General features: G+C 44.3%; 1 protein-coding gene and 1 non-coding gene across 2 annotated transcripts; one reads left to right on the forward strand and one right to left on the reverse strand.

Moving 5' to 3' along the window:
- Positions 1 to 19979: 19979 nt before the first annotated feature.
- Positions 19980 to 55656, forward strand: LOC124605980 (serine/threonine-protein kinase meng-po). The gene is given in 5 exon segments (XM_047137944.1): positions 19980 to 20306; positions 33439 to 33618; positions 44314 to 44630; positions 55321 to 55520; positions 55523 to 55656. Coding segments are annotated over 5 exon segments (1158 nt in total).
- Positions 28615 to 28689, reverse strand: Trnat-ugu. The gene has a single exon. It is a non-coding gene; the product is annotated as a tRNA-Thr (tRNA).
- Positions 55657 to 72089: the final 16433 nt, after the last annotated feature.

A 72089-nucleotide genomic window follows, 5' to 3' on the forward strand; every position in this document is an offset into this window, starting at 1 on the left:
GCATCTTCTTCCTGTCGGTTAAATTTCGCGTCTGTAGCACGTCATCTTCGTGGTGTAGCAATTTTAATGGCCAGTAGTGTCGATTCGACGAAAAAGTGGAATTACTCCCTACGATCTTCGTCTATTATCAGTACAACAGATTACAATACAAGTCGTATCTGCGCATGGTATAACATGAGGAAAATAGAAGATGGATATTCGTCTTCAAACTACTCTCCATTAGTCACAATTAACATTTAGCAGCGTTTATAAGAGCTGATTGAAACTGTTGACAAAACGTGCTTTGTAAGCGGCTGAAACAATGCTCTCACATTTATCAGGATGACAGCCGAAATGTGGTTCATACAGCTGCAATCTGCAACCATGATGTTTGTCCGTCCTCTCCAAGTAGAGTTTGTAGCACGAGATCTAACCCTGTGTGATGACGACACGTAGAAAAAAATGAATCTCAGTCTAAACCAACAATGAAATCACCACCAGTACCTATTCATTTAGCTTTCTTCTCGCCAGTCAGTTTTTGCTGCATCTATTGGAAGTATTTCCGAACTAAATCTGTGCGAGTCAAATTGTTAATACTATCCTTGTTGATCCCCAAATTACCGAATAAAATAGCGCAGTGATTTGCATATCGGCTCGCATACGGGAAGAGAGGAATCGAATCCTCAGTAAATCTTATTTGCATTTGTGTTTCTTGTCGTTTCTCTAAGTTGATTAAGTCGAATACCGAGAAGGTTCCCTTAAGAAGCGACCTATTTGAGCTAGTGCATAACCTCTAATGACCTGGTCCTCGATTGGGCATTAAGCGTTAATCCTCCTCCCTTTCCTAAATATTCCTGTATCAGTCTCAGAGATGGTCGTTGCTGCTGTCCCCCGTATTACGACCTGTAATGTACAATTCACGCTATTAATGGCCATGGGTGGAGCGGCAGAAGTTCCTTTTGACGTTGTTTTAACAATATAAACAATATCAATAGCATTGTTGATATCGTGAAGCATGAATACAGTTGCTTGAAGTCGATCGTTAGAAAGCTCCAAATCGTCTGGCTTCTTTACTGGATAGCTGTGGTGACATGATGTTTCTGGAAAAATTTGATTGCAAGAGTCTCTGACTCAATTGACACATTCAGTGATTAAGATGAGCGCTAGCTCATTCTTCGACGAGTTAATTTTGTGATGATTACTAAGAGTCGAAATCGATAAACTGTTGTAAAGTCTATTCAGTGCGACCGAGACAATTGTAAAAACAAAGAGAAGTTTCAAAATAGTTGGCTGCTCCAATTTGACAGTGTCAGATTTCATTGTCTATATTCTAGTTACGATTGTGATGATTTACTTATCTGGTTCTGATGGTGTAAGAGTCGAAATCGGTTAACTTTTATGAAGTCCATTCAGTGCGATCAAGACAATTGTGTACACAGAGGGGTGTTTCAGAACAGATGGCGTGCTCCAGGTTGACAATGTCAGATTTCATTTGTTTATCACGGTCATTGTCGTTTTTCTGAACACGTAGCAGAACAGATATTACAAATAACACACAGAATTCATCAAAGATTGCAGCAGTGAGCATCAAACACTAATCTTTGTCATATTTTTCATGAAACTAAACTTAGGTAAGCTAACTTTCATGTATGATATTTAATCACGTATCAGCTGCTTCGCTTGCTGACCTGCTTTCTGCGCTGTCGGACCGGCCGCGCTGACGTCACACGTCACAATATGGGAGGGGTGTAGGACCGGGGCTCGGAGGTATGACGTCAGACTGTGACGTCATCCTTGTATCGATCGCGGAGTGTGTTGGCAGCGCCGGCCGGGGGTTCACCGGACGGGCTATATTTAGACGGGGACCGCGGAGTGCCAATTCGCAGGCCCTGCCGCGCCCCTCACACCTGTCCAACACAAGTTCCGGATAGTACGCCAAAACCAGATTCCAGAGCCGCTTAATCTGAACTCATACGAAGTCCTGCCCGCAACTCGACCGCAGGTCGGCGGGACTGTTTCTGACGTATCTCAGGTGAATACAGTCTCCATCAGCATGCTTTTTTCTTTCATATATCATAAGCAAGGTCCTAACGAAACAATATAGGTCCTATGGTAAAACAGAAAAAAGTGGATAGTTTCAGATACCTAAGTCGAATAGTACAGATGAAAAGAAGCGAAAACGAAGTCAAAGGTAATTTCAAGAAAAGCTAATCTCAGGAAGAATAGCACAGTGATAAAAATCTAATGTCTACACATAATTATATGTGTCATAGGAAAGACTGGACGGAGAGAAACCGAGAGGTTTGAGCGCAAGATCCTTCGGAAAATGATGGTTTCCAAGATAATAGACTTACCACACAGGCTAAGAGGAAGAGATAACGAACAGTTGATGGAACCAATGAAACGCCGATTAAAAGTTCTACGGACACCTGTTCAGAATGTATGCAATCCCACTTCCGAAGATTTTTTTAATGTAAAGGACAATGGATCTGATGTCTCCGATAAATACGTCAAGTAGGTAAGAAAGTACCTCACTAGAATTGTACTGAAGCATGAAGATATCTCTGACCGATCAAAGAAAAAAGCACTGATTAAAAAGTTTAAGGGGTTGCACGATGAGTAAAAGTAGAAAAGCGGCTGGACAGACGAGAGAAGGCAGGCGGCCAGAGAATGAATGCTACGCTTGTGGACTGCAATAAGGGTTTGGAAGGTAGGAGACGAGATACTGGCAGAAGTAAAGCTGTGAGTACCGGCCGTGAGTCGTGCTTCGGTAGCTCAGTTGGTAGAGCACTTGCCCGCGAAAGGCAAAGGTCCCGTGTTCGAGTCTCGGTCGGGCACACAGTTTTAATCTGCCAGAAAGTTTCATTTCTACGACTTGTTGAGTCCATGCCACAGCGACGGACGAAAGGAGGTCCAACACGATGTAGACATTAGGAGTCATCCCATGACTTTTTTCACCTCAGTAAACGCACTTGGTGATGCATCGTGAAGATAGGAGGTCAGTACTGTTGGCATTTCAAAATTAAAATAGTGTATTCCAGTCAACATTATCAAAAGTTTTTGGTATTCCGCAAATGGTATTAACACAGTTTTGCCTACTTCAGTCTTAGATAAGTCACAAGGTCAGTATTGCGTTCCCTGTGCCTACATTTCTCGGTAACCTACCTGATTCTCCCAGGCTACTACAGGCCGTTGCATTCTTCTGTAAGTATCCGTGTAAATATTTTGCAGCCATGAGATACTAATCTGGTGGAATTGCAATATTCTCTGTCACAGAGTGCGCGGCCCCTCCCGCCAGAGGTTCGAGTCCTCTCTCGGGCATGGGTGTGTGTGTGTTGTTGTTGTTAGCATAAGTTTGTTTAAGTTAGTTTAAGTAGTGTGTAAGTCTAGGGACCGATCACCTCAGTAGTTTGGTCCGTAAGGTGTTCACACACATTTGAACATTTGTAATATTCTCACATGCGACAGTGGAGCAAAAAAAGGGGACAAATGCGAAGGAACTTCCTTTTAGTTTTGTTATAACAGGACTTTCACCCGGGTTCTTTTTTTTTTTTTTTTTTTTACATAGTAATCTGTGCTGTCGGAAGCAGGTGAGAGTCCTGATTACAGATCTGTACGCCTGAAAGCGTTCTAAAGGCCTTGTGAAGTTCCCCTTAAGTTTTAGCAGCGCCGAGAAAGACGAGAGAGGAAAAGGCGAGTGGGCAGAACAGGAAGAGACGTGTGTAGACGCAGCGACGGGGTGCAGCGAGAGGGTGGGGTCGGTAATCACAAGGAGGCGGGCCGCGCCCTGCGAGAGGCCCATCGACCTGTGTACACAGCGGGGGCCGGCGGGGCGTAATAAGCCAGAGAGCCAGCCTAGAGAGGGGGCCGCCTCCGCTGTACCGTAGTCTAGCCCGTAGTGTGCCGTTATGTACATCGCGCTGCGACAAGACAGCGCGCCACGCTGGAGTGCCCTCGACGGTTAGCTCGCCTCGCTAACGGAAGCCTCAACACGCGACAGTTCCGGACATGCGCCACTGACAAACATGTCGCAATTACGTTGCGGCATATCTTGTACGTTATTCTTTGTACGCGGGGCGTTATTTAAGTAGTGCAGCTTTTTTTTCTCGGACAATTTCGATTGAAAAAGTGCGGAATTTATTTTGGAACGTCGTGGAATATACCCGCTTCAGCCGTTACAGTTTCACGAAGTTGCATTAGGAGGCGTATAAAATTACGTCTTAACGAAGGTGCGTTCCAAGCGGAGAGCGGTCATTGAGTTCTTTTCTTTTCTTTCTGTCCTTTTTTTTCATAAAAGCAGATATTTATAGGCGCTTGCAGGACTTTTACGAAGACCTTGCAGTGAACAAAAGCACGGTGAATCGTTGGGCGTGGCGTCTGTCATCATCGCACAAGGTCGTGCAAACCTGTCCGGTCTCCCGCGTGCAATGGTCAAACGTGTGGACACTCTCATTTGAGGCGATCGACGGATCACAATCAAACACGTCGCAGCGCAACCTGACATCTCTGTTGGTAGTGCTGACACATTCGTCCACCAGTTGGGGTACTCAGAGGTCTGTATCGCCTAACAGACCACGAAGAGCAACCAAGGACCGTCTGTGCGGAATTGCTTCAGCGTTACGTGGCTGATCGTGACAGTTTGTTGTCGAACATCGTCAAAGGCACTGAAATGTGCGTTTATCACTTCGAATCAGAAACGAAACGGCAATCCATGGAGTGGCGTCACACCACTTCTCCTCCGAAGAAAACAGTTCGAAACCCTCAGCCGGTAAAGTCACAGCGATGGTCGCCTCAGACAGTGAAGGGGTTATTTAGTTTGACGTCCTCCCTCATGGTGCAGTGATCAGTTCTGAAGTGTATTGTGCTACCCTCAGGAAACTGAAGAAACGAATTCAGCGTGTTCGTCGCCACAAAACTGCAAACAAACTTCTCGTTCTCCATGAGAAGGCATAACTCACTCAAGTGTGTGCACTCGAAAGCGCCTCACAAAACTTCGTTGGGCTGTTCTCCCTCATCCATGGTACACCCCATTCCTCGTCGCACTTTCCGGCTTCTGCCTGGCCCATTGAAGGACCACTCCGAGAGGAGCAATACGAGAGGTTATTGACGCAGTAAGACGTTGGCTCCGACGTCGGCCAATAGTGTGGCGGTATGCGGGCATATAGGCTCTCTGAATAAGGTGGCGTAAGGCCGTCGCACTGAGCGGAGATTATGTTCAAAAATAGGGTTTTGTAGCCAAGAGTACTGAATAGTACGATGTGTTGGAATCCTGAATAAAACCAACCTGCAGTCAGACAAAAAATTGTTGCCTTACTTATTGAATGCCTTCGTATTTTCATCTACATCTATAGCCCGCAAGCCACTGTAAAGTCAACAGAGCACGCTCTTAGCGCTACTTCTGCTTGCTAAATACGAGGGCAGTTCAATAAGTAATGCAACACTTTTTTTTTCTCGGCCAATTTTGGTTGAAAAAACCGGAAATTTATTGTGGAATATTTTCAAACATTCCCGCTTCGTCTCGTATAGTTTCATTGACTTCCGACAGGTGGCAACGCTGTACGGAGCTGTTAAAATGGCGTCTGTAACGGATGTGCGTTGCAAACAACGGGCAGTGATCGAGTTTCTTTTGGCGGAAAACCAGGGCATCTCAGATATTCATAGGCGCTTGCAGAATGTCTACGGTGATCCGGCAGTGGACAAAAGCACGGTGAGTCGTTGGGCAAAGCGTGTGTCATCATCGCCGCAAGGTCAAGCAAGACTGTCTGATCTCCCGCGTGCGGGCCGGCCGTGCACAGCTGTGACTCCTGCAATGGCGGAGCGTGCGAACACACTCGTTCTAGATGATCGACGGATCACCATCAAACAACTCAGTGCTCAACTTGACATCTCTGTTGGTAGTGCTGTCACAATTGTTCACCAGTTGGGATATTCAAAGGTTTGTTCCCGCTGGGTCCCTCGTTGTCTAACCGAACACCATAAAGAGCAAAGGAGAACCATCTGTGCGGAATTGCTTGCTCATCATGTGGTTGAGGGTGACAATTTCTTGTCAAAGATTGTTACAGGCGATGAAACATGGGTTCATCACTTCTAACCTGAAACAAAACGGCAATCAATGAAGTGGCGCCACACCCACTCCCCTACCAAGAAAAAGTTTAAAGCCATACCTTCAGCCGGTAAAGTCATGGTTACAGTCTTCTGGGACGCTGAAGGGGTTATTCTGTTCAATGTCCTTCCCCATGGTCAAACGATCAACTCTGAAGTGTACTGTGCTACTCTTCAGAAATTGAAGAAACGACTTCAGCGTGTTCGTAGGCACAAAAATCTGAACGAACTTCTCCTTCTTCATGACAACGCAAGACCTCACACAAGTCTTCGCACCCGAGAGGAGCTCACAAAACTTCAGTGGACTGTTCTTCCTCATGCACCCTACAGCCCCGATCTCGCACCGTCGGATTTCCATATGTTTGGCCCAATGAAGGACGCAATCCGTGGGAGGCACTACGCGGATGATGAAGAAGTTATTGATGCAGCACGACGCTGGCTCCGACATCGACCAGTGGAATGGTACCGTGCAGGCATACAGGCCCTCATTTCAAGGTGGCGTAAGGCCCTAGCATTGAATGGAGATTACGTTGAAAAATAGTGTTGTGTAGCTAAAAGATTGGGGAATAACCTGGTGTATTTCAATGCTGAATAAAACAACCCCTGTTTCAGAAAAAAATGTGTTGCATTAGTTATTGAACTGCCCTCGTGACTAGAATTGAACTGTTACGCAAACTTTCCTGTCGCGTTTCGGACAAAGCCAGACAAAGTGCCATGTCAAATTGTAACTCAACTAGAGTAGGATATTCTAAGGAAGGGCATGCTCGAAGCCTGTCAATAAACGTTTTGTAACAAGTGGTGTCTTGAAACTTCCTGGCAGATTGAAACTGTGTGTCAGATCGGGGCTCGAATCTGGGATCTTCTCATTTCACGTGCTCTACCAACAGAACTACTCGAGTACCACTCACGATCCCTCCTCACGGCTTTAAATCCGCCAGGAATTCGACTCCCACATTCCATACTTGACAGGAGTTCTCCTCCGCGACTTGCGGGTGCAGCAGTCCCTGCAGAAAGTATATTGTGGGGACATGGCTTAGCCACAGCAGCATGGGTGCGATTGTTTCTAGAACGAATATTCACTTTGCAGCAAAGTGTGCGGTGATATAAAATTTGCTGGCTGATCCCGGTCCGTCACAGACGTTTAATCTGCCGATCACAGAAGGGATGTTTCATATCATCGCAGTCTCCACTGAAGAGTGAATATTTAAAAAAAAAAGTGTTCAAATGTGTGTGAATTCCTAAGGGACCAAACTGCTGAGGTCATCGGTCTCTAGACTTACACACTACTTAATCTAACTTATGCTAAGAACAACACGCACACCGACGCCCGAGGGAGAACTCGAACCTACGGCGGGAGGGGCCACGCAGTCCGTGACATGACGCCTCAAACCGCGCGGCCACAACGCGCGGCAGTGAATATTCATTCTGGATATGGAGTCTTGTTCTTTAGCAAACTGAAAGAGAGTGCTTACATAATCGGACAGTACAATGTTCGTAAGTATGAGCGACCTTGTGGTCACTTCAACCACTTCCCACTGTACCACGTACTAGAAATACTTCTAGTGCCAATAGCGTAAAGAGTGCAAGAAGAATGAATGTTTACGTGACTCAGTGCTCACTGTATTTAGTCTAATCCTGTCTTCGCGGCGCCTACGTGAGTGATATGTAAGGGAATTGTACTATATTCGTAGAGTCTGCACTTAATACTGGTTCCTACAGCTTTGTAACGAGGCATTGGCGGGTGGTTGTGGACTGTTTCAGCAGTCTGCCAGAAGACGTTTTACACCATTTCCGTGACGGTCTTCCATTGGTCAGACAAACCAGTGAGGATTCGTGCTGCCATTTTTTGTCTACGTCCAGTATCCCTTGTTGGTCTTATTTGGTACTGGTCCAACATGCTTGAGCAATATTCTAGAATGGATCGCACGGGTGATATTGAAAAGCTGCAGTTTACTCACAATTTTCGTTCAGAATGTTGGATAGAAATCAAAATAGTTAATGGTGGATTCGAAGTACAAAGAGGGAATTTAAAGAAGAATAGACATGAGAAAAAACAAATGAAACTGTCAGTATCACAAATACGTTATATTTCGAGCACAGGCGACTTCCTATGAGTAATGGGAATCACGAGAGGATAACAGCTTTGGATAGTGCTGTATATATCTGCGTTCACAGTATGCGAGCCACTTTATGATTTGTGGTGGAGGTTATCTAGTGTGCCATTGTCACTTCCATCATTTCCTGTTCCATTCGAGAATGTTAGGGGGATGAACGGGGCTGGTAAACCTCCATGTGAGATCTAATCAATGTCATTTCATCTTCAAGACTCTTCAGGAAGCAATAAATTGTTTGACTCTTTTAGAAAATACGTTCACTGAATTTTAGCAGTGAACGATGGCGTGACGCTTTTATAACGTCTGCAACTGGAACTGGAAGAGCATCATCGTAACGCGTTCGTGTTCATGAAACGAATCTGCGACGAAACATACTAATCTTCTTTGGATCTTCTCTGCTTCCTCCATCAAGCTTTCCTGGTAGAGGTCTCAAGCTGACGATCAATATTCAGGTATCGGTCGAACAAGAGTTTTGTAAGCTACATCTTCCGTGGGTGTACTACGCTTTCTGCAGATTCTCCCAACGAATCTTAGTCCCGCATCTTCCTGTACTGAAATTTGTTTTATGTGGTCTTTCGCCTTTAAATCGCTCTTTATGCATATATACTTGATCTACAATCGGGTAAACACGCGATAATAGGTCTTTCCGCTCACTTATGTGCAATAAGACACCTTTGTTTATGTCGAGTGTCAAATGCTAATCCGTCCACGAAGCACTGATGGTCTCCAGATCTTCCTGAGTTTCGCTAAACATTTGTACCGTAGCAACATTGCTGTATACAACACCATCATCCACGCACAGCGTCATGAAGCTTCAAATCTTACCTACCAGTTCATTTACATATAGAGTTGGTAACGGTGCTGTAACAGTCCGTGAGTTACTTTTACGTCTGAAGATTTTCCTCCGTTATGATTAACGTGCTACATTGTATATGCTAGGAACTCCAACCACAAAGCTGATATGATGTTTCGTACTTACGTATTTTGTTCATTTCGGAACAATGCGAAATGCCTTCCAGAAGTCAAGGAACACTGCGTCATTTGGGCGCTGGCACGTAGGCTGGTGATGGATTCCCTGACTTCCCACAGACTCGTTCTGTATTTCAGTTATCTTCTATCTCGTTTGCGAGAACTGTTCTATTAATTGTGCCAAATAAGTACTTCTGTCTAGCAGGTCACTCACTCTCACACACCAATGATTTTAAGAACTCAGTAACTTCCTTTGCTAACGAGTGGCAGCAGCAACAGGAATGTAACTTTAGATAGTTCTGTCCCGTATGCATGTTGTCTGATGCCGAGTAAGGAGAACTGTTCTGTTTAGAGTACCAGATGATTTTCTTACCTCAATCTAACCGGCAACTCTCTCGTACAGACTCTAAATTTGATGAGCTTGCTGCATTTCTTCACTGAGGAATGGCGACCCTGCCAGAAAAATAACTTTTAAATAGTGCCACTCTTTTCGTTTTCCAGTGCTTTAGTACTATGATGTCTCATTAATGAGAACTGCTCTGTTACGAGAGCCATATAATTTTATTCCTCTCTGTCTAGCAGGTCACTCCCTTACACAGAATTTGAAGCACTCGCTGTATTTCCTCGTGGAAGAGTGGCAACTGAAACAGAAAAATTACTATAGATGGTGCTTGCTGTACCTTACCCTTTTGGCATGATGTCTCAGTAGGGAGAGCTGGTCCATTGATGGTGCCAAGTGATTTGTTTTCCCTCGGTATAGCAGGTCACATCCTTACACAGACAAAATTTCAAGCACTCTCTTCACCTAGGAGTAACAACCGTGCCGCGCGACTGCTACGGTCGCAGGTTCGAATCCTGCCTCGGGCATGGATGTGTGTGATGTCCTTAGGTTAGTTAGGTTTAAGTAGTTCTAAGTTCTAGGGGACTGATGACCACAGCTGTTAAGTCCCATAGTGCTCAGAGCCATTTTTTGACAACCGTGACAGGTAAATAATGTTAGATTGTGCTGTCTGCTAATGTCTGAGTAGGAAGAACTGTTGCATTAATAGCACCAGATAATTTGCTTCCCTCCTTCCAGCTAGTCATTCTCTTGTGTAGACTCAGAATTGGAAGCACTCGCCAACCGTCTTCACTGAAGAGTGGCGACCGTGCCAGGACAGGCACTTGTGCGGCGGCTACAGAAAGGAGATACAAAGGAGCCTCCATCACGGCCCTCGCGCTAATCGGCAGCAACGGGCAGCGACAGCCCCCCTAAGGTCAGGGGTGACGTGCGATGGCCGCTATATTTAGCGCATGAATTGCCAGGGGTGGAGGGAGGCGAGCGAGGGGGTGAGCTGCGCCGCGCGGCTGCCCTGTCTCTGTTGCAATTTCACGGCCCGTGGACCCGCTCCATGCGCCGCCGGGAATGCAGCAGACTGGATACACTATCACTGGCACACTTCATTGAGCAGCAGGCGGCGCGTGGCGCGATACTTCACGGCTTGGCAAGTGTGCTGACGTGGCTATTGGCCTTGGAGATTGGTGCATTATTTTGGTGGCTCTATTATCGTAGCAGTTTAGATAAGTTTGTCCAAGCCCGCAAACAACTCTGCTTCTTATTAACAAAAGAAACAAGTTCTTGAAATCAGTTGGTGATCGCTACGAGCTTATCTACATCTGTACTGAATAAGTCACCTTACGGAGTGTAGCAGAGGGCACTTCTGTTACCGCTGCCATTTCGTCCCTTCCCTCTTCTACTCGTGAACGGACCGTGGGAAGGACGAGCGTGTAAAAACTTCCGTATGAGGTCTAATCCCTCTCATTTTCTGGTCGTAGGCTTTTCACGAGTCATATGTAGGAGGAAGTAACATGGCACCTGACTCTTCTCGGAACTTACAGTCTCAGAACTGAAAACCTCTCCGTGATGCACAAAACTTCCCTTGTCATCCAGTAGAGTTTGTTTAGCAGTACTCAAGAATCAGTCGAACACGTGCTTTATAAGCCACACATTTTGTGGATGAATTACTCTTGTTTCACACTCTTCCGATGAATCTCACCCTGTCATTTCCTACAATTTATTTTATGTAGTCATTCCACTTTAAGTCACCCCAGGTGGTTGTTTCTAACTGGCTTAGAATTATTACTATTTGCAGTCCACTTTTCGCCATGAGCTTAATCAAACATTAATGAATATTTTTGCCTATTTGTGGACAATACGATCGGTTTATATGCTTTCAGGGTCAGCTGCCAGACTCGACGTCCATCTCCAGTCCTACACAGATCTCCGTACATTTCCCTGAGGTCTTCTGTACTGAAATCTTCCAAAAGACAACAGCATCGTTTGCGATCAGCCTCCTGGAGTTATGTGCCAACTATGCCAAAGTGGAGCTTAGGTTTTATTACAACCGATACTGATCTTTGTTCCACTAGTTCCGAGATGGGGTCTGATAATGAAACAATGTAACAAACAGAAAAAAACAGCATTAAGAAAGTACACAGTATTATTCGCAAAAATTCTATTTATTTTCAAGGTGGACCACTTCTGTTCATTCTGGACTCTAAACAATCTAGCCGCGCCTAGCAGACATCACGTCCATTTCCTTCCGTGAAGTCTTTGTTCACAACCCGTATTGCAGTAACCTCCTTTGTAAACTCACAACATTATTTTATCGAAAGGCCTAAACAGTGGTATTACGCTGGAATGAAATTTTAATGAAAATAGCAAATACAGTAGAATGATCGATAAAATCAGGTTTCAACTGCGTAGTTTGTTAAAAGACTACAAACAGATGGAGATGTAAATACATTGACTTCACTTTAGAATACAACCGAGCAATATCTCAGTCGAAAATTACGGTGCCAAGACAATATGTTTTATGCTGATGGAATCCCACAGCTCGTAAATATTTGAATACTTTCATATTTGAGAACGACCAAGAGTTGCTGATCAAACAATATGAGGTACCATATATGTTGCCTCGTGATGATCGGTTAATCGAAAGCCGTGGTGAGAAAAGGTGCCGGCCGCGGTGGCCAAACGGTTCTAGGCGCTTCAGTCCGGAACCACGGGGCTGCTACGGTCGCAGGTTCGAATCCTGCCTCGGGCATGGATGTGTGTGATGTCCTTAGGTTAGTTAGGTTTAAGTAGTTCTAAGTTCTAGGGGACTGATGACCACAGCTGTTAAGTCCCATAGTGCTCAGGGCCATTTGAACCATTTGCGAGCAAGGATTGCTTTCTGAGACCACGACGTGGGCACTTGAGGATACCCCTGTTTTCCAGGTCGCAAAATATCTCATTAGTTGCCAATTTATTACTTTATTATTCTTGTCACTTAACTTGTCTCACTATGAAGATTTCGAGTGTTTACTCCCCAGAATAAGACGCCACCCTGTCGCCGCCCATTAGAGGGGATGCCCCTTCACAGCCTTGAGAAATGCTGCCAGTTACACATACTATCATGAAACACATTCGTAGTTTAGAATACGAAAAACAGTCAGCTGTATATGGGAATAACGACAGTGAAAAATTGTGCCAGACCGGGACACGAACACGGATTTTCCGCTGCACGCTAGCGGTCGCCTTTTTCTTAATCTCATTTTGTTCGCTTTCGTTCGTTGCATCTGCTCGGAGCGGACGTCGTAAGATGGCGGCTTAAGTTCGTCGTTCATATACTAACCCAGAAAATATATATATATTGTTACAGAGGGCAGCTAACCCTCTGACCGAACACGCTGAGCTACCGTGCCGGCTAACTTCCATATACCGTTGTTCATGCGTTACAACCTGCACTCGTACAGACATTATGTAATTCCCGTACAGGGGACGTCGATTGTCGTGTCCTGACATAGGTGGGAGAGAGAAAAAGGGGTTGCTGGTCATTCTGCGCTCCGGAGCGGTACAGAGCAGAAAGTAGAAGGACAATCACAGTGAAGGCATTTACTAGAAATGCAGGTGGTGAGACTCGGTAGAGAACTCGTTGTGGAGACTCTAGGACAAACAGGGTTTTGAAATAGCTATTTATTCCAGACGGGACTAACTAATACACTGGATGCTAGTTCTAGGGTTACAAAAAGCATGAATAACACTGTCACAACAGAAGCCAGTGCAAAAGTCCTAGGAGTGAATGCTAGCCACAGTAGCAAACACTAGTAGCATCTTAAGGCAACAACTTAGTTGCAAAGCAAAACATAATGAATGTGACACTGTTCACTGAGGCACTCCAAGTGAGAGAGAGCAGACTTACGTGGAGCTGGACCGAGGCTGGAGTCGACGGACGCTGATTCGGCGCGCAGATCGTCTGACTGAGAACTCTGCCAAAATGCGGGATCTAGGGGTTTTAAAGAGTCGCGTGGGGGCACTGTTTTTCTCACTTAAAGTCACCCAGCCAATCCCGTAGGTCTCTTGCAGGCGCCTGCCAATCACGTTTTAGTTAGGTCCCATCAACTGCTCTAAGGCGAGGATGTTAACGCAGCTGCACTAAGTCCTTATTTGGTATCAACATTGTTCAGCTGAAAGCTAAACGTAACTGTTCTGCCAAATAAGGCTTGCAACATTATTATTATACGTCATTTAGCCCTCGGGCTCCCCGGAGTAGGGACTGCTGGGTCAACCGTTTTTGGCGTTTTCGCTCTCTTTCTAACCCTTGTGAGTCTATTGACGTTGCTCAGGGCTGGTATCAAGCTGGGTTTATACAGTAGTACGTGCCTGTTGGTTACAAAGTTCTACTGTGACAACCTATTACAGCGTCTAGACGACATATGTAGTTACATGTTAATTCCTTGAAGAGTAACTAACGCCCTGGGACCGCGTCTGGGGGCGTCTGCATTTCGCAAGGCTCTCCCCTTGCTGTTTACTTCATGTAACAATATCTCTCCCAGTTTCGTCTGCCCTCAGCATCGTCTCTGCTTCCGCGCCTTGGAACGCCTGTCCTCCGTTCTCACAGCTTCAAGATAACACTACAGTAGCAAGGAATAATCAATATATTACACGATTCCAGGCAGAGACTTTCAGTTAAAATGTCCTCTCCTGTACGGGAATTACATAATGTGCACGAGAGCAGGTTGTGATGCATGAACAACGACAAATGGAAGTTAGGGTCTGCCCCGGAGAAGTGCAGGGATAGCCAAATCGATTATGGCGACCGCTCGCATAAAGCGGAAAATCCGGGTTCGTGACCAGGTCCGGAACGAATTTTCACTGCCGTGATTCCCTTGTACAACTGATGGTTATTCGTATTCACAAGTGCGGATACGTTTCGTGTATTTCGTAACGGCTGTATTCACCGCAGCGTTCATTTAACAAAAGATGCACTGCAGAATCATAATTGTACTATTCCTAATTGGAGGCCTGCGTCTTCACTGTTCTTGTGATTCATCGCTGATGTCTTGACGCTGTTACTCTCGTCTGGGCCTTCCATATTTATGTCCTCTGGAGAGAGGTTGTTTCAGTATTGTTAAGCAAACCAGCAAATTGGCTGCTTGCTGGTCCACAGGCCTTATTATGTATTCGGTTCACCCAATCATATCTGATGGGATCCCTCATCCTCTACTCGAGGGACGTGCCTGATACGGGTAACAAGGTTCCTCATTAAAAGAATTCTAGATAAAATACGCGAAGTCATTCTACAAACACAAATTGCTTTTATTGACTTCGGGAAAGCTTTTTACTCGCTCGCCACAAACATAATATGTAAAACAATGGAAGAAAGAGCATATCCCATGCATCTTACACCGACAATCAAAAACTTATATGAATATTATAAAATAATCATAAACACAGATAGTTCAAGAAACCGTAGAGAGAATAATAAACAAGGAGTCAGACAAGTTTGTAGCTTGGCACCGACAATATTCAACACCTGTAACGAAGAAAGAATAAAATAAATGAAGGTACAAAATTGGAAAGAAACTATCATCTAAACACTGTGCTCTGTGCAGATAATGTAGTCTTAACAGAAGAATGAAGTATACTTACATTTGGTGTATGGGTTATATCAACAAGGAAGACAATGCTATAAACTGAAAATATGCAGCACTAAAACTAAAGTTACAGCTCACTACGGAAAACACCCAGTCCGATCAGAAATTGTTATTGAAGACAAGGCACTGGAACATGTTTCAGGTTTTAGATATTTTGCGTGCGATTGTAAGTTTGACTAACGACAGTGGCGTAGAGAATAAAATCAATAAATTTCGGCACATATGTGGAAGTACAAATGAAACCGTAAAGAACAAGACAAGGAGAGACACAACATTAAGTTTTTACAAAGCAGTGGCTGTGCCTCTCTTGGGCTATGGCAGTGAATCTTACACTGAAAAAAGGAAAAACAAAAACAGCGCTTTAAGCGGCTGAAGAGAGATTTTTAAGATCTGTCAAAAGCTGCTCGAGGAGGGATATTATAGAAAACAAGAATATTCGAGGACAGTTAGAAATATATAACTTAAACGACAAAGTGGAACAATATAGGGAGAAATGGAGGCAACAACTTACACGTGTTTGTAAACAAGTAAAAGCGCCGAGGAAAAACAAACAATAGAGGACGGAAAAAATGGTATTACAAATGTGAAATCGGGACAGGAATAGTGCCTAAATATTGGAGGAAGAAGAAAAAGAAGAGTAAAAAGGAGAAGAGGACACAGTTCGCGACCTCGCCCTGCTGGTTGGAATCTTCTGGTTTTTCCTTCCATTCAATATGTATTTGAGATAGGGTACTAGAGGTGCCACGTATTCAAGGTAGTTCTTGGATGTCGTTAATCACGATCTTTCCGTGACACCCACAGTAATTCGAGGAAGGACGTTTTCTTCCTCTTTCTCTACTTTTCTGGTACTCTATTTCTTCTATTCCAAGAGAAGTGCAAGCATGTGCAATTTACTACATTATAAGTAATGCACAAAGAAATATTTACTGGAAGAAACTTACCCTATGCACTTTTAGCACACATAGAACAACAAATGGCCGCATGAACAGGGCACAAAAATGAATATCACTGAAGATGCCTAACGTGAATACGAGGAAGAATAAAGTTCAGGTGCAAAAATCGCAAGTTTTCTTATCTTTATTGTAGAAAAACTGAGGAAAATAGATGCAAATATATAACAATATCACTAGACACGCACGGTAAAAAATTCTAAGACCAAGAAGGAGTGGTGCGACATAAACGAAAGTTGCTAGGTGTATTTTTATATGTGAAGGATAGTGTCTATTCAAATTTCTCATGAGCCGCACAAGGGTGGCGCAGTAGCGCCACTACGAGGATGAGTGTCAGGTTTGCTTTAAGCACACTCTGTAACTCTCGTAACTTTGATATTGGGCGTGGTGAGTTGTTGTTGGTGAAGAACGCCTTTAAGGCGACAGACACCATTATCAACGCCACTGAGTTTGAATGAGGCAATGTAATAGGGCTACGAGATGCTAGATGTTCCTTCTGCGATATTGGAGAAAGTCTTGGCAGGATAGTAATCACTGTATATACACACATCAAAAAATGTTTTGCATCACCCAGAACTCCTGAAGATAGACGTTGACTGTTCAGAGATGTCACTAAACCCGCCCAAAGATGTAAACAACTATGCATGAGTAGTACCTGAATCGCCGTTGAGGAGTGGGACAATCTGGACCAACAGTGCCTTGATGAGCTTGTGGATAGTATGCCACGACGAATACAGGCATGAATCAATGCAAGAGGACGTGCTGCTGGGTATTAGAGGTACAGGTGTGTACAGCAGTGTGGACCACCACCTCTGATAGACTCGCTGTATGGTGGTACAACATGCGATGTTTATGTTGATCTCTGTTACAATTTTCTGTATAGGTTCCGGAACTCTCGGAACCGAGGTGATGCAAAACATTTTTTGATGTATGTAATTTATGGCAGCGGTGATCATGATCATGATCATGTATGGTTGCAAGAAGATCGGTCACCAGATGGCACTACCGAGAGCGAAGACCATCGTGTTCGGCGTGTGGCTCTGGTGCGATATACTACTTCTGCAGCAGAAACGCGAACAGCAGTTGGCACCACAGTTATACAACGAACCGTTACAAATCGGTTATTTTAAGAACAACTCTAAGGCAGACGCCTTGTAGAGTGCATTCCACTGACCCCAAACCACTTCCATTTACGACTTCAGTGGTGTCAAACGAGAGAGAGCTCATCGGAGGGCAGGTTGCATTTTCTGATGAAACCTGGTTCTGCCTCGGTGCCAGCAATGGTCATGTGTGGGTTAGAAGGAAGCCAATAGAGGACCTACAACGAACCTATCTTCTTGCTAGACATACTGACCCTACCCCCCCCCCCCCCCCCCTCCCACGTTATGGTCTGCGGTGTAATTTCTATGACAGCAGGAGCACTCTCACGGTTATTGCACTCACCCTGACTGCAGATCTGTACGTCAATCTGGTCATTCGACCTGTTGTAGTGACATTCATGGACAGCATTCCAGGCCGACTGGAGTGGTCGAGCGGTTCTAGGCGCTACAGTCTGGAACCGTGCGACCGCTGCGGTCGCAGGTTCGAATGCTGCCTCGGGCATGGATGTGTGTGATGTCCTTAGGTTAGTTAGGTTTAAGTAGTTCTAAGTTCTAGGGGACGAATGACCTCAGAATTTAAGCCCCATAGTCCTCAGAGCCATTTGAGCCATTTTTGGCAGCATTGCAGGGGGTGTTTTCCAACAGGGTAACGCTCGCCCACACATCATTATCATAACCGAGCATGCCTTACAGAGCGTCGGCATGTTGCCTCGGCCTGCTCGATCCTCAGATGTCATGCGAGACACCATTGGCTGACAACTCCAGCGTCATCCACTACCAGAGCCGGCCGAAGTGGCCGAACGGTTCTAGGCGCTACAGTCTGGAACCGCGCGACCGCTACGGTGGCAGGTTCGAATCCTGCCTCGGGCATGGATGTGTGTGATGTCCTTAGGTTAGTTAGGTTTAAGTCGTTCTAAGTTCTAGCGGACTGATGACCTCAGAAGTTAAGTCCCATAGTGCTCAGAGCCATTTGAACCACTACCAGAATTAACTGTCCCTGTATTGACCGACCAAGGGCAACAGGTGTGGAACTCCACACATTCCCACAAACTGACATCCGGCACCCATACAGCGCAATGCAAACACGTCTCCATCCTTCAATTCAACATTGTGGTGGTTTTTTTTCCTTTATTGAATTTCGATCCCCCCCCCCCCCCCAAATGGGCGGGCTGGCAGCAGCTTGGTACGCTGCTCTTCAGCCTACAGAATTTGTAAAACATAAGAAGATAAGAAACAATAAAAGCAAGCGATAAAACAATGACGTATATTGTAAAACGGCATAAAATTGTGGAAAAGAAAGGGCGGACGATGCTAATAATATACACAGGAAGCAGACAGGTAAAATAGTAAACAGACAATTAAAAAAACACGGCGATAGTCTGGTTTCTGTTCGCAAGAGATATAAAAATTACACCCAGCGACAGCATGATGTCTGTTTGCAACACTTCAGAAAAGACGTACAACAATTAACAATCACTGGAAACACCACACTAAAAAGTCGGCACGAAGATGACACGCCACAACCAAGGTCAGTAGGGGGGGGGGGGACCTGGACAGATGAGGGGAAAAAAGTGGGGAGGAGAGGAAAAAGAAAAGGAGGGTGGGGGATCCGACGGAGGGAGAGGACTCATAAGGGGGAGAGGGCCCAGGGCAGACGCGAGAGGGAATGGGAAAGGCAGAGGAGGGGAAATGAAAATGGACTCGGGGGAGAGAAGGGAGGCAGAGAGAGGGTAGGCGGGGAAAAACAGGATGGAAGGGGGCGATAGGGGGCTGTGGTGGTGTTGTGTACATAGTTCCGGGTAGTCAGCGCGTACACACCTTTCCCACTAGAGCGCGCCCCGCTAAGCACAACAGCGCAGGCACATCACTTGTCCGTCTCCGCACTACGAGATGGCGCTGCCATAGAGACGGACCAAATTCTGCTTCCGCCGATCCGCGTATTAATATGTAATGCAGCCAATGAGATTGCTGCTAACATAGAACCTTTTTTTTTTCCTCGCGGATCACACTAGCGCAGTGATACATGAAGGCGCGAGGTATTACAACGAGTGTACAGACCTCCGATTAGTCGGTCTGCATTTGTCTACACAAGTCGGTACCAGCCTGTATTAGTCTGTACCAGTCTGTACGAGTTCTACATTTGTCTGTGCCAGTCTATAGTCAAGTTTCAGTCTGCGCCTAATAAGATTACTATATTCCTGTACATAGCCCTGAAGATAAATGTATAGACACTTTAGTCAAGTATCAGAGATATATGTGAGAATAAGATTAACGTACCAAGACCAAAGGAACTTCAGATTGTCAATTGTAAATAGCATCCAGAATCATGTTACATAAGGTTTATGCTTGTTACTATTTTAATAAATGTGTGTGAAAATTAATCAAGTTCTGTTTAAAGTTGGTCACCGTCAATCTGCTACTCTATGTGTGCAAGTGGCATTTCTATTGTCTGACCTAACGGCAGAAGATAAACACGCCACCATAAGACCACAAGACATATTGCTGACACTCGCCTACTTCGTTAGAGTGACAAGTCAAATAATCTGACGGTGTGTTTACTGAAGGTCTTACAGTAAGCACACCACAGGTGGTTACACTGGTTATTAATGTACCAGCATTTCACATTTGGAATGGCTTATCTCGCGCTTATAATAGCCTGTGATCTTGCGATGTTAATCACTTACGGATGTAACCTACGAATGTATTCCCGTAATATCATCATTCTACATTAATTATTTTTGGTATTGCGTTTTTGTTCCTTCAGTGCATGTTATGCCCTGCTGTACAGCGTGTACTTTGCCGCCAGGATGCGCGGCGGTCCGCGGTCGCAGGCGCAGCAGGCGGCGGCCGAGTCGATGCACCGCGTGCAGGAGGTGGCGCTGCCCGAGCTGTCGCTGTCCGCCGAGTACTCGGTGTCGCGCACGCTGGCCGAGGGCTGCTTCGCGCGCATCCTGCTCGCCACGCACCGCCGCACCGGCACCACCGTCGTGCTCAAGGCCGTCCACGCGGAGCTCACCAGCGTCGCAGACTTCCAGCGCGAGTTCCACTACAGCTACCGCGTCAGCCCGCACCCCGCCGTGCTCTCTGTCTACCCCGTCGCCTTCCGCGCAGACGGCTGCTACGTCTTCGCCCAGGTACGTTGATGCGCCTTGTTACTGCATACTCATCATACTGATGCTACTGGTCCTGGTCTGCAACGCGTATCCAATTACTAGGGACAGGAAAATATCTACATCTACATCCATACTCCGCATGCCATCTGACGGTGTGGCGGAGGGTACTTCGAGTACCTCTATCGTTTCTCCCTTCTATTCCAGTCTCGTATTGTTCGTGGAAAGAAAGATTGTCGGTATGCATCCGTGTGGGCTCTAATCTCTCTGATTTTATCCTCATGGTCTCTTCGCGAGGTATACGTAGGAGGGAGCAATATACTGCTTGACTCCTCGGTGAAGTTATGTTCTCGAACCTACAACAAAAGCCCATACCGAGCTACTGAACGTCTCTCCTGCAAAGTCTTCCACTGGAGTTTATCTATCATATCGCGATTACTAAATGATCCTGTAACGAAGCGCGCTGCTATCCGTTGGATCTTCTCTATCTCTTCTATCAACCCTATCTGGTACGGATCCCACACTGCTGAGCAGTATTCAAGCAGTGGGTGAACAAGCGTACTGTAACCTACTTCCTTTGTTTTCGGACTGCATTTCCTTAGCATTCTTCCAATGAATCTGTCTGGCATCTGCTTTACCGACGATCAACTTTATATAATCATTCCATTTTAAATCACTCCTAATGCCTACTCCCACGTAATTAACTGCTTCCAGTTGCTGACCTGCTATACTGTAGCTAAATGATAAAGGATCTTTCTTTCTATGTATTCGCAGCACATTACACTTGTTTACATTGAGATTCAGTTGCCATTACCTGCACCATGTGTCAATTCGTTGCAGATCCTCCTGCATTTCAGTACAATTTTCCATTGTTACAACCTCTCGATATACCACAGCATCATCCGCAAAAAGCCTCAGCATCCGATGTTATCCACAAGGTCATTTATGTATATTGTGAATAGCAACGGTCCTACGACACTCCCCTGCGGCAAACCTGAAATCACTCTTACCTCAGACTTCTCTCCATTGAGAATGACATGCTGCGTTCTGTTATCTAGGAACTCTTCAATCCAGTCACACAATTGGTCTGATAGTCCATATGCTCTTGCCGCGCGGGATTAGCCGAGCGGTCTAGGGTGCTGCAGTCATGCACTGTACGGCTGATCCCGGCGGAGTTTCGAATCCTCCCTCGGGCATGGGTGTGTGTGTTTGTCCTCAGGATAATTTAGGTTACGTAGTGTGTAAGCTTAGGGACTGATGACCTTAGCATTTAAGTTGGTTGGGTGGTTGGTTTGGGGAAGAGACCAAACAGCGAAGTCATCGGTCTCATCGGATTAGGGAAGGATGGAGAAGGAAGTCGGCCGTGCCCTTTCAAAGGAACCATCCCGGCATTTGCCTGTAGTGATTTAGGGAAATCACGGAAAACCTAAATCAGGATGGCCGGACGCGGGATTGAACCGTCGTCCTCCCGAATGCGAGTCCAGTGTGCTAGCCACTGCGCCACCTCGCTCGGTAGCATTTAAGTCCCATAAGATTTCACACACATTTTTTTGCATATGCTCTTACTTTGTTCATTAATCGTTTTCTTTCATGACAAAATCCGGTGTTTTTGTATGTCCATCCTTTTTACTGGAGGTCTGGGGGACTACGGCCGTCCTCTACTGTAAGAAAACGAAACGCCTACAGCTGTCATTATTCTGTCATTTGTTGTTTAGCTACCAGTTTCGGCGCTTCAATGCACCATCTTCAGACCTCAGCTGATGCTGAAGGGGTTATCACGAAACAGGTAGCTACACAATAAATGTCATCATAAAGACGGCTGTAGCTCATTTTCTTACAATTCGGTGTTATTTTTTGGCAAATTTCGTCCTGTTTTTAGCCAAATTTAACGTCTTTTTTCCGCCAAATTTTGAGTTGTTTCTTGTCAAATTCTGCGTTTCTTGCCAAAATCCGTGTTGTTTTCGCCAAATTCTGTGATTATTGTTTGTTTTTTCATAGTTCAGTGGTATTTGCCAGATTTTCTCGGTGTTGTCTGGTTTCTGCCAGATTAGGTGTTTTTCTTCCAATTCGGTGTTATTTATGTTTTTCCTAAGTTTTGTCTTATTTGGCTTTTTGTCAAGTTCGGTGTTATTCGGTTTTTCACCAAATTCAGTGTTGTTATTTTTGTCAAGTTGCTGCTTTTTCGAAATTTAATGTTGTTTTTACTAAATTCGATGTTGTTTTTTGCCAAATTCGTTGTTTTTTTTAACCAAATCTGGTGTTGATTTTTGACAAGTTAGATGCTGTCTCTTGACAAATTCAGTGGTGTCTCTGTGGGAAATTCGGTATTGTTTTTGGGCCAAATTAGTGGTTTTATTTTGCCAAATTGGTGGCGTCTCTTTGCTGATTTCGGTGCTGTTTACATCGTCAAATCAAAGTCAGTTACGCAGAAATGAACAGTTAGTTTAAGATCGTACACGAACCCCCAGTTTAGAGGAGATTAGCAGCCAAAATGCAGCTCTGGCATTCAATAGCATCACCTACGGATATTAGCCAAATGCCGTCCTCGTTTTTATAACAGTTTTATACATTACAAAATTACAGATTTCGCAATATGTCATAAAAGTCGCTGATTTCCCTAAAAACCGCTAATTTTGCGTTATTTTTCGCGTTATTGTTTTCGCGAAATTTTCCTCTCCTTACCATTAAGTTATCAGTAAATACGAGGCTGTTCCGAAAAGTAATGCCTGCGAAGAATTTATTCTGTTCTACATATCGGCTACATGTCATGCACATCACTCGGTCCACTTCCCCGTTTCGCTGACGCGGTGTATAACGTAACAACGTATGTCGGTGCGTGAGAAACAGTGTGCTGTAGTGGAGTTTCTAGCCGCAGAAAACTTGCCTCCAATTGAAATCCTTAGACGGTGTTAATGAACTCGTCAGACAAAATCGTCGGTTACTACACAGCTCACAGGTGTGTGTGGCATATCGCGAGAGTGTGTACTGGCTGTCACTGCACAACTGCCATACAGAAAACTGTATGCTTCGTGGATGCCTCGAATGCTCATTCCTGACATTAACAGAGGGTACTGGACGTGTGTCGACAATTTCTTTTGCGTTTTGAGCGAGAGTGTGACGGATTCCTTAGCAACATTGTGGCAATCGACGAAAGAGAGCATCAGTGGAGCTCCGCCACAGAGGGTCGCCGACGCCAAGAAAAAGTTCAAGACCGTGCTATCAGCAGGCCAAGTCATGTTCAAACAGTTCTGGGATATTAAAGGTGTGTATCTGAGAGTCATGCCTATAAGCACCACCATAAACACTGCAAGGTGTGCGAGACCCTCAGAAAACTGAAAGCAAGAATTCGAAGAATTCCGATGACATAGAGTACCTTTACCCTCAGCATGACAACACACGAGCACTGCGACATCTGCAACAATCCGACACCTTTGGTTCAGTGGCATGGATCATCCTCCATAGAGTCTCGACTTGTTCCCATCCGATTTTCATCTGTCTCCCGACTCCATACAGTCCCGACTTGGCCCCATCCCATTTTTGTCTGTTTCCAAGCCTTAAAGAACACCCCCGAGGACTTAACCTTGATAGTTATGAAGCGGTGCATGCAGAGATGAGGTTGTGACTCTGTCAACAAAGTCAAACGTTCTGGTCTCTCGTTGCAAGAAATGTGTTCGTCGCGCCGCGCGGGATTAGCCGAACGGTCTTAGGCGACGCAGTCATGGACTGTGCGGTTGGTCACGGCGGAGGTTCGAGTCCTCCGTTCGGCATGGGTGTGTGTGGTTGTCCTTAGGATAATTTAGGTTAAGTAGTGTGTAAGCTTAGGGACAGATGACCTTAGCAGTTAAATCCCATAAGATTTCACACACATCTGAACATCATCTGTGTTCGTCGCCAGGGTGACTATGTTTATAAATAAATATGTAGACATGCGGGATAAAGACGTATTACAGAGCATCTAACATTCTGCGTGGCGTCTGTTGTTCTATATCGTGTCTCCCTACCACTTTCACGCAACGACGCTCTGAGCGTGTTTTTTAGGGAATTGACTAGTTTGAACCTGGGGCCTGTTGCTGGTAAGGAGACGCCAGACCACACATGACATGTAGAATTCAGAAGAGTTCAGTGAGACTAGCGATGATATAACCAAATACTTAATGATTTCAGCGTCAGCTCCACTGCACTCCCTGTAAAAGAATCTTAATACTAACTAAATTTAGTGGAAGGGGTTCAAGGCTTTCCTATTTTTAGTTAGCTGGTAAAATAACGCCGAAAAAGCAGTTAAGTTTACCATTGGAAATTTTATTCTACTCACAAAACATTGCTTATAAATTGCACTATTGATAAAAGGAAATGTTTTAATACAGGATGGTAAAAACCAACTGCGGTCAACAAAAATGTGAACGAATATTCCCTGAATGGGTTTCCAAGTTCTACAGTGGATCGAAGGATGACCTATGCCATATCACATCTATAATCTAGGTTTAAATTAAGTTTCACAAAAGAGAAAACTGTATAAATGGTCTACAGTGACCCTCAATTATCTTTAATTACTTATCTAACTTGTCGTAAATTACAGTGGCTGATGTGGCTTCTCAATAACTACATACCAGATAAATCATCGCGTTTCAGATTTTTACTTCAAGTGGCAAATGTGAACACCATGAGCTTTAATTGACGTGCGGCACTAGTATTACGCAAAAAGGGGGTGTAACAGATGAGAATTCTGCAGTTCTGAATGAAGCTTTAAGCGCTGTTATGCGGCATCGCGTGCGTTCATTACCTTGTCGGTGTTCATCAGGGGGCGGCGAGCAGCACAGCTCCACTCACCTCGCCGTCTCGGAAACAACTCTCTCCTAACTTCTCCTTACTACAATTTACCGAAGTTGGTTTAAAAAAACTATCGGGCTGTGTTTTCATCTGACCAATCAGGGTCTCAATGTTAACCTTAAGCTCCGCCTACAAAAATTCTGTCTATCCAATGAGAAACGTTATACTTTTCGTGGTGGGGCAATGTTTTTAAAGTTTGCAGCGTAACAGAGACGCGAAAAAGTCTCACGCTAAAACTTGCAGCTGGTGTGGTCCTTTTAGCGTTATCGTAAGATCTATACTGTTCTTCTGGAGGGCTCTATCTTTTGACATGGGCTGGGGGTGGTCCTGACGTAACAGAGACGCGAAAAAGTCTCACGCTAAGGCTCTAGCTTTTAACATGGGCTCGGGGGTGGTCCTAACGGTTAGCTGGCGACGTGGGTGTCCGGCCCTTATCGTAGGGCCTTCTAACTTAACACGGTTCTGCTCTCGGCTTCTGTTCTCGTTTCTCCCCTCGGAACTGCGTCTGTCTTACGGTGGGAAGGTATGACATGCATTTAGGAATTCTTGTGTTAGTCTGTGGTATTCCATTTGCTCACTCGTTACTCGTATTACTTTGGTTAATTTAATGTCACGATTTATTCGGAGCTATGTGACATACTACTGGATTTGCTTATTATGTCAGGGTTTTCATGGAAGGTGTTGGATTTGCCTGACACCTTACAAGCGCTTGATAGGTTCCCGAGAATTACGCCGGATAATACTGTAAAAGCAAAGCCTGGGAGCCAGCCTTTGCGGCACTAAGGAATCGTCAGCCGTAGATTAGCAACTGCACCGAGTCAACGCGGATGGGAAACGTTAGCGCAGATGCTTAAATCGCGCGCCAACACCTCGCGCACGCGAACGGGGTCCGTCGCTCCCGCGATGCGGCGCGCTTCCGCAGACCGCGACCCGTTTCTTCAGCAGAGGGCTCTAGTATTCGACGCCGTCTACGATTGGTCTTCGATGACGTTATGCCCCCGCTGGCGCCTACGCTGTTCTAGAAAGCTAACATATAAATTGGCGAGCTCCTCAGCGACGCGATAGTAGCACCTGAAGATGGGGGGGCAGTTGTCTCGCTGAAATATTGTGCCGTTTTTACAATATTATCCGGCGTAATTCCCGGGAACCTATCAGGCAGATGCAGCGTCCGGAAAGCCTCAAACAGCACACGTATTACAGAGCTTTAGTAGTTTGCACATAAGAAATTCGGAGGTATTACTTTTCAGCTCACCCGCGAAGAAATACGCACGTAAGGTGTTCATATTTTGTTTGGAGCTTAATGTTCCAGTATCAAATTGGAAAAGGCTCCTTTTGTATCCAACAGTTATTCAGATTCCCACCCAGCCCACGTATCGATAGATATGCGCGGTCAGAGATCGTTTGGGCTCAGCAGGTATCGATTTGGCACTGAGTCCCCCAGAGGATGTAGCCGGCATGTGAGATGGACGTGCCCACTGACGCCATACCTCTGACAATTACTACATCTACATACATACTCCAAAAGCCACCATAAGATGCATGGCAGAGGGTACCTTGGACCACTCGCAAATGGAGGGAGAGAAAAACGAGTCTCTACATGCCTCTGCACGATCTCTAATTTATCTTGCCTTCGCGCTCCTTAGTGGATTTTACATTGGCAGCAATATCCTCAATTATTTGTTGGCTGTATTCCAGTCTCTGTCTTCCTCTACAGTTTTTACCCTCTGTGGTACCACAGAAGTAATTTCCTGATGACCTAACATATGTCCTGTCATCCCATCCCTTCTCCTTGTCAGTGATTTCCATATGTTCGCCTTTTCTGCAGACAACCTCCTCATTCCTTACGTTACCAGTCCACCTAATACTCAGTGTACTTCTATAGCAACACATCCCAAACGCTTCGACTTTTATCTTTTCCAGTTATCCCACACCCATGATTCACTACCATGATTCACTCCCATTCAATATTATGCTCAAAACGTACGTTCTCAGCAATTTCTTCCTCAGCTGAAGACCTACACTAGTGGCCATTAAAATTGCTACACCATGAATAAATGCAGAAGATAAACGGGTCTTCATTGGACAAATACATTATACTAGAACTCACATGTGATTACAGTTTCACGCAATTTTTGTGCGTCGATCTTGAGAAATCAGTACCCAGAACAACCACCTCTGGCCGTAATAACGGCCTTGATACGTCTGGGCATTGAGTCAAACAGAGCTTGGATGGCGTGTACAGGTACAGCTGTCCATGAAGCTTCAACACGATACCACAGTTCATCAAGAGTAGTGACTGGCGTATTGTGACGAGCCAGTTGCTCGGCCACCATTGACGAGACGTTATCAATTGGTGAGAGATCTGGAGAATGTACTGGCCAGGGCAGCAGTCGAAAATTTTCTGTATCCAGAAAGGCCCGTGCAGGACCTGCAACATGCGGTCGTGCATTATCCTGTTGAAATGTAGGGTTTCGCAGGGATCGGGGTAGAGCCACGGGTCGTAACACATCTGAAATGTAACGTCCACTGTTCAAAGTGGCGTCAATGCCAACAAGAGGTGACAGAGATGTGTAACCAATGGCACCCTATACCATCACGCCGGGTGATGCAGCGTCAAGGGTAACCGCAGCCATGGTCTCCGAGCTGATAGTCCAGGCTGCTGCAAACGTCGTCGAAATGTTCGTGCAGATGGTTGTTGTCTTGCAAACGTCCCCATCTGTTGGATCAGGGATCGAGACGTGGCTGCAATATCCGTTACAGTCATGCGGATAAGATGCCTGTCATCTCGACTGCTAGTAATACGAGGCCGTTGGGATCCAGCAGGGCGTTCCGTATTACCCTCCTGAACCCACTGATTCCGTATTCTGCTAACAATAATTGGATCTCGACCAACGCGAGTAGCAATGTCGCGATACGATAAAGTGCAATCGCCATTGGCTACAATCCGACCTTTATCAAAGTCGGAAACGTGATGGTACGCATTTCTCCTCCTTACACGAGGCATCACAACAACGTTCCACCAGGCAACGCCGGTCAACTACTGTTTGTGTATGAGAAATCGGTCGGAAACTTTCCTCATGTCAGCATGTTGTAGGTGTCGCCACCGGCTCTAACCTTGTGTGAATGCTCTGAAAAGCTAATTTTCTTCCTATCGGTTAAATTTCGCGTCTGCAGCACGTCATCTTCGTGGTGTAGCAATTTTAATGGCCAGTAGTGTATATGTGGCATTACCAAATTTCTCTCGGCCATGAAAGGTCTTTTTGTGTGTGTTAATCTGCTTTTTATGACTTCTTTGCTTCGCTCGTGATGTGGTACTTTGCTTGTAAGGTAGCAAAACTCCTTCATTTCGTCTGCTTGATATTGCCGATTTACGATGTTAAGTTTACCGCTTACCGTATAAATAATATGCGATTGCGACTGACAAAGTTATTATATTTCAATGAAATGAACACCCTTAGCTGCTAACAGTCGTTGACATACGTCAACGGGGACAGATGAAAATGTGTGCCCCGACCGGGACTCGAACCCGGGACCTCCTGCTTACATGGCAGACGCTCTATCCATCTGAGCCACCGAGAACACAGAGGATAGTGCGACTGCAGGGATTTATCTCTGACACGCCTCCCGCGAAACTCACATTCTCAACGTATTGTCCGGCACTACATTCGTAATGCCCCCCCCCCCCCCCACCCCTTCCCCGTTATACTCATTACTCGCGGCGCGCTGCCGATTCCCGTAAGAGTTCGGGTACTGTTTGTTCATTCGCACAGAAGAAGAAGATGGTCAAGTGGCCGGTGAGCCTTAACTATATATATATATTAAGATGTTATCTGTTCTTTCGGACATATAAAGTTATTATAGACTGTCTGGCGCTCTCCGTGGTGCTGCCATCCAGTAAAAAATTTAGTATCCCTCTCTTGTCCACGCAGTCATTATACATGTCTCATACCGGTAGGTCCATTAGCGCAGCAGAATTCTGCCAGGGACGTCTTCTCGACTACGAGCGGTGTTGCGAATGGCCCGTCGTCGCCAGAGCCCCGGTACATTTCGCTCCACTCCCTGCCACGACATTGTTCCCAGCGAGCATTCGCGGCACCCTGGTTTTCCTGAAAGGAGGGACGACGAGCGAGCACCTTCTACTGTTTCTTCCGTCATTCTCCTCCCTTCTTCCCCCCCCCCCCCTCCCCCGCCGCCTCCCACCCCTTCCTCGAGTTTCCGTTCCCCAGCAGGTAGCACTGAAGAGGTGAATATTAGTAATGTTCGAATCCCCGTCCGGCGATCATTATTGTAGTTCCCCTGGCTTTCCTAAATTAATTAAGGCGAGTGGCGGGATGCTTGCTTTGAAAAGGGCACGACCGAATTCCTTGCTCATCCTTGTCTGTTACGAGACTGTGTTCCGTCTCTGATGACCTGGTTGTTGACAGTAGGTTACGAAACTAATCTGACTTTCTTCATCCCGTCGGGAGCATTGCGTTTTCTTTGGAAGTCGTTCAGTACTTATCCTCTAGTAAACAGCTAGCAGATTTTCGTGCGTTACAAAACTGTTGGCTTACACTTTTTCTGATGTAGTCATGAGGCAAGGCCGTGTATCAGCTATAATATTTCAGTTCGTTGTATGGGATCCTAACGAAACATGCGGAACATTCTTTGTTCTTTGGTTCTCTACGCCGAGATGACCAAAATCACGGGATAGCGATATGCACATATACAGGTGGCGGAGTACCACGTACACAAAATGTTAAAGGGCAGTGCATTGGTGGAGCCGTCATTTTCTCTCAGGTAATTCATGCGATAAGGTTTCCGATGTGATTATAGCTGCACGACTGGAATGAACAGACTCCGAACGCGGAATGGTATTTCGTGCCAGACGCATGGGGCATTCCGTTTCGAAAATCGTTAGGAGATTCAGCAGTTCGAGTTACACAGAACAGTGTGGCAAAATTTGGCTTTAATGGGCTATGGCAGCAGATCAGCTAACAGCATGACATCGCCCGCAGCACCTCTCTGGGCTCGTGGCCATATCGGTTGGAACCTATACGACTGGACAATCATCACCTGGTCAGATGAATTCCCGTTTCGGTTGATAAGAACTGGTGGCAAGGCTCTAGTGTGACGCTGACTGCACGAAACCATGGACCGAAGATGTCAACAAGGCGCTTTGCAAGCTGGTGGTGACTTTTGTAGTGTTTTGTTACTCCTTTCTCACGTGAGGAACGTGTCCACGAATTGAACCACGTTAACGGAAACGACTACACGGTAATTAGCCATGACGTTGTGGTCTGTGTTTACATGTGACAGGCTGGGCGCTCTGTTCCAGCTGAACCAATCATTGACTGGAAATGGTTACGTTCGGCTACATGGAGACAGTTTGAAGCCATCAATGGACTTCATGTTCTCAAACGACGATGCCCCAGGTCACCAGGACACAACTGTTCGTGATTCGTTTGAAGAACATTCTCGATAATTTTATAATTCTAGAGCATGATTTGGCTGCCCAGTTCGCTCGACATGAATCCCATGTGGCATATATGGGACGTATTTGAGAGGTCAGTTCGTCCACAAAATCCTGCACCGGCAACACTTCCGCAATTGTGGACGGCTATAGAGGTAGCGTGGCTCAATATTTCCGCAGGGTACTTCCAGCTACTTGAGTTCATACCTTGTCGACCAGTTTCACTACACCGGCAAAAGCAGATCTGACACGATATGAGGAGCTATCCCACGGCTTTTGCCATCGCAGTGCAAAGCAGCTGTGTCTGCAGAAAGACTCACAGGAATGGAATCTGTTTGTTTCTGCAAAAGTAATATTCTTCTCAATTCCTTTATCCATATATATCTCACCACGTCCGTGCCACTAGGGGTGGGACATTAGTTTTATTCTTCCCATTTCTTGTTTTCCCAAGCATTTATCTCTCGTAGCACTGGGTTCGCTTTTCAGGATTTGGCAAAGTTTATTTAATGATTCGCGGCCGAATGTCCTTCGTCAAGGAAGGGAAGTCGTGTGTACAAAGTTTCACACCTTGTATAGCCCCAAATGAATGTATTCTTGCTACTTTCGTGTATGAACAACAAGCAAAATTTCGTTAGAATGTTAAGCAAGGTTTGCAGCAGCAACTGTGCAAATGTAATATATGGAATAAAAACAGCCGCCAGTTACGGAAGGTAGTAGTCAAAAGTACTTGACCTACGTTTCAACCCACATATATTGGCCTTCTTCAGAAGTCTTATTACGTTTTACATGCTGATTCTGATGTTCTGCCGAAGGCTTAGTCGTAATTAAAATTGACAAGATGGCTGTTTTTACGATTGTCACATTTAATTATCACTAAGCCTTCATGCTTGAAGGGTCAGCATGTAAACCGTTATAAGACTTCTGAAGAAGGCCAATTTATGTGGGTTGAAACCTAGGTTCAAAATGGTTCAAATGGCTCTGAGAACTATGGGACTTAACATCTATGGTCATCAGTCCCTTAGAACTTAGAACTACTTAAACCTAACTAACCTAAGGACAGCACACAACACCCAGTCATCACGAGGCAGAGAAAATCCCTGACCCCTCCGGGAATCGAACCCGGGAACCCGGGCGTGGGGAGCGAGAACGCTACCGCACGACTACGAGATGCGGACTGAAACCTAGGTCAAGAGCTTTTGACTGCTTCCTTCCAAAACTGGTGGCTGTTATATTGCATGTATCAAAATTTCGTTATTTATTATCTATCGGGGTGCTGCAATTTTAATGGTCACCAATGTGGAGTGGCCAGAAAGTGTAATTATTTCATTAACGCTTACGACTTTTTGTCCGAAACGTCCATATGTAAACCACCATGCTAATATATTTAAGATTTGAAGCTCGTGCTCCTCACGAGACCTGCAACGTGACTGCCGCGGAAGTGCCAATTGACTGTCCAGGACAACACAGCCTGTTGCTTTGACCAGTTCTTTGCTTGTCTTTCCGTGTGTTTGGAGAATAACAGTAAAAGATACCAGCGACTTCACTTTGGTGGAGCGCTTATTGACTAGTGTGTCGATCTTTGAACGGAAGCACAACAGCCGGCCGAAGTGGCCGTGCGGTTAAAGGCGCTACAGTCTGGAACCGCAAGACCGCTACGGTCGCAGGTTCGAATCCTGCCTCGGGCATGGATGTTTGTGATGTCCTTAGGTTAGTTAGGTTTAACTAGTTCTAAGTTCTAGGGGACAAATGATCTCAGCAGTTGAGTCCCATAGTGCTCAGAGCCATTTTTGGAAGCACAACAAAAACATTGCACAGCTTGAAATGCTTTCATGTTCTCCAGCTTGCCCGGTTTAGCAGCTGCAGTGTCCGTTTTCAAGTGGAGTTGCACTTTGTCCCTTTTAATTCCAAGTTCTGCAGCACGCCTTACCACTGACGCACTAGCTTCAGCAGACGTTTCCCTTCTCAGGTTTCTGGACTAACAAGGGTGGCAGGAGGGGGGAGGGGAGTAAGAGATGCATCCAAAACACTTTATAGGCTAAAAGAACACAGATACTTCAATAATTACACTCGAAAGTTTGGCAATAACATTCGATCTTTGGCGAAAACATTTGACAGTCGGCAACAGAAACCAAAACATTGCATTGAAACAAGCGTTCAGTTCATAGTGTTGTGGAATGTGGGAAAAACGGCAAATTGGCATTCATAAGAAGAAGAACAACACCAAATATGCAACAGGAGCGTAATATGTAAGAAATTGTCCACGCGACCTGTAAGTACAGTTCAAAACATTACTTCTTAATAGGAAATACCAACAACCAGAACTGTTTATAACCTATAGGTACAGTGACAAAAATGTATATTAAATAGCAAACATATGTACATATTCCAGGCCACTGATGATGCCTTGCAGAAAACAAAGGCGAAACGCGTAAGGCACTAAAATTGCGTTTTGTTCAGTTGCTGTCAGACGGTCCATAAGTAAAAATTATCAATATACCGTGATATTACACGCAACTGATGAAGACTGGACTGCAAAAGTTGAAAATGAGCTTTGACTTAATGTGAGTAAACGTACATTAATTTTAAGATCTACCAAGTATCCTCTGTTTAACAACGCGCCTGTGTGTCACCATGTGCGGCACAATTTGGAGATGAGGAACGAGGAAGATAACAAACGCATGTTGTGCAGGTGGTGGGGATGGATGGGGGATGGAACTGAAAGCTGTAGTTGAATGACACCTGAGTTACATTCATATCATTCGATACATAGTAAATCTGTAGCACACCCCAGCACTCACATTTATGTCTCTGAGTAGTATTGGCCTGGCAGCTGTGATGAGAGCACAATGTTACGACCTGTGTGACGTTTGCTGGCAGGAGTACGCGCCGCTGGGAGACCTATCCGGGGCGGTGAAGGCGGGAGGTCTGCCCGAGGAGCAGGTGAAGCGCGTCGCCTCGCAGATCGGCTCGGCGCTCGACTTCCTGCACTCCAAGCAGATCGTGCACCGCGACGTCAAGCTGGAGAACGTGCTCGTCTTCACCGCCGACATGACCAAGGTAAGCGGCGCCTCGTACTGTCATTCGTTAGGATCACTGTGTACAACACACCGCTGCAACACGTGGCCATGGTCAGCCTTTCAGTGTACTCACTTTTCCTTGTTATTTATTTCTTTTACTTTTATCAGACTTATGGCTCTGTCACGAAGAAATTAATAATTCCAATCCCAAAGAAAGCAGGTGTTGACAGATGTGAAAATTATCGAACTATCAGTTTAATAAGCCACGGCTGCAATACTAACACGAATTCTTTACAGACGAATGGAAAAACTGGTAGAAGCCGACCTCATGGAAGATCAGTTTGGATTCCGTAGACATATTGGAACACGTGAGGCAATACTGACCTTACGACTTATCTTAGAAAATAGATTAAGGAAAGGCAAATCTACATTTCTACCATTTGTAGACTTAGGGAAAGCTTTTGACAATGTTGACTGGAATACACTCTTTCAAATTCTGAAGGTGGCAGGGAGCGAAAGGCTATTTACAATTTTTACAGAAACCAGATGGCAGTTATAAGAGTCGAGGGGCATGAAAGGGAAGCAGTGGTTGGGAAGGGAGTGAGACAGGGTTGTAGCCTATCCCCGATGTTATTCAGTCTGTATATTGAGCAAACAGTAAAGGAAACAAAAGAAAAATTCGGAGTAGGAATTAAAATCCATGGAGAAAAAATAAAAACTATGAGGTTCGCCGATGACATTGTAATTCTGTAAGAGACAGCAAAGGACAGTGTCTTGAAAGGAGGATATAAGATGAACATCAACAAAAGCAAAACGAGGATAATGGAATGTAGTCGAATTAAATCGCGTGATGCTGCGGGAATTAGATTAGGAAATGAGACGCTTAAAGTAGTAAATGAGTTTTGCTATTTGGAGAGGAAAATAACTCACGATGGTCGAAGTAGAGAGGATATAAAACGTAGACTGGCAATGGGAAGGATAGCGTTTCTGAAGAAGAGAAATTTGTTAACATAGAGTATAGATTTAAGTGCCAGGAAGTCGTTTTTGAAAGTATTTGTATGGAGTGTAGCCATGTATGAATGTGAAAAGTGCACAATAAATAGTTTAGACTAGAAGAGTTTAGAAGCTTTCGAAATGTGGCGCTACAGAAGAATACTGAAGATTAGATGGGTAGATCACATAACTAATGAGAAGTTATTGAATAGAATTGGAGAGAAGAGAAATTTGTGACACAACTTGACTAGAAGAAGGGATTGGTTGGTAGGCATATTCTGAGGCATCAAGAGATCACCAATTTAGTATTGTAGGGCAGCATGGATGGTAAAAATCGTAGAGCGAGACCAAGAGATGAATACACTAAACAGATTCATAAGGATGTACGTTGCAGTAGGTACTGGGAGATGAAGAAGCTTGCCCAGGATAGAGTAGCATGGAGAGCTGCATCAAACCAGCCTCTGGACTGAACACATGGCTCTGTCTACCTAGACTTTCCCGGCCTATTAACTGATGTTAGTCTTGTTAGGTCTGCTGTCGGATCATGCAGTAATCTGGACACTATATTTCAGCGGTCCACCTGGCCACCATCTTTTGAAGATTACGCTGTTTCCTAATCTCACTGTAACTGGTTCCTATTGTTAAACGGAGGCCCTCTCCTACGCCGCAGAATGCCAAAACAGAAATCGTCGCTGCTAATCTCTATTACAAGTCAAGGTACAGGAGCCCCGTAGATGAGATGCGGCAAAACCGATAAATCACTATCCAGTACCAACGTTGGTACATTCTGCCGGCCGAGTCAAGGGTCGGTATTGTTGAATGTCATACAAAGCAGGGTTTCAATAGTTACTTAACGGGTAGCCCCTGTCTATATTCATAATATTATCTGCTTGTCTAATTCCAATGGACTGTTTTAAGACACAGTCCCTATAACAACATGCATGGGCAACAATTTGTGTCTTATCATACAACAGTTTGCGTTCCTCGTTAACGCAATACTTTGCCACCATAGATTTCTCTGGCTGCAGCAGTCCTGCGTGGTGTTGGTGCTCAGTAAATCTATCGTGAATGGTGCGAATAGTGTGGTCAATATACTTTTCCCTACAATGGTAAGCGATTTGGTAAAAATCGACTTTCCTCAAACCTAGGTCGTCTTTTACCGTACCAAGAAGCGCTCAATCTTGCCTCATGGACAACACTTTTCATATCAGCTTTGAAATCTCACGGGTTAGCAACCGAGTGGCGTCGTCTTCTTGTCGCAACGTTTCAATGGCTTTCATACCCATCATCTTCGCCTGAAGATTATGGATACGCAATCCATTGAAACGTTGCGACTAGAAGAAAACGCCACTCGGCTGATAACCCGTGAAGATTTCATAGCTGAAATACGTCGAGAAAGCCTGCAGTCGCATGTTTTTCATATCTTTTGTAGATATGCCCCCAAAATATGGAAGGAAACTAAGTGATCTACAAGCAACTTCCACTGATTTCGGCGAAGATCCCTACTCAAAGGCACGACGGATGTGTTTGTCTGAGAAGCCTTTCTGCCTCAACACGACAGTAAGGTGTTTCAGCTCTGGTGTAAAACTATATGGGTCTGAGACGGTGTAAACTCTCTTTGCAAAATCCACAGGTGCGACACACTGGGGTCTTCTTGGCTCGGTAAAAGATGACCTCGCAATGAGGACTCACGGTTTTGTGGGAAAAAGTATATTGGTCAAACTATTCGCACCATTCGCAGTAGATGTACCGAGCACCAGCGCCGCAAACGACTGCAGCAGTGGCGTACCACTAGCTTACCGAGGGGCACAAAATGTTATAAAAAGCAAATGGATACCCCTTCGTCCTGCTACTGCGACAGTGTTTTAAAAGAATCCTTTAAAATTAAATTAGCAGATTCCATTATAAATAGAGCCCGGGTCTACCCGTTAAGTAGGCTAAAACTTGCAATCATGTTTTATCCGACAAAAAATAATGCTCGTTGACTCGTGCTACAGAATGTATCGCCACTGGTACTCGAAAGCGATTCACCAGTTTTTCTGCTTTCACCGCAGGTGGTGCTGTACGTTCACTTGCGGTGACGGGCATCAACGACGATCTCTGGCGCACAAGCTGTTCGCCTTCCATGGTGTATAAAAGGGCCGCCGCTTCACGGTTTGAATCAGTCGCAAGGATCAGTTTTTGCCCTGATCTTGTACATTCTGTACACACCGCATCTGCCACGCACACTAAACGTCCAACTGTCAATATATGTAGACGACATGGCTTTATACATAAACAGTCGTGCCTGACACATCGTCCAGCGTAGATCAGAACAGGCTAGCGACAGTCTCATAGAATGGGTTTTCCGACCATTACCTGGACCCACTCGTTCCGGTTACTGTGAACATGAACCGGAGCGTTTATTTTAACATCCCATCTCATGAAGTTTTGACCTCTCTCCGACATATTCATGCCGTGTTGACACATATATTCCTTGTTGGAGGAACAGTCATCCTATTCTACTTCGTTACCGTGTCATACCCAATCTGAAATGCCTGGGACTGTTTGAAACAGTGAGCGGAACAACAATCAAGTTGCTTTCACTTTACTAGCTTCACTGAATATGTGGCGTCATCCGGCTATGGCATACCCCAAATATCTTGTAGACTCTTTCTCTTCGCCGAAATGAGTCCACTATTAAAACTATCGGTACTGTTACACCGTTTTGGGATGATAATTCCTACGAATAATTGAATTATTTCCTCCGGATTGCTTATAAATCTGAGGAAACAAAACGGTTGTGATAATTCTTCAACTGTAAGATCGTTACCAGACAGTTACCGCAAATGCAGTCAACAGCTGACAAGAATGTACGCGGCAGAAAATTCGACTGCGAGTGTGTGACGTGCTCCAAACAGAACAATAAACGCTGTTCTAAAACTATTTTCAACAAGAAACTGGATCGTTTAGCCGCTGCACTGCACTGATATATCCGAAATAGTATCGATCAAGTTCTCCACTTGTGTGTACATAACATTAATACTCGTACTCTGCAAACAGCTACCGAAATGTGTGTTTTCGATGGGATATACATTTCGTTTCATTCAGTTAAATCATCGCCAAAGGCAGGAGTAATTTGTCCGATTATTGTTTTTGATACAGATGTGATGCCTACATATACGTTTTACATTTTAACACAATTTTCCGCTTTGGCACTGGTGCTTTAGATGAAATGCAGTGATCGTATGGCATTTATTGGCCGGGATATCCCCCTCGGAGTTCGGCCGCCGTATTGCAAGTCTTTTTAGTTGACGCCACTTCGGCGACTTGCGTGTCAATCATGATGAACATGATGATGGACACACAACACCCAGCCCCTGCCGGGAATCGAACTCGGGCCCCTTTACGTGGTAGGCGGTAACGCTACCGCTGCGCTACGCAGGCGGACGGTGCTTTAGATAAAAAATGAGTGAGGTCATAAAAGGCGAACAGTAAAATAAAGGGTGTCCCATAAAGCATGCAACTTTTCAGCGCGTAATAACAAACAACTTTATTAATGGAATTAAGTAATTTACGTATTACTGCAGTGTATATCTGTGTTTATGTGTGAAATATGATATTACTGTCAACCCTTGTAGCTGACTGGTCAGCGAGGGTTCGATTCCAGTTACTGGTGGCAGCATTGGTATTGGGTGCACTCAGGGACTGTTGATATTTTTAAAAATATTTGGAATCCAATATATCGATATTTGAAAAAACACCGTTATCTGCACTCGATACATCGAAAAAGTAACGATATATCTACGGATAAAATATCGACGGATCGGCCAAAAAAATATCGGCTAACATTGTAAATATACTGCCGATTTTAGAACTCTATATTTAAGTATTGATTTCTTATTAGATATTTTGTACGTCAAAAAGCTAGTAGCCAGCTTATCCCCCTTAGAGCGAGAATTGGAGCGAAAACGATGCAAGTTTACTCTTGGCGATAACCACTTTTCTAACAATGTTAACTTCATGTAAATGACACAATAAAAGGTATCCCATGGGTCCGTCCTTAGGTTTCTTCAAATATCGGATTTGTCCGAAACACTTAACCCAGATAGTCCTGAATTATTTGTTTTTCAAAATTGATTTATATCTTATTAACGTTGATTCACAAGGTTGTAAGGAAGGAAGTAAAAACAATTTTGGGTAATTATTTTTATTTACTATTTCCAAAAATGGGCGTCCTTCCAGAAGGACGTCAGGTCAATAAGGGAACATGATTTTAAAGTCTATGACATTGCACAATTAACTTGTTTTGATTTTTATACTTTCAAATAAACATAAATAAATTTGAGTTATGGGCTAAAACAGCTAATAAATATAAAAAACAAAGAAAATAACCTATACGCATATTTTATGCACTAGTATGATAAGACATGAAGTGGTTCGTCACATTTTACGCACATAGTAGTAGTTCTTTTGTGGCAACTTCGACATTTCAGCTGCTTCTTCTTTTTTGTTCTCTCGTCCGTTGGTAATTTGGCAACCTAATGTTCTCTTCCATCAAATCTAGAATCTAGTTTGGCCCTCTTACTAGGACGTCCACTGCTGGTAGTGACTCTTTTGTTACTTTCAAGAACTGCAGTGACAATTCGACGACGAAATGTCAGATGATCTATGGGTTCTTCGTTGTGCGTGTAAAGATCCCAGGCATTTTGCTCCGCGATGTCTATAAAATGTGCAATGATTGGGAAATACCACTTTTTCCCTCTTACAGAGCATCTATATAGGGATACATTTTGGTCAGCTCGATCTATACCTCCCATATGAGTATTGTAGGAGTGTAATAAGTTAGGTTGAGGCACGCTAATCCTTTTCTTTTGTTCCCTGGAAAATCTTGCTACAGAGCGTAGTGGTTGCACTCCGTCAAAGTTGGTGACTACAGCAACAACATTGTTGTTATTCCAACGTACAATGGAAATCCCGGATGCTGAGTCAGAACAAACTTCATATGATCCTCTATTTTCTTTTATCATTTTATCTACAGATGATAGAGTACAATTCTTAGCTCTGTTTCCTCTTATTGTTCCTGTTGCTTCCACGCCCCTCTCTTTTACGTCATGTAGTAGTTCAACGGTGGTAAAGAGGTTATCAAAATATATTCGATATGGAACATGTGGAAGTAACTGGTCAACATAAGTCATTACCACACCGTACCCCATACTTTTCGTTTCATAATCCTTACTACATGTGCCAGCATTAGGTATTTCCTCGTCTTTTGATTCTAACATGTCCAAAAATTCCATCAGTGTACATCGTTTTCTGTGAATACAAAATGACAACATATTACCCTGACGTCCTTCTGGAAGGACGGTTGAAAACATTATTGAACTACAACTGACGAAAACTTTCAATCGTAATATGAACCTGTAAATAATTTAGGTTAATTCTTGAAGATATTATATGACAAGTTTCAGAATTATTGATGCAATATGAAAGAAAATATACATACACATCGATGACAAGGTCAGTCAGTTAGTCCATGGTAAAATAGGCCCTATTTTCAAGACAGTTTCTCACTCACTATAAACGACAGCGTCAAACTGACTGTCGCAGCACGCAACTGACTCTGCCTACTTCATATAACAATGCGTCACAGGCCGTTGCAAAAATGTGTTATTCGTAAAAATAAATAATTTCAACAGTGAGTGACGCCAATGTCAACTTCCCTATTCTTCCATTTCTGCAACCGCTAGCGAACTAGCAACTGTGGTGTCAAAACTACGTGGTGAAGTTAAACGTTGGAGTTTCTGTTAGTAGCGCCGAGCGCAGATTACGTCACTATTTTCCCTCAGACATCTCCGTCCACTGCAAAGGACAGTCTTGTCATTTAGAGTTTCGTTCATCACTTTAAACAACTGTTCCTGAATAATTCCAATGTGAAGAAATAGCTCACTAGTTACGCTAAAAATTGTTCTATTGGTTCACGCAGCTGGTGTGCTATTTCTTTGCCTTAAAATCTTGTTATTCCATTCACACCGCCACCCGTAGTGCAATCGGACTTCTACTTTATGCCACCTACACTTGCTTCACACACTCATACAGAAAGACTGGAAATGATGAAAGCTGTAAAGCAGTAAGACTCCTTCACACAGTGAAAGTAAATTTATGTTGCACCACAATTTCAAAAGAACACTTTCAAATATTCTCCGAAAATTGCGAAAAAGTATAATTTAAAATAAAAAATATCGGCACGCTATATTGCCATTTCAGTATCGATATGTTGATATATCAGGAGAAGGAATATTATCGGTACGTATCGGTATTTTTGGCAGAAATGTCGATATATCGATACAACAATATTTTGTCAACAGCCGAAGTGCACTCAGTCTCGTGAGGTCAACTGAGGAGCATCTCTACCGAGTAGTAGCGGATTCAAGCTCAATAGAACCGACAACGGCCGGGGGAGCTGTGTGATGATCACATCCATTTCCACACACCACCACCTAGCTCCATACCGCGTCCAATGACGCCACTGGCAGATGATTACACGGTGCTCGGTGTGTCCTTAGTGGCCCGTATAGGACCAGAACGCAGAATTTTACCTTTTACTTCTTTATAATGTGACGCAAATACCCTCCACGATCCTGCAAGCACAAGCTCTTTATTTCGATGACGTTTTCCACAACGTTTCGGCTTGCTTCGGCTTCTAGCTCTCGGCATTGAGCTCTCAAGGCAGATATACATGGTCTCATATCACGAGATCTCGGTGGGCAAATCATGTCACCGTTGCAAGAAATCACCCGGCAAGGCGGACACCAGTCGCATGCGAAACTTTCGCATGCCTCCTTGTGCGTGAGCTGAGGGTGCACAGAGATTTTGCAATCGATGTGTGACAAGTTGCACTCTCTTGTTGAAACAAAAACTCCTCGGCACTTACACATACAGTTCAGATCACAAAAACTGTATTTAACATTGCGGTAACTATTCCCCGTCCATTGTTAATGCGTTTCCGACATTATCTTCGAAGAAGTACGGCCAAATTACGCCCACAGCCCTAAAGCCACACCACACAGTCCATCATTGTGGATGTAATGACTTCTCCTTTACTACTCGAGGGGTTTCTGCGCCCTGCATTTCCAAATTTTGCTTCTTCTCGACGTCATTCAACAGCAAAATGCGCCTTATCAGTAGCTATCAACGGTTTTGATGAAACTGTTGCTCGTTCAATGTTTCGCAATCACCAAAAGGGCACATGCTCTAGGCGTTTTATGTGAGTACTTTTCGTTTCAACTCTTGTGTAAGTTGGATTTTATAGGCACAAAGGTGCAGATCGTCTTTGAGAATTTGTTGCACGCTGGTTTTGGGAATATCCAATCTTGAATGTCGGCGAACAGATTATACCGGACTCTCAGAAACTTTATCAGCCACGACGACGATGATTTCCGCACAACGACTGACACGAGGACACCCCAAGGATTTAATGTCCACAACCGAACCGGTTTTACTAATTTAGAGGTCGGTTTCATCACATTCGACTTGCAAGCTGCGACCTGATCGCGAATCGAACAGTGACCCGAAAATGTAGAATAAATTTCTTTTATTTGAGGTCTGTTGTTACAAGTGCTATGTCTGGCTTACGACAGCGTCAAAGTCTCCTTAAAGTGAAGCAGCAAATCAGTACCGAGATCTGAAGAAGGTCACTGCTGACCGAAACTGGTGGTCTGAGGGCCTACAAGTTTGTGACCGCAGAGGTGAAATAAAGTAAGTGTATTCTACATTCATGCTCATAAATTAAGGATGGTGAAACAACGCTCTGGTGGGCGGTTTGCGTGCTTAAATCACCTCTCGGTATGACCATGTGGTGTATTTGACCTGCAGTCGTCGTACGGTGGCGCTGGCAGCAGTCCACATACGCAGAGGTGTGTTGGTGCATGTCAGAGTACGGTGCAGCGAGTAAGTGTGCAAATGTTTTCAGACATGCTAATGGTGACTGTGTATTGAAAATAGCTGAAAGAACACATACCTATGACGTCATGAGGGGTAGAAAACTAGAGCTACTGGAGCCTGGTCAAACACAGCAGGTCGTAGCACGGGCCCTCCATGCGTCACAAAGCGTGAAGATTTTGGCAACGATTCCAGTAGACAGGAAACGTGTCCAGGCGCAACAGTATGGGCGTCCACAGTGTACAACACCACAAGAAGGCCGATATCTCAGCATCAGTACCCGCAGACGGCCACAGAGTACTGCAGGTAGCCTTGCTCAGGACCTTACCGCAGCCACTGGAACAGTTGTCTCCAGACACACAGTCTACAGACGACTGAACAGACATGGTTTATTCGCCTGCAAGGTGCATTTTACTGAACCCTGGTCACAGGAGAGCCCGTACAACCTGGTGTCACGATCACGGTACCTGGTCATTGGAACAGTGGTCCCAGTTTATGTTCACGGACGAGTCCAGGTATAGTCTGAACAGTGATTCTCGCCGGGTTTTCATCTTGCTTGAACCAGGAACCAGATACCAAACCCTTAATGCCCTTGAAAGGGACCTGTATGGAGGTCGTGGTTTGATGGTGTGTGGGGTGGGATTATGATTGGTGCACGTACACCCCTGCGTGTCTTTGACAGAGGGAGTGTAATAGGTCAGGTGTATCAGGACGTCATTTTGCACCCCTTTTCAGGGGTGCAGTGGGTCCCACCTTCCTCCTGATGGATGATAACGCACGGCCCCACGGAGCTGCCATCGTGTAGGAGTACCTTGAAACAGAAGATATCAGACGAATGGAGTGGCCTGCCTGTTCTCCAGACCTAAACCCCATCGAGCACGTCTGGGATGCTCTCGGTCGACGTATCGCTGCACGTCTTCAAACCCCTACGACACTTCAGGAGCTCCGACAGGCACTGGTGCAAGAATGGGAGGCCATACCCCAGCAGCCGCTCGACCACCTGATCCAGTGTATGCCAACCCGTTGTGCGGCCTGTGTACGTGTGCATGGTGATCATATCCTATATTGATGTCGGGGTACAGGCGTAAGAAACAGTGGTGTTATGAAGCGCATGTGTTTCGTGACGGTTTTCTCAACTTATCACCAATACCGTGGACTTACAGATCTGTGTCGTGTGTGATCCCTATATGGCCCGCATCTCGTGGTCGTGCGGTAGCGTTCTCGCTTCCCACGCCCGGGTTCCCGGGTTCGATTCCCGGCGGGGTCAGGGATTTTCTCTGCCTCGTGACGGCTGGGTGTTGTGTGCTGTCCTTATTTAGGTTTAAGTAGTTCTAAGTTCTAGGGGACTGATGACCATAGATGTTAAGTCCCATAGCGCTCAGAGCCATTTTTTTTGTTCCCTATATGCCTATGCCATTAGCGCCAGTTCTGTGTAGTGCCACGTTGTGTGCCACCACATTCTGCAATTATCCTTAATTTATGAGCGTGAGTGAACATTTTCGGGTCACTGTGCCACCTGCGACCATGTCGCAGCTTGTAGAACTAGTGCCATGTCTGGCTTACGACAGAGTCAAAAGGTATATTAGCCAGGTGTACCAGTTTCTTCAGTGTGTGTTAACAGGCGGCAGTGAGGCACCGTGTCAGACGTTTTATGGAAATCTAGAAGTAAGGAATCTGATGCTCTTCTTCCCTTCATTCCCGATCCACACATCAGCTCCCTCGTGCAGTCTTGTGAGTTGCCGCCTGTACTACAGACTCTATCGCAGTAAGCACCAGAAATGCCAGCACGTTCGGTACACTGAAGCTGCCGCCTTTGCCGCAGGTGAAGCTGTGCGACTTCGGGTCTGCGCGGCGCGAGGGCTCGCTGGTGTCGCGGGCGCGCTGCACGTGGCAGTGGTGCCAGCCGCCCGAGGTGTGCGCGGTGCTGAGCCGCGAGCGCTACCACTGCCGCACGGCGGGCGACGCGTGGCAGCTGGCCGTGCTCGTGGTGGTATGCCTGGCCGCGTCGCCACCCTGGCAGGCGGCCGACCACATCTCGGACACCGACTACGCCGCCTTCTCGCGCTGGCAGCGCCGCCGCTCCACGCGCCTGCCGCCGCTCTTCCGCCGCTTCACGCCGCGGTTCCTCAGGCTGCTCAGGTACGATAAATAACACCAGTAACCTTCCTCGGCTATTACCGACAGCGTCAGGAGCAAACTACTAACGGCTGGCGTAATTCCATTGTATCCCGTCCACAGATAATATTCGAAGTAGAGGAACACGAAGAAAACTAACTACTGTAGTACACAGACAAAAAGAGTTGACAACCCAGAATAGGATAAACAACGAAATGAAACGGCCTGTGACAGTATATCATATTATCGCGGTGATTACAAAATCTAGTCAAATTTAAAAAGAACTTCGTAGTATGAGTCAACTTATCACTATGACGTTGGGTCTACCTCTGGCCTGATTCGGTTACGAAGAGTGTCATAAAGCCGTTGCATCCTCTCCTCAGGCAATTTGAGCCACAACTGTTGTAACCGGTCATTGGTATCCTAGAGACTGGCTCTGGGGCGGAGTTGATATCTGAGCTGGTGTGACGAATGCTACACCACTGGCCATTAAAATTGCTACACCACGAAGATGACGTGCTACAGACGCGAAATTTAACCGACAGGAAAAAGATGCTGGATATGCAAATGATTAGCGTTTCAGAGCATTCACACAAGGTTGGCGCCGGTGGCGACACCTACAACGTACTGACATGAGGAAAGTTTCCAACCGATTTCTCATACACAAACAGCAGTTGACCGGCGTTGCCTGGTGAAACGTTGTTGTGATGCCTCGTGTAAGGAGGAGAAATGCGTACCATCACGTTTCCGACTTTGATGAAGGTCGGATTGTAGCCTATCGCGATTGCGGTTTATCGTATCGCGACATTGTTGCTCGCGTTGGTCGAGATCCAATGACTGTCAGTAGAATATGGAATCGTTGGGTTCAGGAAGGTAATACGGAACGCCGTGCTGGATCCCAACGGCCTCGTATCGCTAGCAGTGCAGACGACACGCATCTTATCCGCATGGCTGTAACGGATCGTGCTGCCACGTCTCGGTCCCTGAGTCAACAGATGGGGACGTTTGCAAGACGACAAACATCTGCACGAACAGTTCGACGACGTTTGCAGCAGCATGGACTATCAGCTCGGAGACCATGGATGGGGTTATCCTTGACGCTGCATCACAGACAGGAGCGCCTGCGATGGTGTAATCAACGACGAACCTGGGTGCACGAAAGGCAAAACCTCATTTTTTCGGATGAATCTAGGTTCTGTTTACAGCATCATGATGGTCGCATCCGTGTTTGGCGACATCGCGGTGAACGCACATTGGCTCTGAGCACTATGGGACTTAACAGCTATGGTCATCAGTCCCCTAGAACTTAGAACTACTTAAACCTAACTAACCTAAGGACAGCACACAACACCCAGCCATCACGAGGCAGAGAAAACCCCTGACCCCGCCGGGAATCGAACCCGGGAACCCGGGCGTGGGAAGCGAGAACGCTACCGCACGACCACGAGAGAACGCACATTGGAAGCGTGTATTCGTCATCGCCATACTGGCGTGTCACCCGGCGTGATGGTATGTGGTGCCATTGGTTACACGTCTCGGTCACATCTTGTTCACACTAACGGCACTTTGAACAGTGGACGTTACATTTCAGATGTGTTACGACCCGTGGCTCTACACTTCACTCGATCCCTGCGAAACCCTACATTTCAGCAGGATAATGCACGACCGCATGGTACAGGTCCTGTGCGGGCTTTTCTGGATACAGAAAATGTTCGACTGCTGCCCTGGCCGGCACATTCTCCAGATCTATCACCAATTGAAAACGTCCGGTCAATGGTGGCCGAGCAACTGGCTCGTCACAATACGCCAGTCACTATTCTTGATGAACTGTGGTATCGTGTTGAAGTTGCATGGGCAGCTGTACCTGTACTCACCGTCCAAGGTCTGTTTGACACAATGCCCAGGCGTATCAAGGCCGTTATTACGGCCAGAAGTGTTTGTTCTGGAATCTGATGTCTCAGGATCTATGCACCCAAACTGCGTGAAAATGTAATCACATGTCAGTTCTAGTATAATACATTTGTCCAATGAATACCCGTTTATCATCTGCATTTCTTCTTGGTGTAGCAATTTTAATGGCCGCTAGTGTACTAACGGCTGGCGTAATTTCACTGTATCTTTCGTCCTGTAACAGTATGTCATATTATCGCAGTGATTACAAAATCGACTCAGATTTAAAAAGATCTTCGTAGTACGAGCGTACTTATCACTACGACGTTGCATCTGCCTCTGGCCTGATTCGGTTAGGAAGAGTGTCATAAAGGTGTTGTATCCTCTCCTGAGGCAAGTTGACCCATAACGTAACTGGTCGTTGGTATCCTGGAAACTCGCTCTGGGGCGGGGTTGATATCTGAGCGAATTCTATATGGGGGACAGGACTCAGCATCCTAAAGGCAACATGAATACCTCGAAAACACACAGACAGTTTGTAACGTTCTTTAGATATTATTGAATAAATGCAAGACTGAGGAACGGATACTTAACTGGAGTTACCGTGTAGCGTGTTGTAACTGCAAGTGGTGTACTTACTCTGTGTTATTGTTAACAAAAACTTTATACGAATTGATTTGATAGTGGAACTTCCAATACCAGTAACGAAATACAGTCATTGCAAAATACATTCAACCCCTTAGGCACTAAATCCTCTGGCCATGTTCAAAACTGATAACTTTGGTTCCTGTGCACATAACAAATAAATTAAACTGTCTTACCTCTAAAGCAGCAACGGTGGAACGCGATATATTCTCGTCTCTCATGAAAAAAAGTAAAAATATGCCAGCTACAGGCTCAGCAGTGTGCATTGCTGGCCGTAATACTTTCAAATTTACATGAAATGCTTTTGGCTGATAAATGAAAACATTTAAGAACCGTCATTGAAAACCATATGACCTGGACAGGGAGTTGGTACTGATTGTAGGGAATTACTAACACTGAGTTTTTAGTGAAACTGTTTTGCAAGTTAGGCTTGACTTTGAAACAAGAGACAGTCAGAGGAAGAGAGAAAAGAAACCAGATGCTGTCAGAGCCCGTTTAGAAGCATATCCATAAAAACTTCATTTTAGCTACCATTTGCAACAAACCGCACAGCTTGACCTAGCAGAGTTCCTTAGAAATAAATGTCTGTAATCAGAAAAGACCTTGTGCTCACGCTGCACACAGCGTGTGTCAAAAGGTATGTTATAAGGCAAGGTGGTAGGTAGATGGGTACAATGTGAGCATACTGTGCTAATTAACTTGCGTTCGAAAACACTTCATATGCGTGTTTAATTCACTTAAAGAAATTGCTCAATATGGCAGCCACTAACTTTGATACATTTTGTGTATCGCCTGATGATGCCTTGCCAGACCCATGGAAAGACTCCTGCTATACCACGGACGAGTCCAGCTGATACTTGAATTCGTGCCACAAGATCTTTTGGTGTCTCCTTTCGTGTAGCGTACACCATGGTTTTAATGTACGTCCAAAAGTGGAAATCCAATGGTGTCAGGCCCGGTGAGCGATGGTGCCAGGCAATAGGGTCTTCTCGTCCAATCCATGTGTTGCAAAAGGTGTGGCCACATACCACGCTATCGAAGTGTGCTGGAAGGCCATTCTGGTGGAACGCATGGCACGAACAATGTCCAAAGGTACCGCGAACAACAACCCACATGTGATCTATCACTGAAATATAAGGTAATTGGGGCCGTCACCATTCACAGGTATGAGGTACGAACCTTTGACGTGATCATCAGTGAGATCTGTCCACACATAGAGAGCAAAGCGATGTTGGTGGCCTTGGATGTGCAGCCCATGAGGAATTTCATAAGCTGTCCGTTTCACGTAGACGCTTCAGTAGTCCAGCAAACATGACGTGGGCTGGGTGATGCCTGTTGGAATAACCTTCCTCATAGAGCCGGTAAGTTTCTCTCGCATTGCTTTGGGCTTCCCCGCACTCTGCAGCCGCCATTGTTCATTCTCGTTTTACAGTAGTCATACGAATGACTGAAAACTACGTACAGTATGAAACTACGGAACACAATACAGTACTATACACTAGTGTTGTCTGCGGAAGTCTGTGGAGTGCTGTGTATGTCATGTAACAAGTGAAGCAGTATCACTGGTAAACAAACCGACCAACGGCACACACAGTATTCCGTCTGCTGCTTTTCTGTGTTGGTTTGTTTATCCACAGTCCATTTCAGGTGCCCTAGCACGTCAACAGTCACAGAGGGATTACAATTGCTATTATCTCCTTTACTCCTTGCCTAGATTGTGTGGTCTAAACTGTCTACATTCTACTCTATATTTCAGAGACGCTCAACTACCTCACCTTGTAACATACCTATTGACGCACTCTGCATTAACCACACACTGCACATACTACCCATACCGTCGCAAGCCAGAATCCATCGTAACACTACGAAAATACTATGTAACTTATGCACTAATGATCAATTTAAAAGTCTTCTAAATCTAGTTTATGGACTTAAAAAGCTATTTGAAATGGTATACAGTTTCCTATATTTGTGTTTAACCTGTAAAGTATTTAATGACAATGATGTTATATGTTGATAATTATTACTTTGGATCCGTCTGACTACCACTCAGAGTACCAAATGTTACGTACGATGCTTGTTTCGCGGTTATTTGCAAGGGATCTTTAGTCACCTGAAATATATACATACATGTGTTTCTAATATTGTGTTTTACAAACTAGACGTTATACGTGGAGATCTAAACAGTTCTGGTTATTTATATTTTTCAGTGACGTGTTAACAATTTAAATTTCTACTTATAAAATTCGTAGGTGATCCTCTACATGAGTTCTTTTTACGATTTTCTGCTGTTTTTCTGTTTATTGCCGTAGTACGGTTAGGTTTCTGAATGAATGCTGTTTTTCATTTCTTGTACTAGGTTTATCAGAGGGTCTGTGTTGATATGTGTCTGGTTGTTTATAGCCTGTTTGTTCTGTGTAATGGGTTTCTAAATATGGTAGTGTTCCTGCATTAGTATAAAGCATTTGTTGCAGTTTCCTAAAGTTGGTAGGAAGATGATTTTGCTACTTTAAGCGCTCTGAAAATGTGCACAAGTTTGTTTCACACTTCCAACAGTTGATTTGTTCTTTGTAACATGTTTTCAAATGACTGATGTCATTTCTATGTCTACTCATGGGTAATTTTGACATTCATGCTTGTATATTACCCATCCCTGAAATTTCTTTCTACTGATTGATGGTTAGTTCAAGTTGGTTTTTCGAGTTTACATAGTTTTATATGCCGTATGGAGACCCCATTCTTTAGTACTTTGATATTCCGTGTGTTAGTGTATATGTGGAAGTTATAATGTACATTGTTTCTGTGCGATTTTTTAATTGTAAACATATCAGTTATTGGAAGAGTGAAACAAACCAGCCTACTTTTGCGGAATGCTTAAAGCACGCTAACTGTCATCCTACCAGCTTAGAACAAGACACGAAAATCGTCAAGATAAATAACCCTGACAAATGTCTTATACCAATGCAGGAAAACAACCATATCTAGAAAGCCATTGTTGAGAAGAAACAGATGAACGACCAGACACGTATCAACACAAGCTCTCTGCTAAACTTAATAAAAGATATGAAAAAAATATTTTATCCACCACCAGCAACTATATTTCATTTATTGAATTAATCAGCAATCAGGCGCACAAAATAAATTTTATAGTTACTGCATTATTTGCGACCCGCAAATGACCAGGTGCCTGAAATCTGTAAAGGAAACAGAGTTTCTTTTGTGCGACTCGTTACTGACTATTTCAATGAATACAAAAAAAGTATCCGTTTACACACTTAATCATGCTATGGCCTTGAGCAGAAGAAGAGTAGCAGTAAACCCCGAAAGGAATATCAAGTGCAGTAGCTTTCATGAAATTCGTAAGCAGAAACTTAAACTGTTAGTACGCCATAGAAAGGCGAAAGTGCCAGAAACGTTTGTCAGTGACCGATATAGAAAACAAAATAGTAAAAATAAGCATCTGTATATACTTGGGTTGGATAAAACGTAGTTGCAACACGGCCATAACATGAGGGATGTGCGGCCCGTGGCATGCCCGACGTCTGTAGCTGAAATTAAGTCAGAGGAAGTAGTGTGGTGAGCAGCAACGGCTGTGTTTGAGTCAGTCGCTGTCTCTACTGTCTGAAAGTGCGGGAGACCAGTTCAAGCGCCCTAACAGTATACAGGGTTATTACAAATGATTGAAGCGATTTTAGGCATTCACAAATGTTCGATATGTGCCCTTTAGTGATTCGGCAGACATCAAGCCGATAATCAAGTTCCTCCCACACTCGGCGCAGCAAGTCCCCATCAATGAGTTCGAAAGCATCGTTGATGCGGACTCGCAGTTCTGGCACGTTTCTTGTCAGAGGAGGTTTAAACACTGAATCTTTCACATAACCCCACAGAAAGAAATCGCATGGGGTTAAGTCGGGAGAGCTGGAGGCCATGACATGAATTGCTGATCATGATCTCCACCACGACCGATCCACCGGTTTTCCAATCTCCTGTTTAAGAAATGCCGAACATCATGATGGAAGTGCGATGGAGCACCATCCTGTTGAAAGATGAAGTCGGCGCTGTCGGTCTCCAGTTGTGGCATGAGCCAATTTTCCAGCATGTCCATATACACGTGTCCTGTAACGTTTTTTTCGCAGAAGAAAAAGGGGCCGTAAACTTTAAACCGTGAGTTTGCACAAAACACGTTAACTTTTGGTGAATTGCGAATTTGCTGCACGAATGCGTGAGGATTCTCTACCGCCCAGATTCGCACATTGTGTCTGTTCACTTCACCATTAAGAAAAAATGTTGCTTCATCACTGGAAACAAGTTTCGCACTGAACGCATCCTCTTCCATGAGCTGTTGCAACCGCGCCGAAAATTCAAAGCGTTTGACTTTGTCATCGGGTGTCAGGGCTTGTAGCAATTGTAAACGGTAAGGCTTCTGCTTTAGCCTTTTCCGTAAGATTTTCCAAACCGTCGGCTGTGGTACGTTTAGCTCCCTGCTTGCTTTATTCGTCGACTTCCGCGGGCTACGCGTGAAACTTGCCCGCACGCGTTCAACCGTTTCTTCGCTCACTGCAGTCCGACCCGTTGATTTCCCCTTACAGAGGCATCCAGAAGCTTTAAACTGCGCATACCATCGCCGAATGGAGTTAGCAGTTGGTGGATCTTTGTTGAACTTCGTCCTGAAGTGTCGTTGCACTGTTATGGCTGACTGATGTGAGTGCATTTCAAGCACGACATACGCTTTCTCTGCTCCTGTCGCCATTTTGTCTCACTGCGCTCTCGAGCGCTCTGGCGGCAGAAACCTGAAGTGCGGCTTCAGCCGAACAAAACTTAATGAGTTTTTCTACGTATCTGTAGTGTGTCGTGACCATATGTCAATGAATGGAGCTACAGTGAATTTATGAAATCTTTTCAATCATTTGTAATAGCCCTGTATTTAGGAAACACGATCAACGTTCGTAGATGAAGACAGAAGTGGCACATGATCTCAGCGACCAACAATGTTTCTTTCTGGCACTGCATACCAACATCCTTCATAACAATGTACGATGGCACACGGCTAACGCCGTGCGGGAGCTCCTTCGTGTATGAGAGTGAGAGATACTGGAATATCCACCGTATTCATCCGATATGAATCTGTGCGATTAGGACCCGTTCGCCAAAATGAATGAACCTCTCATGGCACCTGCTACAATACATCTACATCTACGACTACATACGAGGGTTGGAAAGTAAATAGTGGCAACAATTTATTCACAACCGATACAAAAGAGTTAAATGTTTGCAACTGTTTCTGTCATTCAAAGTAGTCACCAGCGTTGTGAAGAACCCGTTGCCAGCGATGTGGAAGGGATAGTATACCGTTAGGAGAGCCACTTCTGTTGATGGTGCGAATGGGGCGGTCGAAAGTTATGGTACTTTTCGTGTACGTCTGTGATGGTGTTATCCTAACGCATTACGTTCCTACACGGCAGACCGTCATTGCACAGTATTACTGTTCGTTTTTGGAGCATCACCTGCGACCAGCTTTGCGAAAGAAGCGGCGACACTTTCTGCGCAGCCCATCCACCATTTTGCACGACAATGCTCGGGCGCATAGGGCGCAAGCTGTGGCTGCTCTGTTCGGTCGGTGGGACTGGGAAGTACTGTACCATCCACCATACTCCCGGGACTTATGTCCTTGTGACTTTGATTTGATTCCGAAGGTGAAGGAACCACTTCGTGGCATTTGCTTCAGAACTGTTCCAGAGACTCGACAGGGAATAGACCGCCCCATTAGCAACATCAACAGCACAGACTCTGCTTACTACGTCTTCCACAACGCTGGCAACAGGTTCTACACAACGCTGGTGACTCCTTTGAAGGACAGTAACAGGTACAAACATGTAACTCTTTTCTATCGGTTGTGAATAAATAGTTGCCACTATTTAAGCTCCAACCCTCGTAGATACTCCGCAAGCCAAAGTACGGTGTGCGGCGCTGGGTACCTTGTGCCACAATTTCTGATTTCCCCTTCTGTTCCACTCGCAAATAGAGCGACGGAAAAATGACTGCACGCCTCTCTGTGAGCCCTAATTGTTCGCATCTTATCTTCGTTGTCGGCTGTAGAATCGTTCGGCAGTCAGCTTCAAATGCCGGTTTTCTAAATTTTCTCAACAGTGTTTCTGGAAAAGAATGTCTTCTTGTCTCTGAGGATTCCTATTTGGGTTCCCGAAGCATCTCCGTAACACTCGCGTGTTGTTCGAACCTACTAGTAACAAATCTAGCAGCCCGCCTCTGAATTGCTTCAATGTCTTCCTTCAATCCAACCTGGTATGGATCCCAAACACTAGAGCAGAACTTGAGAACAGGTCGCACCAGAATTCTATATGCTGTCACCTTTTCAGATGAACCACTCTTTTTTTAAAATTCTCCCAAGACAAGACAAGTGAAGACATCATCCGTGCCCTAGGGCGATACTTGAGAGACATCGACACAGGTGGACAGTGTACAATGCCTTCCATCTCTGTGGGGGAAGGTGATCGACATGCTAGGCGATTGTACTGAGAACATGTAATATGATGATCGTCTGTGAGTAAAGTCTAGTACGGATTATTACTGTGTTGCCACAACTTTTTATCGAACCCATGAATTTAGAGCTACTGAAGATGCCTTGCAGATAACAAGGGCGAAGCGGGTATGCCATGATAAATTACACTGCTGGCCATTAAAATTGCTACACCACGAAGATGACGAGCTACAGACGCGAAATTTAACTGACAGGAAGAAGATGCTGTGATACGCAAATGATTAGCTTTTCAGAGCATTCACATATGGTTGGCGCCAGTGGCGACACCTACAACGTGCTGACATGAGGAAAGTTTCCAACCGATTCCTCATACACTAACAGCAGTTGACCGGCTTTGCCTGGTGAAACGTTGTTGTGATGCCTCCTGTAAGGAGGAGAAATGCGTACCATCACGTTTCCGACTTTGATAAAGGTCGGACTGTAGCCTATCGCGATTGCGGTTTATCGTATCGCGACATTGCTGCCGCGTTGATCGAGATCCAATCACTCTTAGCATAATATGGAATCGGTGGGTTCAGGAACGCCGTGCTGGATCCCAACGGCCTCGTATCACTAGCAGTCGAGATGACAGGCATCTTATCCGCATGGCTGTAACGGATCGTACAGTCACGTCTCGCTCCCTGAGTCAACAGATGGGGACGTTTGCAAGACAACAATCATCTGCACGAACAGTTCGACGAAGCTTGAAGCAGCATGGACTATCAGCTCGGAGACCATGGCTGCGACTACCCTTGACGCTGCATCACAGACAGGAGCGCCTGCGATGGTGTACTCAACGGCGAACCTGGTTGCACGGGTGGCAAAACATTTTTTCGGATGAATCCAGGTTCTGTTTACAGCATCATGATGGTCGGATCCGTGTTTGGCGACATCGCCGTGAACGCACATTGGAAGCGTGTATTCGTCATCGCCATACTGGCGTATCAGCCGGCGTGATGGTATGGGGTGCCATTGGTTACACGTCTCGGTCACCTCTTGTTCACATTGACGGCACTTTGAACAGTGGACGCTATATTTGAGATGTGTTACGACCCGTGGCTCTACCCTTCATTCGTTCCCTGCTAAACCCTACATTTCAGCAGGATAATGCACGACCGCATGTTGCAGGTCCTGTACGGGCCTTTCTGGATACAGAAAATGTTCGACTGCTGCCATGGCCAGCACATTCTCCAGATCTCTCATCAATTGGAAACGTCTGGTCAATGGTGGCCGAGCAACTGGCTCGTCACAATACGCCAGTCACTACTCTTGATGAACTGTGGTATCGTGTTGAAGTTGCATGGGCAGCTGTACCTGTACACGCCACCCTAGCTCTGTTTGACCTAATGCCCAGGCGTATCAAGGCCGTTATTACGCCCAGAGGTGGTTGTTCTGGGTACAGATTTCTCAGGATCAATGCACCCAAATTGCGTGAAAATGTAATCACATGTTAGTTCTAGTATAATATATTTGTCCAATGAATACCCGTTTATCATTTGCATTTCTTCTTGGTGTAGCAATTTTAATGGCCAGTAGTGTAGTTTTATTCAGTTGTAATTAGACAGATCCAAGGTAATAACTATGAACAAAGGACAAGTGAGGACGACAACGAGAGTTAAAGATGGTGCGCGGTGTGGCTTGCAGGCGGCTGCTGGAGCACAAGGTGGAGAAGCGGGCGCCCGTGTCGGAGGTGGAGAAGTACCTGAAGGACACGTGGCTGGTGGGCGGCGCCAGCGCCAGCGCGGGCTGCCACGTGGCGACGGCGTCCGGCGCGGACACGTCGTCGAGCGCGGCGCTGCACGGCCGCGGCCAGCAGCCCAGCAGCGCCCTCATGGAGGAGGACGAGGGAAGGGCCGGCTGCGCAAGCTGCTCTCCAGCTACGGGCTCGAGACCACCGTCGACCAGCGGCTGGTGGCGCGCCGCGTCTGGGAGTGGGTGCTCGCGTGCGAGCCCGCAGAGACGGCTCTCGACGGGGTCTGAACCAGGTGCTCCTCCGTTTAGGAGACCCCCCAGCCCCGCTGCCCTCGCGCAGCGACGACTGAGCGCCACCCTCTCGGCGCAGGGCAGACCGTTCGGTGGTCTGGTGCAACGTGTGGCGTGGCTAAACGGAGTGAGGCAGCGGTTCGACGGTGGGCCAGCTACAGTGCCGTGTGTAGAATGGTCTGGTGATCCCTCACACCCCCTGAACTGTGATATACGCGCTGTGAAACAATATGATGTGTTATGTGATACTGTGGGGAGAGGGTCTGGTCTGTGTCAAGTGCAATATTTAACTTAACCGTACAGTGCAAATGACCACAGATTTTTGCCCTGTGCGAGAATCTGTATTACATTCCATTGGCTTCATGTCTGTCCTTTCAAATATTGTTTCACTTAAAAGATTCGTCGCTTGAAAGCAGAACTCTACGGGGACATCTGAAAGTATAGTTCACGTCATGTCAGTAGGCGTCTGTGCATACATAGAGAAACAGAGAGATAGGGAGAGAGAGACCCTTTCGGGAAGCGAGGAGAGGATGAGTTTTACTTCCGTGGCGCGCTAGATTGGGCGCATACACCTTCCATTCTGGAAGACCTTAAAAAGTGTTGCTGCGGACAGTTAAGACTAAAATCACATCGCTTCTGAAGTGTGACGTCGTCCCAGTCAGGAGAGAAATGTTAATCGTCATCCAACGCTGTTCTCTCCAAGGTGCCCTGGGAAGACTAAATCTAATTAGCGGCCAGGCGTTAGCAGCAGGTTCAAACCTGGGCCCCCTTCCGACGTAACTCGTGGTATGGTACTCTCTTATAGTAACTCGGGTGCAAACAAATTCAGATGACAAATCGACACTAAAGGCAGCTAGCAAACTAACTGAATGGTGTGAGAAGGGAGAGAGAAATGGACGACATCATGTGACGAGTATGGCAGGTGGTGTCATGTACGAAAAAAAACACCATATAATTATGACGATGAGAGCCAGTCATCCCTTCAGTAAAGATGCACACTAAGCTCTAACTCTTACAGGAATCGGCGAGATGCTGCGAGTAACGAGTCTAATGAGCAGGGGTGCTGATAAGTAGTACATGGTGTAAGTTGAGAATCTGGGTCAGACGGGAGGGATGCTAGGGTAGTCCGTGCACTTGTAGTGACCACTGCGTCCGGATCAATGCATGTGCCAAGTAAGCAGGAGACCTGGGTTCGATTCCCGGTCCAGCACAGATTTTCAATTTGTCCCATTGATATACATCAATCCCCACTGGCAACTGATATTAATTCCTTTGTGTCTTGCTCCATGATACAGCACCATCACTACACAGCTGCTGTTTACCACAGTAGTAAGATTTGCATATTTCGGAGGCTGTACAGAGATGTCTTCCGAGTATTTTGGTATAAGGTATTTGTGATCTCCTGTAGCTCGTTACAAAGTACGTTTCTAATTTTCTCTGAGTTTGTTACTCCTGTTACCTTTGCTGCTGTGAAAATACCTACTCAATAATGAAAAAGAGTGCAATATCCAGTCACCGAAACGCGCAATACTGAATACAGAGTAAAGCAATTACCCTCGGATGCATACAAAAGTACAGTGGTGTGGTTGCCGTCGCTATGGGAACAACCCAGTGTAGCGTTACAGTGCAGTTCTTCCATTGCATTCAGTTAATCTTTACACGAGATACGTACCAGTAAAACTATCCGTACCGTTGTGTGTATCACTGTAAACGTAGAACCGACACTGCTGGAAAAGACAAACCTGAGGCAAAACCGAGCAGTACTTAGATGCTCAGCGTGGGTGACTGTCATGCGGTGGACCTAGGTTCAATTCCCGGTACTGCCAGCGTATTTTCATTATTGGGAAGACTGGAAAGAGGTCGAATTAGCCTCCTGATACCACTTCCTTGGTTGAGAAATAGCGGCTCCAAGCTCTACAGATCCGGCAATGGTCGAAAGAGCGGTTTGCTTATCCTACGTGCCCCATGCCGCTTCCTAGTCACTCCATTGTTTGCGGATGACACGGCAGTTGGTCGGTCTCGTTTGAAACGTCTAGGCCAGAACGGCCGAGCGCTGTTGTCAACAGCAAATCTTGAGTGAGTGGAACAAATTTGTTTTAAAACCAAAATATGCCAGATACTGTCGACATCTGCATTCTTGCGCAGATGTTTTCAATGCAACACACATACATAGATAAATGGGGAAAGAGTAGAAGACGAAATGCAACCACTTTGTACCGAGCTATCGGACATCATGCTTTCTTTATACCAAAATAATTTCACAGCATCCGTGCATAGCCTCAGAGACATCGGTGGTGTTCAGTTCACAGTGTACCATTCAATTACGATTATTGGGAAGTAGTACATTGGTGAGCGTAACTTACAAGCACGCTATATGTACACTAGTTTTTGAGTCAGTGTTAATAATACATTAAAACGAGCTGATCCAACAGCCTCCAGTTCCTCAGGGGTGACGCCATTTCAGCGTCATAGATCCCAGTCATTACTCAGTGGTAGAGATTCGACTAACGAGGTGTCGAATACAAAGCTTCGTAATGCTGATTAAGTAATCCTGTCATCAAGCGCTGATCGCTACACAGCTGATGCTTCGTCTTTTCCTTGCGTATCATGTTGGCAGTCAATGATCCTTTCGGTGCAGATGCACACCAGGTTCGAACTCTTAAAGGATCGCCGAGATGCCGCGAGTAATGAAGCTGATGAGCAGTAGGGTGTGGTACAAGTTGAGAATTTGGGTCGTACGGGTGGCGTGGCAGGATAGTCCGTGCGGACCAATGTGTCTGGGTGGCGCAGTGGTCTGCGCATCTGCCTACTAAACGGTAAACCTGGGTTCGAATCCCAGCCCGCCACAATTTTTCAACTTGCCGCCCACTAGCAGCTAATGTCTTTAATTCCTTTGTGTCTTGGAGACAGATGTGTTAGTACAATGCATTACTGTGTTCCTTAACATCAGCATTCGAAACTGGAGCAGTTACATCTGTCTGACGTAGCTGCTCAGTTGTCAGCTACTGCGAGGGGACGATTGGTCTCAGTGATCCTCCCGCCTCCCCCCCCCCCCCTCCCCCTTCACCGCCTACGTTTCTGAGTTGTACCAGGTTTCGAACCCCGTCTTCGAAGTGGAATACTGGTTTAATGATAGCTCAGTTACAAAAACGTCAAGCGAAAGTCCGATGGATGCAATTAATTTTCCTCCGATTTTTTGCTTCTTCAAATGGTCTAGAGACTCCGCATTTTCAGCCACGTCACACAGCTGTCACGTAGGATGAGAACAGCGAACGGGAATCCCGAAGAAACCTCACAGACTTTAGACCAACCGGGGTAGCTAGAAAATTGTGAAAAATTTAAATAAACCTCTGACGTGAGTGTAATTAGAAATGTGTATCGCTATTTGAGAATGAACCATTGTGCTTAACATGCAACATGTATGTTGAGCCGAGAAAGATACTCGAAATGCTAGCAGATATAAGAATCACCTACAAAAGGCACGAGTTGCCGTTGATTCCGCAAACAAGCAGAGTTTCAGGAACAAGCATGTAAAGTAGTTGGCAAGGCGCATACAGAGACAGACTAATACATTATTTCGTGTGATGGCACTGCTTTCATAGGGATGAGTCTTTGAAAAAAACCTATGTTACTCGAATACCTTCATCGAATGAGCTGTTCCTTCCTGACAGACCACTTAGGGAAATCAATTACAGTTTCGAGAAGGCATTTTTTTCTGAATGTAAAGTGAATATTTCTTTTTTTTTAATTTTGGAACCATGCTATATCTGTTTGGAAGAAGAGAATCTTATCAAACGACGTTCGTTTATCAGATACAGTCATTTTATTTTTCTTTTCAATGAACTGATAATGGCATTAATGAAGAAAAGGAGCTCTATTTACTCCTTGCTTTTTACGATCAAGAGAATGTAGATTCTCTGAACCACTGTACATATTTTCATTGTATTTTATACAAGTATGCATTTTATGACATCGTCATATAACTTGGCAATTCTGCATATACACTGTATACTTACAACAACTGATAAAGTGCTAGCGAAAAAACTTTATATAATATTATATAATATGAGAAACAATGTAAATAGAAAATCTTGCTCACGCTATTAGATCCAGTCCACGTGAAAGATGTATATTTGTAACAGAACCTGTTTCATACAGATCTGTTTATTGTAGATTTCTATACAAATTTGTACCGTTATAGCTTTGTTACGAACTTTGTAATGGAATTTATGCCATGTAATATGTATACAAGCACCCATTCAACATCGTGCTCACGAACGCTGTAGGCTCATATTAGATATGTATTGATTACTTATACTTCGACTTGCTCGAACTGAAAAAAAAAGATGGGAGAATATTTCGATAGCTATTTTATAAAGCAAGAACTTTTAATGGTTTTTGAGACAGAGACATTCGTCGACCTCAGACGTGTGTTGTAATCTGTGGAAGTCGCCTAAAATCTTTGATGTACTTTTCTGTAGATGGTTAAATTCTGATGAACGTTTTGTCCATACCATTTGAGGCAATATAACAACTGATAGGATTATAATCTTATGGAGTTCTGTGACTGAATGAGAAGAAAGATGTAGCTTAATTTCATTATAAATGGAAACCGTTAAAGTAGTGCAAATACAATTATTTGCACGCAAATCAATGCTACAACGGGATCAAGCGCAGTCTGCTAAGAGATACATTGCTACAGAGCGTTATATCTACTTAATTCAGATTACTGACTTGTGAATGAATATCAGTATTTGATTTCGATAAATGTTACAGTTCTCCTTCGACAAAACGATTAATATAGAAACGCTTACGATTCTAGTTTTAATGAAAAGAATAATATTTTAAAAGAGTATCCAGGTCATAAGCTTCAGAAATAACTTTCTCTTCCATTGAGTTCGACAGTCATATGCTCACAAACTCTTATTATACATCCTACATACTGAGTCTTCAAATGAGTCCGACAGTCATATGCTCACAAATTCTCATTATACATTCTACATAATGAGTCTTCAAATGTTTTGCACCCATACGAGCAGCTACTTCCAGCGAATTGTGTTGCATCCACATATATTCCGACAATGTTCAAACGGACCATAGATTTACTCTAACGACAATACTACTGTAATTATTCAGTTGAGCTAAATAAAGCCACATTCCGCAACAACATTCTTTCTCGAAGTGGCTTAGGAGAAGGTTTCATGAATGTTGAGACTAACTAGGCGTCAATTTTGTGCATGCAGACTGCGAGGTTGATATTAAACAGGAGCCTCTGTTCTTTCAGTGTCTTCACTGTCTTTAAATGCATAGTTTTTATATAAGTTTCTATCCTTCCATTTTGTATACTATTTAATAAGGAAAATTTGCGCATCTAAACTATTCTGGACGCAAAATCCTGTATGGTACTTGAAAGCACAGGAATGAGAGTAAGCTGATCTCAAATAGTTAATGTTTTCTGTGATTCTCCACGGCAATTCCATAACGGAATTGAATCACGGATACTGTAGGTAAAATATCATTGTTGTAGCAATATTTTTTGTGTGATGTATGGTAAGTGGTTCAATGGCACATAGACATCAACGTTATTTTTAGATACAAAACTATTTAAGCACCATAGTCAGCAGCATCGATCTGTTAATAAACTAGAATAATTTATAGGCTGCATAGCGTTTCCACGGTTGATAGTATTTTTTTAAAACTTCTTGGAAGGAACAAGAACAGAAAAATGTATTAGCAGCCCTCTGTCCCACGTCTTCCTAGATATGTATTGTGCGATGTGAAAATGAAATGTACATTTGTGAAATAAAGCGTGAATGATTTCATTTAATGTGAACCTCATTATTGTAACACCTTACAACAAAAGAACCGACCATTTCTCCTTTGTCCGAATAGTAAATCGATCAAATTATAACCTTCCTTTTCTTTCATTATTTTTGATGAAGCTGATATCCCACTGCTAATCTTTATACTTGAAATGAAATTCAGAATACACATATAAAATTCGTCCAAATACGTACCTTTGACACACACAAATTTTACTCAACAGGAAACAGTTACAGCGAGTAGAATTGTAATGCTACTGCTAGTTAAAAAGCTTCATCATTAGTGTATTACCAGCGGTATCCGGTGATTTCTGCACACAACCGGTTAATGGAGAAATTTACTTGGTGTGAAAGGATGGGTGCGCTATCTCCCTCCTGCCTCTCGGTCGACGGAAACAGTTCCACAGTAGTAGCGCGTAAAATTCACGACAATCTCACGAAATTACACAAATCAGCAAGAAATTTGGTCATCCAGCTGTATCAACAGTTACGCGTTGATCTAAATCTAAATATGTATATTTTGAAACTTCTTTATTTAAATTTGTGTGTCTGTACTTAAATTGCTGAACGACTGAGAAGATGAAACTTCTACGTTATTTGATTCTGAAACAGTTGAGTAAAACTGAACGTACTGACAAGGGGAGGCCGCCAATTGTGAAATTCAGATTCGATTCATACTGCGCATAATAAAAGCTCATGGCCAGAAGTGTAATGTGGCAAAGCACCAAGATGCACTTCACAGCCATTGTCGAGAAAATCGACAGTTAAAAGAAACCGTTGCGGTGAAATACTCTCGACGATTAGTAATTTTCTACAGCGTCGTGGCGCAGCGGTAAGCGCTCGGGTTCGTAATCCGAAGGTCGCCGGAACGAATCTCGCGCCATGCAATTTTTTTTTATTATTAGTTTTTTGTATATACACACACTAATGAATTGCTTATGCATGTTGGTGAAGGCGGATCGCTCTCCAATTGTACCGCCTCCATTTTTCCGTTTTTTTTACAGGGTGTACCAAAGCTCTCCCGTCCGCACTGATTTTCGACAATGTTATAAGTTGCGCTAGGGACCGCATCTACCTTCTTTCGAAGTTAGCAGGCAACTACGCTGTTATGCGGCGGCTCGTTTCGGCCATTCAACATCTGTCATTCAAGTGTAACGAGCGAGCAACGGAGTTTATATTTCATACCTGCCACAGCAAATTTGTGTTCGTGGGGTCTCTATTCTAATTCGAACGTTCGACGTATTCGTTTCGGAATATCGTTTCTACGTCTTCCGTTAACTATGCGTGGTTAACATCATGAAGACAATCAATAACATTTGTGAAATACAACTTTGTTTGCGTAAAACATAATGATGTTCGAAGTCGCCAGTTTTTCCACGACAAACGACTTTCAACAACTTATTATATGCATAATTGTTGCAACTGATTGCCGGGAATTATATATATATATATATATATATATGCAACCTTTCTTTTTTTTAGTATTTGTTTTTTATAATTCATATATATATATATATATATATATATATATATATATATATATATATATATATATATATATGGAGAGTTAAAATAATCAGTAATGTTTGGATTTCACTTGGAATCAAGGAATCCAAACAATACTTGAGCCCAAAATTATTTTACTCTCCTTAATGTAAGTACAGAGTGTGAGGGTCCTGCCTCTAGTTTCATCTCACAAGAGCTGAGAGTGGAAGAGTTTCAAATCCATAATATGAAGGAACTGCATAGCTTCCCTTTCAGCTCAATGGGTGTCCCTCACTCCCTATACAAGTAAAACAGTGATGGTGGTGATGAATGTATGAATGAATTCACTATACTACAATCACTACTGCTGTATGTCTGCAGTGTCCAAACACAGACCTTGATAATTCAGTCCACTAGGTGAATGATACACCTGAACAACAAGCACAGAGAAGAATATCATGTCCGCAGAACTTTGTAGATTACATACAATTGAGAAAACAGAATCTGCGGTTACTCTCAGAAGCCTTCAAAAAACAAAGTGTATTTCGACAGGTAAAATAAAGTAATAATTGGCATCTGACGCAGCTATTGTTCAAATAATAACATTTTTCAGAATGTACTATCAGAAAATATAATGTGTACTGACAAAGGAAATATGGAGGAAAAATATCACATACATAATACAAAAACAATGAGTCCAATCATTCTAACAACTATGCTGATAGAATTATTGAACTCCTTTTGAACATTTTGATAAAAATTATTAAGCCTGGCACATACAATGTATGGATGAATGTTGAATATATATATATATATATATATATATATATATATATGAATTATAAAAAACAAATACTAAAAAAAAAAAGGTTGCATAGCGCGAGATTCGATCCGGTGACCTTCGGATTACGAACCATAGCGCTTACCGCTACGCCACGACGCTGCAGAGAATTATTATGAATGAATTCACTATACTACAATCACTACTGCTGTATGTCTGCAGTGTCCAAACACAGACCTTGATAATTCAGTCCACTGCAACGGTTTCTTTTAACTGTCGATTTTCTCGACAACGGCTGTGAAGTGCATCTTGGTGCTTTGCCACATTACACCTCTGGCCATGAGCTTTTATTATGCGCAGTATGAATCGGATCTGAATTTCGCAATTGGCGGCCTCCCCTTGTGAGCCTACTTTCTCTTTACTTTTTTATTATCATGTGGACACTGACCCACAATATTCTAGCGCAACGCAATCTGACTGCTCAAAAAAGTAACAACCTGATTTCAAATAATTAATTCAAAAGAATGGCCCTAACTAAAAAGAAATCTTTACAATAATCTATACATTTCATTAAGCACTTACCTCACAAAAATTTTCATTACGTGAACTACTGCAATACTGTGAGCGTCAGTACTGCCAGCTAAATAAAAGATTCTAACTACTGTAGCCGCTAACTACTAATAGGTATGTGGTTAGCAAAGGAAAGATTTTGTTGCAAACGAAATAATATATTTTTTACCTTAATAATGTGACATCCAGTTCAGACACGAATCTAAATCGTCATTGACATCCAGTACAGAGATATATAATCATGAATAATTTTCAATTTTCAATTTCCAAGTCGGATACTTCCAGATCGTTAGCCTACGCTAACACTTAAGACCTCTACCCTCCACCAACGCTAACTTCTCACATTTAACATCCTTCACTGCTGGCTGTTCACCTCCAACTGCCCAACAGGGCTTCCATCACTGCTGGCTTCCAACTGCCCAAAACTACTGGCGATTAACTTCCAATGAGTCCGACCAGCCACAGACTCTCTTACAAAGATAGAGCAGTCAGAGATACAATGCAAAGCGCTACACAGCGCTGCCAACACATAAGCAGCCACACTAACAATTTCTAAGACTTTTATCTCCATTCGTTTGCATTTGCATATTACTCTGCAGTAGCACTGATCTTCATCCTATATGAAATAACAATCAAAAAGAACAAAAAACGTTTCTTTTATTTAATTAAGTAATATATTAGTGCACTACATACATAACTGCTTTGCTGGTTTTCTTGACAACTGTACTGCTGGATTTTGCTGATATTTCACACTAAACATGACTCAAATGACTTTCCTGTCGCCAGAAATTGTAGTTATTCCCAATCTTTTTCCAACCGCATTTTTCTCTACAATTGCTGTGTTTTCTTTCTCTGTTGTCCGGTGATACCATTAATAAAAATGGTTTTAAATGGCTCTGAGCACTAAGGGACTTAACTTCTGAGGTCGTCAGTTCCCTAGAACTTAGAACTACTTGAACCTAACTAACCTAAGGACATCACACACATCCATGCCCGAGGCAGGATTCGAACCTACGATCGTTGCGGTCGCGCGGTTCCAGACTGTAGCGCCTAGAACCGCTCGGCCACTCCGGCCTGCGATACCATTAATAATTTTTCTTAAGCCACAAGAGACACCAGATTCCAATGAGCAAGTGGAGTGTCCCATTGCTTTATTCTCAAATATTCATCTATCTTTTGTTTTAGTTGTTGCTTTTTGACAGTCTTAGTTAATGAAATGGCCACAAACGCTTAACCGTTGTTCGACATCTTGGCTTCTTGAAATAGCATTGCTAAATGAAAATGCTCACATAACTATTTATGTTGCGATGGTGGTTTCAGTATAATGAAGGACTTATAATATAGTACTGTTAATAAATATCGAATATGTGGAAGCCCCGTATGTTCTGGTGGTGTCGGGGAAAATGCGGGCACTGCGGTTTGCAAGCGAAGATTTGCGGACACCGCCAGCTCGAGGAAGGTTCAAATGGTTCAAATGGCTCTGAGCACTATGGGACTTAACATCTTAGGTCATTAGTCCCCTAGAACTTAGAACTACTTAAACCTAACTAACCTAAGGACATTACACACATCCATGCCCGAGGCAGGATAGCTCGAGGAAGGCCTTCCCTCGTCGCTAGGAGGTGCCCAAGCCACCTGACAAAGACGCTGTTCACATATCGCTGTGCCCACATTTCTCCTGCATTCCTAACAGCTACTACGTTGTATGGTGATTCTCGATCTGCATATTTACCCCTAAGTCTCGTGCGCTCAACAACGTCCAGTGTATAGCAAATGCTCAAATAATTCCGCTTGGATGCCGAGTCACGACACGACTCAGGGACCCACAAAACGACGAAACTGAAGTTTACACTGGTGTCACCGTGTCTACAGTCATATATGGAACCATTTGCGTGTAACTCATTCCACGCAACGAGTGGCGCAACCCAGTGTCGTCGTGTAAACTAGGCTTTACCGATGACCTATGGAAGACTGTTTGTGGACGCGTTCAGCTAGAGATAAGTAATGTTACAATAGAAGACATAAAAATTTTACAGTCTTCCAAAGGCCATCGCTAAAGCCTATTTTACTCGACGACACTGGGTTGCGCCACTCGTTGCGTGGAATGAGTTTCACGCAAGTGGTTTCATATATGACTGTAGAGACATTAAGGAAAGTTCTCTTTGTAATTTAATGTTGATTCAAAAGTTCAATTCAATTGATAGATTTACGTTGAACTGGTACAGGCTGTCGTTCAGTTACTTCATTCTGCTGCTTATTGCTGTTTCTTTCACTGCAGCCAAAGATGTACATCCTATCAGCTGACGAACGTAAGAGGCTGGGTTGCTGCTGATCTCTGGTTCTGCCGTCTCTGGTGTATCTAATATGGCCGCTCCTCCCCATTGAATATCGCCAGATTCGCCGTTAAATTATTGAAGTTTGGTAAATGAGTGAACAATTGCCGTACTTCCGCAATTTTGTGGAAATCAAATCTATGTAGCACAGTTTATAGAAGGATGCTTAATCGGGCTGGATGCTAAATTCACAGACACTGGTTTCTTTAGAACATATCACTCACTCTGTCGTTATTTGTACAAATGGGCGATCGTTTATTAATTGCTAATCACAGTAAATTCGATTTTAAATACCCTCAAAATTCAACGTCTAGCAATTGTCTTGTCCTCTGATACAATGTCCTTTCTTGTTTAAGAAGTACACTAGATACACACGCTCTTTAACAGTTCCTTTCAAACGCAACCATTCGATCTCCAACAGTATAATTAAAATTGCATTCCATATACATGATAAATTTTTAACGCCTTCTATTGTAAAATCCCCGCATACGGGGTCCCGGGTTCGATTCCCGGCGGGGTAAGGGATTTTTCCTGCCTCGAGATGACTGGGTGTTGTTGTGTCGTCTTCATCATCATCGTTCATCCCCATTAAGGTCGGAGGAAGGCAATGGCAAACCACCTCCGCTAGGACCTTGCCTAGTACGGCGTTGCGGGTCTTCCGCACCGCCCCCTACGCTCCTCGGAGTTTGGGACCTCATCATCATCATATTGTAACATTACTTATCTCTCGCCGAACGCGTCCACAAGCAGTCTTCCAAAGGCCATCGCTAACCTCCGTCGTAATTTAATATATTATTATTGTTATTATTATTTTGATTGTTGCCGACTTACGTGCTGGGCCTTAGTAAAAATGATATTTCATTTAATTTTGATTTTACGAATAAATGCTTTCCTGAAGTTCTCCTTATCTGTCCGCCACTGTTTTTTCCAACACAGACAGTCTCCGCGCGACCTCCTGTTGCCAATTTGGCAACTCCGCTGTCACACGGGACTTGATCTGTGTTAATTCGGCATGTAGTGCGACAGCGCTAGCGTCAATATTTACACTCGCCGCCGCAGTCGCTTGTTCTACAGCTGTTTTTATGTCTCTATCAATCTTTGCAGATATCTCGCGATCCTTTACTTCTAGCCATTCATTAAATTCTTTGTCGACTTTTTGAGCTTGCACTTCCAAATATGTATCAATACTCTTCCGTGCAACTATCTCCACATTATCCACGCGGGTGGTTAAAGTCTGGACATTGTCTTCAAGCCTAGCCTGCGATATCTGTAATTTTTGCATCTCGCCGGCTAAGCTTTGCACAAGGTCGGGTATTTCTTTGCACGCGTCCCGCATCTCGGCAAGTTCGCTTTGGATACTGTCTAGTTTCGCTTCACTGCGCTGCTCTTGCTCACTGAGCTTTTGCGTAAATTCTTTCCCTTGGTCATGTAGCATTTGCGTTAATTTTTTCTCCTGCTCATGTAGCATCTGAGCCAGTTTTTCGTCTCTTTGTTTCTCCCTCTGTTCTGACATTCCTTCTTTTCCCCTTTCTTTCTGTTCTCTTGCTCATAGAGCATCTGAGCCAGTTTTTCGTCTCTTTCCCTATCTCTTTCTTCGAGCCTACGCATAAATTCTGCAAATGGGTCGCCAATCGGTGAGCATACTGGTGCCCCGCTTAATCTAGCACTCGATTGACCCCCCTGCCCAGGCAGTGGAGTTGTTATTCTATTCCCATTCTGCTGTGGAGCGTCATTCACAGTCCACAAATCATCGCCCCCCGCTCCGGAAATTATGTTATCCGAGGCGGTGGCTTGGGATTCGTTTACGTATTGCAAATGACCCTCGCTTTCCATATTAACAAAATTTTATTCGTCTGTTACGGATGCTTTAGCTTGTCCTATCTTACCCATAATAAATTCACTTTAAGCCACTGACGAATCTTTAACACTGATACACACACGAATAATTATCCCCTCCAAAAATAAACATATAAATACACAAAACGAATAATTATCCCCTCCAAAAATAAACGCATAAATACACAAAACACCAAAGGTATCTCATGTGAACGTGGGTTCGATATTCCGCACAGAGCTACACAGGATGCTTGCACAATAGGCCTTACCTTAATTATTTTTCTTTCTGGCAATCCTTTTTCTTTTCTACACTTTTTCTTCTCCAGATCTCCTCAGGGTGTGGTTTTGTTGTTGTACATGTAAAAGAATTCATATAAGCATTAATATTTTACAACAATTAGACACATACATAATTACATTCAGTACAATAGAATCATATTGATCGGGCCCCAAAGTTGCAGCGCCAATCTCACGTCCGTCGGCCGTCGTAATTTAATGTATTATTATTGTTATTATTATTATTTTGATTGTTGCCGACTTACGTGCTGGGCCTTAATAAAAATGATATTTCATTTAATTTTGATTTTACGATTAAATGCTTTCCTGAAGTTCTCCTTTTTAACAATATTAATTTCAAATTATTTGTTACGTTAATGAATGTTAGACTCGCTGAATCTTAAAACATGAGCATATAAGCTGAACAATGGAATAAACTTTTCATATTAATTTCCTCGGCTAGCCAGCTCACTTTAAAGCAAAAGATCTTTAGTTATTAATTACAATTGCGGCCCACACACGCGTGAGAGTATTTTTCCTTACCTCCGTTAACCATTGCCACGTAGTCGGAGTCCTGGCTCTGGCTGTCGGCTATGGTACTGAAAATTAGAATCTTAAAGCTACGTATTTCTGCAATTTCGTGCGGCTGTGGAGAAAAATTAATATTATGTTAATAGCGGGAGAGTATTTCGCTTCCGCTAATTTTTCATAAGTTAATATCGCCACGTAATGGCGTCGTTGGCTTCATCGGCCGCTGCGATTGTTGAACTGTAAATTACTTGAATGCAGGTTAATTCAAGGAAGGCGGACATGAAATCGGGATCACCTCTTACAAATTAAAAGTGCACAATAATATTAAATGAATATATTATATGCTTAACTCATACAAATATGCTTACATTTGCCAGCACTCGCAAGATGTCCGTCTATACACAATCAAGACAAGAGAAGAAGTGAAGACGACTAAAAAATTAACAAAAGAGCGTATCTTGTCATCTCTTTAGATCATTTTGTTATAAATTATTCCTTTGCAATCGAAACCTACCCAGAGAAACTATTATTTTACGGCTACATGATAAATATGTTATTCAATTTTTAAATGTCTCTTCTTTATAAATACTGTTTTTTAAGTCTTTTCGTAATATAGCACTGGGGACGCTATAAATACTGTCCGCAGTCACTTCAAACCACATTCTTGCTGCCTCTGGATCACGGGGTCCCTGGTTCGATTCCCCGCCGGGTTGAGGATTTTTCTCTGCCCGGGGACTGGATGTTTGTGTTGTCCTCATCATTTCATCATTATCATCATCAATTGTGACAGTGACTAGATTGGACTGTGAAAAGAAAATGGACTGTGTAAAAATTGGGACTTTGTACCGGCGCTGATAACCGCGCAGTTGAGCGCCCCACAAACCAAACATCAAACCACATTCCACGCTGATGATCAGTTCTAGTTTTCTTTCCTGTAAATTCATCTGCCTCTCCCGCATAAAACCACTCGTTAGCCCCAAAACAGCATCGCATTTCCCTCCACTCAACCGTCCTGTTCCCTTCTCCATAGGGCTGGGCAAACAATGTATTTGATTCCCGCGGTGCGAGTGCAAACAGTCCGCGAGAAAGTACCAACTGGCCACAACACCAGCATACAGCTCTGCTTAAATTCTGACACTTTCATGAAACGCAGTAGTAAATAGAATTAAATCCTACTTCCGTGGGAACTCCATTGTATGCAAAGAAATATGCAATAAGAGTTGTCATACAGTATGTACGAATTCAAAAACATTGTGATTTTTATGTAAAGCTAAAAGTCGAAAGCGAAAATGCTGTCCATTGAAAAATAATACTAGACTCCAGCCGGCCGGGTTGGCCAAGCGGTTCTAGGCGCTACAGTCTGGAACCGCGCGACCGCTACGGTCGCAGGTTCGAATCCTGCCTCAGGCATGGATGTTAGGTTTAAGTAGTTCTAAGTTCTAGGGGACTGATGACCTCAGAAGTTAAGTCCCGTAGTGCTCAGAGCCATCTGAACCATTTGAACTAGACTCCAAAAGCAACACAATATTTTGTTTGGCTATTAGAGGGTATAATTAATCACTAAATGAGTTACAAATGATTTTTCCGATCACTATCCGTCTATCACAATAACAGGTAAAAAAGTTATCAATTCTTTATCAGCTTAAAAACAATTTAGTAAGATTCAGTGGAAACAAGGAACAAATTAAATGTCCAGTAAACGAAATAAATCATATTAAACAGATTGTAACTGCGATCGGGATAATAAATTACGTGGTAGAGATAGCAAGACAGGTGAAAGCTGGAGAACTGGTTTCGGTAGTGATTACGATCTTTTACTTACTTAGTACTTGTGGTTTTCACACCTTACCTTCAATACCTATTGTAGTCCCTGATCCACAATTATTTTTAGTAATTAAAATTCATATTCCATTAATGACGATAAGACACCGCATCGAGATTGTATCGACAGGGGTCAAATGGCTCTGAGCACTATGGGACTCAACTGCTGAGGTCATTAGTCCCCTAGAACTTAGAACTAGTTAAACCTAACTAACCTAAGGACATCACAAACATCCATGCCCGAGGCAGGATTCGAACCTGCGACCGTAGCGGTCTTGCGGTTCCAGACTGCTGCGCCTTTAACCGCACGGCCACTTCGGCCGGCTCGACAGGGGTCGCCAGATCACATAGCCGTCTAAAGCTGGAAGAGAGATTCCTCGAGCTGTGATGTAAATGTTAGAGAAGTGCGTCGTGCTAAAGCACAGCACTTCTTCTCCCGCTTCCTCTTATTTTAGACTGATATTAATTGGTATCTGCTACTGTCGGGTGTCCAGTGGGGTGCCGTCGTTTCGCGTAACACGATATTTCGACAGCGTACCTTGCCGTCATCTTCAGGTGATACATGTAAAAAGAGCGTCTTTCCTACACTCCCGCCTCCTTTATATTCTTATCGACCTCTCCCTTCCTCTTCTGCCGGTTGCTCGCTGTGACTGGTAGAGGAGGGCGGTGGGAGGGGTAGGGGCAGGGGGGGGAGGGCGCCACCGGATGCCGGGTGCAAACTCTGGTCCCTCAGTACTCCTGTGGCCTGCGTCGCATGTGGAAATCGTTCTCAGCCGACACTGCGATTTTAGCTGTCTGAGTGCTGGGTCCCAAGCATTGCTGGGAGTGAACCCAGTGTCTCTGTTGATGAGCCCATCAGCTTCCTTCAGAACACACTCCCAAAATGACGAGGTCTGTCATAGCACTTCATGGAATCTCCTGCAACCGTAGATTTTGTTGGCTGCTTAAATTCGGTCTGTCTTCTGTTCCTTGCAT

This window comes from Schistocerca americana, chromosome 3 (assembly GCF_021461395.2).
Source record: "Schistocerca americana isolate TAMUIC-IGC-003095 chromosome 3, iqSchAmer2.1, whole genome shotgun sequence".
NCBI classification, from domain to species: domain Eukaryota; kingdom Metazoa; phylum Arthropoda; class Insecta; order Orthoptera; family Acrididae; genus Schistocerca; species Schistocerca americana.